Source organism: Electrona antarctica (genome assembly GCF_951216825.1).
Source record: "Electrona antarctica genome assembly, chromosome: 11".
Lineage (NCBI taxonomy): Eukaryota > Metazoa > Chordata > Actinopteri > Myctophiformes > Myctophidae > Electrona > Electrona antarctica.
The window spans coordinates 18,529,755-18,601,843 of NC_136792.1; the positions used below are offsets into that span (position 1 = coordinate 18,529,755).

Here is a 72,089-nt window from a genome sequence, read left to right on the forward strand (position 1 = left end):
AGACATTATTTATTAAGAGGTTTCTGTTTTTCCATTTCCCACGGATTGGCTACATCTTATAACTTCTCAAGAATGTACACATGTCTAGACCATCAGGACTCTGAGTGCAGACATGGTGAATGCAGAACCACTATGTGACGGAATAGCAGTTCATAGGCTATTTCAATAGGCTTCTTTCTCTGGTCAGAACATTTGGTCAAGGTGCCATTGGCCAGTGAGCCCCTGCCCCATTATCCCTTGTTCCTGGGGGAGGGTCCTGTCAGGCTAATTTGGGAAGGTCAGTCAGATAGCATACACAGAGAAAACATGACTCCCCAGGAGAAAACCTATTTTGAGATTTGCCATCACACTTTTTGACAGGAGCATGTCTTCATTGGCATGGTTGGAGTCATTGGGGTCATGATGTATGCTGCTGCTTCTGATATCAGAAGATCAGTGATGATGACTGTGGTCACCACAATTCTTTATTGATATTCCTGTCACATAATGCATTCACACACTGGTAGGTAGCATGTGGGACTACTAATCTATTGGACTAAATCATCACACTTATAGGTGTTTGTCAGTACTTCAGCAATGTAATAATGAAGAAACTTAACTATATCATATTATGTGATAAATAATATAGAATTTTGTATCCTTTTTTCCAGTAACAGAAACAGAGTTCGATCTAAGGTAAGTCAAGAAAATAAAGAATCTTCTTTAACTCTCGATAAATCTTCGTAGTGTTTCTTATTTGGTCAACAAAACTATTTATACTGCAGCCCCAGGTTATCAACCTGTGTGAATTCCTCTTCTACCCTTTTTTCCTTTGTATGTGTACATATATGTTTAGAAAGGGGAGTCCCTTGCAGCCTTGACTATTTGAGGTCACAGACTTGTTCTTCTGAGCTGAAAAAGACGGAAGGAAATGAGCAAACGGGAAGGAAATGGGCAAGAGTGAGTATGCCCAGCTGGTCAGCTACTCTATTGTCATTGATGTGTCAACCAGTTTACAGTCATTTGAATCGACAGCAAGTTACTAGGATTGCAGTTTGTGAACAAACCATCAATGATGTGCTAAAGTGAGCTGCATGTGCATGAGGAGAACTCAGGCCTCACTGTCGGATTGCCTGACATGTTGAGTGATAATGAAATTAAAAAGTTGTGCATTTGTTACAGCTAGCACATATTATGCATGCAGGACCTGACAAAAACGAGCGCTTGAGCCATCCTTGGCAAAAACAATATACCCTGTAGCTTACCTGAGCTGTGTAGTTTGCTGTGACTGGTCTACTTTTGTTGGGACACATATGGTCTACATTTCTGGGGACATATACAGTACAAACCAACCCTGTTCTAGACGGCTGGTCCCTTGGGTACCACACCATAAAAATGTTTTTCTTCAATATTCAAATGCATTTTATGTAAAATGAACATCTGGTGCTGTCTTACACACATATTGTTTTTTGTTTATGTATTGAGGCAGCAGCTATTTCCTAATTAAGGCATTATATTTTTTATCTTAATCTTTTTTGTCTAACTTGAATTTTAGCTGTATGCTTTTTATTTCTAGTAACAGTTTTGGGAAATATTAGTAAGTACCTGCAGGCATTTGAAATTTGAAAGGCATTTGGATCACAATATTTTCTTTGTCATCAAAACTTATAATACATTGCCTAGCTTTAATTTAGTTTGGTCATATCTTTCTGAGAGGTAGTTGCCTGTTAAATTAATACATTCTGTTTTCTCCCTGCTAACCTAAATGTGGCTTGCCTCAAGGCTCTATTTGGGTCCCATTCTATGTACTGTATAGGTATACTGTGTGCAGGGGCGTCTGGATGTCTGCTAGAACAATAGCAACAAAAGGAACTGGCATTTGCCAAAGTTATGGAATGACCTACCATTTATACTGCGTACAGTTACTTTATTATGGCTTATTTTATTTTACATGTCAGCTGAAAACACACATTTAAATTAGAATTTGGGTTTATTCCATTTTGGTGTATAGCCTACACGTATTTTCTATCTTGTTTTAATATTTTACCTATTTTATTGTCTGCCATTGTCTAAGCACTCTTTAATGTTAAGAAAAATGCTATATAAATAAAGTTATTAAAATGTATTATTACTGTAAGTACATTTCCTTGACCTTTTTTCCAGGTCCTCCACACAAACTATGTACTTACAGTTTCCACACAGTGTTGCAAATTGCAATTATAGCACACAGGGAAACACAATTCTAAACTAGTAGGCTATTCTGTTGCAACAATTGCCACATCACAGAACTAGTAATACAATCTGTATTTAAACAAAACTGCACAAAACTCTGACAATACACTTAGTGCACTCATGTCTCCATCATTCAATGACAAGCGGCGCTGAACTGCAATGTTATTCCGCCCTCTTGTGGTGCATGAGTATACACACAAATGAGGTAAAAAGCTTCTGCTACATTTCAGTTGATAAACCGGCAAATAACTTATGGAACCGTGGTCTGGGGGGAGGGGGGGCTTTAAACAAAGTATCAGATCAGAATGTGAATCTTCACTTATTACCATCTCTACTGTGTCACACTACTGGAGGGTAAGTAATTTATCTATAGCTCTACAGAATATTCTCATAGTAATCTTCATTGCTGAATATAAAGAGTAGGTAAGGGTCTCGTCTCCAACTCTTTAGTAAACAGAAAAAGTATTTTCAGGTCCGGATACCAATCAGGCGAGGCGAGACCTCACATAGGATGCAGGAAAAGTGATGACACAAAGAAACGATCAGACACATTTGGAACTGACAACTGTGGACACCATACAGCATTACACTTGTTTACAATGAGTACTCTCACCTGATTGACAGAAAATGGCAACCCACCAGAAAATGTAGAGCTGGAAACAGATTAATATTAGTGCTTTAAAACTTAAGCTTTTTGTTTTAATCAAAACATATCACTTGTGCTACCTTTAATATAATTGTGTAAAACATATTACATTAGATCTGGTAAAGTGTAACTTAAGACAGCTATGCTGAAATACTTTGTAGAAAGAAACAAAAACACAATGCACTCATTCTTTCATTAGTCACTTTTAATTATTAAGAATAAAAAAGTCTGCACACAATTTACTGCTCCCAGTTGTATCTTTACTTGAAAAAGTGAAACTTTTAATTATTCACATGCATCTATGCATGAATTGTTTATGCATTAACTGTACACAACAGATAATCCCATATAAATGTATTTAAAAAGAAAAGCCAATTTGCAGTTTCAAATTACTGTATGTATTCACATTACTGAGTGAAATATCAGCAGAAAAGTACCTACATAAAGCATGTCATACATGGATCACTAATCACTTGTTTAAATCTGCATGTAGAAAGCATAATCTAGGCACTGGGAAACAACGAGTGATCAGTACTGATTTGACTATGATATTCATAGAAAATGCTTCCAGCTGGTACTTTTGTAAAACATTTAATTGACATAATTTACAAATTGTATTTATTTTTCATTCGTCATCTTTTCTTATAGACACAAGGCTTCAACTCCAAACTGGACTTCTTTATATTTGCTGGAGCATCTCCTGTCTTCACCAACTCAAAGGTATAGAAGTGGGTGTTCTCTGTATCCTAAAGAAAATAAAAATAGATTAAGCAACAGCAAAAATACAACCACAGACAATACAATTACCATTCCATGCGTAGTGTTTGGTGTCCTGTATCAGTACTTGCCTTGGACACCGACTTGAAACCAAAATTTCCCAATGCATTCAAGAAACCTCTCACATTGTCAAATCTGCTTGCCACTTCTGCTATTTTCAGGATACCCCTACAACATTTGTGTAGAAAAGTTATTCAGATGTACAGTATATGCACACAAACTAAATGGTATTCTTGCATTAAATTAGCCAAACATATTTTACCCCATCACCAAGATACGATTGGCCTCTGCTAAAAAATCACATAGGTTGGTTCCCATAAGAGAAAGGCAGAACACAGCAATGTCCACAGTCTTGTCTTTAAGAGGGACCTGTACAGGGAGAGTTATGTTTTATTTTAACAGAGACAGTGTGTAGTAGTTATTAAGCAGAATCATACATCGGTCAACATACTCACTTTGGCCATGTCACAGACAGTTACAAGGTCACAAATGGGCATCAAGTCAAAGCTATGCACTTTGTTTTTCACACTGCGTGCAATCTTACAGTCACCACAACCAAAGTCAGCAACCACCTTAGAGGGAGACCTGAGAAAAAAAACATCACATGTAAGCAAAGACAGGACCAGAATATGGAATCAGAAGCATTGTACCACATTATTTATTAAAAAATGCTGCAATATGTCTCACTTTTGCAGAATGAATGAGATGATAACATCCACAGGATTAGATGGCCATCTCTGGACTTGGTTAGTGAAGCCGCGGTGGTAGACCCCAAATGCTGCAGGGTCCTGTTGGAACATGCGCTTTGCCTCACCACTAGACGTTGTATAAAGAACCTCATTAATGTAACGGAAACGAGCTGCTTCCAAACGCTGCTCCATCCGGGCTCTGAGGGATGTAGAGTGGTCAACTGGATTCTCCTTGACATCTTCCTTTGCATGCGTCGCCTCTTTCTCATCCTTCTGTTCTGAAGGATTTTCTTCTTTGTCTGGTCCATCATGGCCCTGGAGCAGTCTCCGTAACTTCTGTCTTTTGAAGACCTGCTCTTTGCTCAACTCCAGTTTAATTCTTTTGCTGGGTGAAGCTTGTTGTTCATCTTCAATCCCCCCTTGACGTTCACCTGCTTCATGTTTCGAGTCTTGCACCGAGGATTTCTTTGCATCAATTCCTCGTTTCAACTTTTCCACTGAAATCATGCCCTGCTTATCTTCTCTGGGTGTTTTTGTGTCTTTTTTGGAAGGCAAGACATTTTCTATACATTTCCTTTTTTGTGGTTTGGGCTTTGTTTTCTTTTGTTGGGCTGATGTTTTCTCATTGCTGTTGCTAGCCGGGTTCACCTTTTGTTGTTCCTCTGGGTCGTGTTGCCCTGGAATAACTGCTTGAATTGATTCTTGTTCAGTGTTATTGGAGCGGTATTTATTTTTACATTTATTTTTGTTCTTCATCTTGTTTTTCCAATGCTTTCTGCTTAGTTTATCTGCATTCTGTCCTTCCATTTTGACAGCTGCTTTCATTTCTTTACTTTTGCCTATAACTTCATCCGTGTTCTTGGCCTCTGAAATAGGATGTTTCATAACATGTTAATGACTGTATGTTTCTCACAAGACTTTAGATATTTCTTAAACATATTGGCTCAAGTTTTATTGCCTCTTTTTCTGAGTGACCAGTTTGCTGGCTTATGAACAGATCATTTGTGTTATCATCATCACTGCACTGCTCTCATAAAGGGACATCTTTCATTGAACTCTTTGAGGATCCTAGATTAAATTAGTTTCATTTTAGGGGTCGATGTGATAATGATATTGAACTTTGTAATTACTCACCAGATTTGCTGTTCTTTTTTGACTTTTTAGAACCAGTTTTCTTCTCCTGAGCACCCAAATCATTATTTCCTCCGTCTTCAGTTGACAGATCAGGTTTTTTCCCTCTTTTGCTTCTTTTCTTCTTTCTCTTAGTCTTAGCACGTGGCACAGTTTCTCCCTCACTGTCACTGCCGTCCTGAGGGGCATCACTTCTCCAGTCTGGTACTGGTACTGATCCTAGTGCCTCGAGGGTCCGTATCAGGCTCTTCCTATGGGTCTTCTTACCAACTCCCCTAGACTGTTCAGATGAGCATCAGATTTAATACCCCCAAATTGATTGATTGATTGAAATATTTTTGCAATTTTTGTAATTCTGCAGTTTGCAGAATTACAGTACATTTCAAGCACAAACTCAATACAAAGGCTGTTAACTGTGAGTGGACGACCCAATTAAGCATTACACTTGTTTACAATAGGGTCCACCATGTTCAATTCATCAAAACATTTAGAGACGTACAAATAGACACTTCTATATAGACAAAGAATAACAAGCATTTAAATTGTAAATGACACATTATTTATATATATTCAATTATACCTTAATATTTGTGATGTTATTATCAGACTTCTGAGTGATACTGAGAACAGCATTACTCAGCGCTTGAGCATCTGGTTCATCATTCCACTCTTTATCTTCAAGAAACATATTTTCCCAGTACCTGAAATGAACGTACAGTAACGCGTTACCAGTTTTGTAACTGTATTATAGTATCTGATAGCAAAACTATTCAAGACAGTCCGCAAGACTGCTGGCTACAACAGAACCTCAACCTACCTGACTTGCCAACCTGGCGAACGCTAACTCCACACACGGCTAACGCTAGTTATTCCAGACTTTATTCAGCTTTCGTTGTACATATATATTTGTTTTTAGCAGTATTGGTACATGTTTCCAGTCGCGAATGCCTAGCTAGATCGCGTTACATTACTTTAATTTCTCGCTCAAGCCACGTTGGTTCACAACTTCACACAGCGACCAAAACAGGAAATGCATTGCAAACATGCTGCCTTCCGCAGCGCATGTGAATGACGCAGTACAGTGATGGTTCATGGGACACCGAGTTTATTATTCGGACGTGAGTCATGTAGTAAAGTTCAGTACTTTACCATAATCACAAGATGCAAGGCTTGCATCTGTGAATGTGAATGTGAATTATGGTCACCACCACCAGGCACAAAGATAAACCATAATAGTATTCTGATATTACTGTAATAATTAATAAAGATGATCGGTATACTGCAATAATTACTGGCATTATTATTATTATTACTTTTTTAATTTGTATTACTGTTACTGTTGCTTACATCGTCCTCTGCAATGCCAAAAAATCATATAAAAATGTAGCCTGGGGGAGTGCATACTTTGCAGTTTATTGCTGTCAGTCTGATAGAGGGCGCTACATACATATGCTGTTATAGTCTGGATCCCACAGCTCGAAGGTAGGATTGGTCGCGCTCTGAAGCCTCTGATTGGCTAGTTGGTTGTTAGGGAACTGTGTTTTTCCTCATGTTTTTATTTTGTATTCTTTTAGTCTGTAATCTATAGATTTTGATCACAGACTGTTTATGTAGTGTATTATAAAATGCATCTCCTAGAAATATTTGATGAATTTTAAATGGCAAATCGTCGAATTATTTTGTCCCTCCTACTATAGCTGTTTACTATAGCCAATGGCGCGAGCATCCCTCCGCGCTATGGGATGTATAGTTCCAAATAGTTCGGTCACAACGTACGGCGAGGGTGTGGACGTTGCACGGAATTGACTGATTCTGCATTCAATCTTATGGATATACACATATATTTATATATATATTGAAGAACTTGTTGTGTCATTAGATGGCCGCGCACATTTGAATATACCCGGTAGGTGTCTTGTCTTTGAATGTGCTGTCTCTTATTTTGTTGTTTAAAAACCTCGAAAGGATGGTTTTATGCTTCCGTTTCTCATCAAGCGCCCTAGAGATCCGAGGCGTCAAGACAATTTGGTTAGCTTTTGTTGTTAGCAAACCTATCAGGGGCCAAAGTAGCCACTTTATGGACCGTTTCACTCTACTATTAGGGCATAGGTAGCCTTTTATAGATGGGTATACATTTATGTATTTCAAAATGTGTTATTTCTTAAAATATACGAGCTATTGGGCAATGTTGGAACTGTTCACTTCGCTTCCATCAGATTTGTAGAATAACTGGATAAATTATATGAGAACTGATGTAATATTATGGGGCTAATACGAAATGTTTAATCTTATATTTTCTTTGTTTCTGTGAAAAGTTCACGTTAATGACAAGTAAAGTTTGGTCTGCAAGTCGTGGTAATTGTCCATTCTGGGCTAAACGTTCAATTCGTAATTGCTCACTTTGAGTCAGAGAAATCGTACAGCACAGGAGTTGTGAGTCACCGTGATAGCATTCTTGACCAAGTGTTGAATCACATCATTGCAAAACTCTGATCAGTCAGCTACACACCCAGAACGATACCTGTAGATGTATACAGTATATAGCATTGCTCGTGTAGCTCTGGTCCATATAGCTACACTGCTACAACCTCACGTCACCAGACTTTACTAAAGCCAAAAACAAAAAACACTTTACTACTGCACAGACACTCCCAAGTTTCTTGTTAACCTCCTGGCTGTGTTGTCATAACATTGCTGTTACCATTAATGTGAAAATATATTTCTAGCATCAGTTGAGATAAACCATTTTGTTATTTGTTATTAAAGTACACTGGCTAATGGACATTGATTGTTAGCTGCCTGTATCTAATACAACTTGAATGTTCCTTCTTCTCTTCTAGGTCTGTGTGTGCCACTGCCAGGTGATCATCCCAGATGAGGGTCGAATGCCTGCCAGGCCACATTTGATTTTCCTCTGGTTGCCCCTCCTTTGTTTTCCCAAGTCATTCCAACCCTGCCCCTTACTTGCCCCCAGAAGTGCAAGTGCAACATAACAGGCAGGGTAATCCAGTTACCATGGATGATATATTTACACAATGCAGAGAAGGCAATGCTGTTGCAGTTCGTCTATGGTTGGACAACACAGAAAATGATCTCAATCAAGGGTGAGTCAAGTGTCAACATGACTTTGTAAACAATTGACCAGCTAATTTATAATGTTAATTTCTTTATTCCTTGGAGAGCAGAAAACTATGTCAAAGGCAAAGCCTTTCTATTACATCTACCCCAGCCTGTAGATGTAAAGAAATAGATACTCCTTGGATACTCCAAGATACTTCTTTACATCTTTTTCATGATATTAGCTCAATAAATAATGATGGTCAGCCTACTCAACAGACTAAAACCAGGAATATACAGAGGGTGACAAATTAAAGGGAAAAAACAAGAAGTGCCTTAGCTATGCATGAATTATACTTGGTTGCGTGCCATGTCGTGCACCAAAAATAGTCAATCTACAAGCTCATTCTATGTCCTTTGAGCTTGTAGATCAGTGTGCCAAACTGGTATACATCTAAGTATAAATTAGGCTTAAGTTGTTGGGCCAGCACGAGCCGCTAGAACAGCTTGTGCCTTGGAATAGATTGTACAAGTCTCTGGAACTCTATTGGAGTGATGGAAGACCATTTCAGCCTAAAATATTCTCTTATTCTGTATTTTGATGACGGTTGTGGAAGTGGCATGTGTTGTCTATTCTAACACGTCGGTCCAAAATATCCCAAACAGAAAAATTGGCTTGAGATCTGGCCGGTGACTGCGAAAGCCATAGCATATGATCCACATAATCTTCATACTCATCAAACCATTCATGACCCCTAGTTGTGCACTGATATCATGGAAGTAATCTCTCAAGACGGATTCAGATTCAGAGCTCCGCAACAGAATCTGTCACCAACTCCAGTTACAATGTGTAGAGTTTGGAATGTAAACAAAGACAGGTGTGACCGGAAGTGGAGTGCTATAAAAGGAGAGCGAACAGCCAACTGAATGTGTGCTTTCGATCACAATGTTCCAACTGTATTACTGATCAAAATGAAAATGTCAACCACTCGGGTGGCGTAGTGGTAAAGTGCCCTGCCCACCACCACAGAGGTTGTGGGTTCAAATCCACTGTGGTGCATCCAGCTTTGTTGAGCGTCTACACAAACTCAATTGGCCTATGTTCGAGGGAGGGAAGCTAGAACCTTTTCTCTTGCCATTTTTCTTGAGGCAAAATCAAGGTCAGGTGGGCCTGCTCAGCAGATTTATATATGCCACAGAGCATGACCGTACAGTAACTTTATTCTGACTGCAGTACATCTGTATCAATGCCTGGAAGCCACTAATATGTGTCCAGTTTTTTCCTTTAATTTGTCACCTGTCTGTATAATATGAAAATGGATCTAATGTTAATGTGACTTGTTTATCACAGTTTACTTGCTGAACAGCATATTGAGAAAACTAATCAACAATGACCACTAGAATCAAATACTGTCCACATGTATTTTCTTGGGCCCCTGTTCCACCAAGTTGGTTTGAAGTTATGCCCGAATCAGCTTTGTGAACTTGAACAACATCCCAGATTTCATGTACTGCTCTAAAAAACTGCCCTAGCAAACAAAAAGGTAGTCCAGTTGGGCTTTCCTAACAGTGTAGTGAAGGAGTTTGAAGACGCAGCATGTGCTGCTGGCTACTATTACTCAGCCATTCTGTGAACTGATGAATGTTTGCCGCTTTTGTTTGTGTGGTTCCATAAACTCATCAATGATGCTCAGCTGAGAGAATTATATAACACTACTACCTATGCTTGGAGGCCAAGTGTCATGTCATGTCATGCATTTGTGGTATTTAAAGTGGTATTCCACTTTTAAAGACTTCTGGAGTAATTTTAATGTCTACGTTGGCTTTTTTTGTTGTTGCTTGATTCAATATTTAGATATTTTATGATATTCATTTGATCAGACATGCCTTGCCTAAATTGTGCATTTTAATCATGTTGGATTCATTGACAACAAACGTTCTTGGTTCTGCTGACCGATATTGTCGTTCTAATGCTTTAGGGGGCTGTTTTTTTAATTACTTTGCATATTTTTAATATTTTTTGGTAATTCAAATAAATAAAGTAAATAAGTAAAGTAAAGAAGGACAATATCAGGCCCCAGAACCAACAACATAAGGGGCATAATAGGGAGACACAGAGAGGTACAATGGGTATTTTGACCAAAAAATAATAATTCTTAAACATATTTCTGGTGCCGGCTACCCTGCCCTATTCTCATGTGATCCTGACCTGAGATGTGAACCCATTTCCTTATGGACACATGACTTTGGAATTTCAGTGGAATCAAAATCATGCTGGTCCCCTGTTTTGCTGTAATTTGCTCATAACCATTCCCATTTTTACGGTCACAGATTGCATTTCGTTGTTTTTTTTTGTTGAGACTTTTAGATGGAGAGGAACTACTGTATGAAGACCTAATCCCATGCGGTCATGCCTAAGGTATCCTTGGTAGCAGAAACTAATCCGCACTGAGGGCTGTAAAACATGACAGGCTATATATATATATGACTTATATAAGGCTATTATTAAGAATATTCCATTTGATAGTGTGAAGTCCTCATCTGGCCTCATCTATCCTTGAATGACTGTACAAAGCCATTCAGCAGAGGTTGCAACTATTAGAATTACTTTTTCAAGGGAACCTTTTTGTCCTGGATTTCGCTATTCCACTGAATACAAGTCTACATTGCACCCTGAAAGTGCATTGCGATGTGGACTTGATCATAGCTATCAGCAGCATCTAGAATCAGAAGTATTCTGATCAGCAAGCATTATTTTCCAACCTCTAATGTGAACAGTATGCAGGGATCAAGCTAATGCCTCCCGTGGAGAATACTTTCTTGTGGGTTAAGTTAATTTAATTGTCATTTGTTTGGCCCTGGAGAGAATTATGCTCAAATGACAATGTTGAGTATTTCTAGAATGTCCCTTTCACTCTAATAATGTGCACAAATGATCATTGTTTTGCTCTGTTTTGCTATGGGTTGTGGGTGCAGCCCCACACATGTAGACCTAATTCTTTTCCATTAACTGATTGCATGTCAAGTTCCTTTTCCTGGTTGATATATCTTTCCCAGTGGGGTAAACACAGCAACTCTAGCATTTCCCCCTGCAGTCACATGTACAGTAGGATTCAAGATATACATTTCTATTCCATGCCTTGCTGTTTATTAGGCCTAGGCGTCTCAATATCCACCATTTTGACTATCAACCGTGCCTACTTATTTCTGTCTGTGTGACACAAATGTGAATCCAGGACAAAGTAGTAGTACAATGCTGTGGAATAGTAGTAGTGGAATGCTAAAACTCCATACAAGGAATAACAGAAACACATAGGCCTCAAGGGAACAGGGGGAGGACATTATTGTAGTGGGCAGGACCTAAAGAATTATGAGGATTTGCATGGCCGTGACGGTGCAGACAATTCGCATCTATGCATGCATACAACCGTGAACTGTTGGGACTTTTTAGCTGAAGGAATGTACAAGTAGAGCATATCACATTCCCCTGTTTGACTCTAGTGTTTCCGGTCTTCGTCTCCCAGTGGTATTAGATAGTACCACTCATTTCCCCATAGCATTTCCTCCTGGTTGAGAAGAGTTAATTGTAATGTTTGGGAAAAAGGGTGGCCATATTTATATAGATTTACAATGCTGCTGCCTTTGCAATTTTCTGTGCAAAAATGAACTATCCTACATATAAATCATCAGGGAAACCTAACTGAACACTAGATCTGTGGGACATTAGTTTAGGGAGCACCATAACGGTTTTGACCATTTATCTACATATTTATCATAATGTAGACTTGCTATTTTTTAGGAGTGGTCGTTCTTGTACATTAGAATTTTGTCCAAAGCTAATAAAATGAGTCCCATGCATTTGAATCTTGTTTATAAATAAATCTTCCAGAGACTATTTTCGGCGTGACTTTGGCGAAAAGTAAAATGTGTTGGATTGCCTATGTCGGTCACATTCAAGTCTCCGAAAGGGGGACCGCATGTAATTCCGACGGAGCATTAGTCCGACATGCGTGTGCGACACTTGTGCACACATGTCGCACACATGTGCGACATGTGCGACACATGGACATGTGTCGGACAGGTTAGGATTTGAGGTGGGTTGTCGTTTGTCGGACCAATGACTAGTCTGAACTACGTACTGCACCCCTGTTATATTACTGTTATGTATGTATGTGTATTACTGAAATAAATGGAAAATATTGGACAATTTGGCTTCGTCCATGACCAAACAAACTATGGTATGCTCAATTGGTCAACAGTAAGGCAGTGAATCATATTGAATAATGCCACATGCCAGACAAACCACCAGTCTTGTCCTGATAAATGGAAATGGTGTTTAAGTAGCGAATCTCTGTGACCATTGCCCAACCTTCTTCCTTGCCTCATAATACCCTACTTGTTTTTTGGTTGTGTTCTAATAGTGGAAACTCCTTTGGGTTCTTTCCTGTAGTGTTTTCGTTGGCTAGGTGTGTGTTATCCATGGCTTTTTGTTGAGCTTCTAGAATTAAGCTAGAAGGAAATGTGGAAGTAGCCCTACTCTTCAGACCCTGATACCCTGCTCTATTAAAGAAAATCACCTGAAGGCAGAGTAGGAATTATTTTCCTTGTTAGTCTGCTGTCTGTACCACTGGGGAAACAAAGCAGTACTTCTTGGACCTTTTGTTTTCATGTATACCTACCTTTAACTTTATTGCATATCTAAAAACTGCTAGAAAAATGCGACGTGTGGCACAAGAGAGGATCTCACACAGGCGCAGGTGTACCATAGATTTGACCCCCCCCCCCCTTTTTTTTTTACATTTTCCACTATGATTTTGCTGGGTGTGAAAACTGAACTGACAGTGGGGTTGCCGCTGGGCTTGGCTTCCCCAGGTACCAGCAGGACAACATCTCTAACATTATGGATCCTATCTTGCACACCACCTTAACCCTTATCACTTAACTTCTTTGCCATGTTTTACTATTTTGAAAAACATTTTAAAATGGCTCAAAAAGCTCACAATGTGTTGATGTAAATCGGCTAGTTAACTATTTTATGTTTTGGGGTAAGGCGGTGCGGAAGATGGGGTCCTATGTCTGTGAGGGACAGGTCAGACTCAGGTCTGTTTGGACACTCCAGCCTCTATCTGACCAGCTGATGGTAATCCAGCAGCCTTGTCTTTGTTTATTGGAAAGTTAAAGGTCTCTTAAGCCTGATTTATACTTCATTGCACGACTGTGTCTCTTGCAGAAAGTACCTGATCTATAAGCTCACAGCCCGTCGCATCACTGTCGATTTCGAGCTTGTAGATCTGCTATTTTATGCCTAGCAACACCATCATACATAGTATACAGGGTAAATTAAGCGTTACTGAGTAGGCTCGTGTGACATTCGTGCAACTCTGTAATGGGACGCTTGACTCATCATATCATCTTGTGTTTATGGTCTTTTTGTTGCTTTGCTATTCTGTATGGATGACATCTCTAATATTAATCTGTTCACCTCAGTGATGGTCAGTGCCCAAACACAGTGCAGATAGGCTCTCTGCATGGCTCATCCGTCTACCAATCTGAGTGCCTGAAATAAATCATGCAGTTGATGGGGACTGGGGAGAGGGTGAAAACCCAGGCACTGAAGTCCGTTCGTAAGCTATGACCAACACTGCCTTTTATCTAATTAGCTACTACTAACCGTTCTGTTAAACTTCCTTTTATATTTTTGAGGGGATGATGTACGATGATAAGAGCACCCCTCACTTCACAGGGGTGTGATTTTTTCCCCCTTTATTTTTGGGTGTGTGTGACTGTGAGGCATAATGGAGTCTGTATTTCGGCATATTTACTACGCAAAGAAAAGACCTTCACTCTTCTCTCCTTGAGCTAATGAGTCGACAGGCATTGACCCCCACGTTCCTGCCTGGAGGAAATTGCACTCCAGGGCTAGTCCGATATTGCTGCAGCAGGTCACCCAGATGCACAGATGAACGTGTGTCCCAGAACTGAGGGTCTCTGTGGGCCTCAGGGGCTGTTCTCACTGGAACACTGCTGGGGATATGCATGTGTGTGTGTGAGCCTGCATCAATGCAAGCTGTGCATTGGTGGTGACGGCAGAGGGTTTAGATTCCTTATCATGTCACAATACCCCCACAGTTCTCTGTTACAGGAAAACATGATCCCACCCCCATAATGCCCCATTATGAATTGCATAGCAAGTGTATAACTTCATTAATATGGAGGCCAGAGGACTGTGCACAAATAGTACGCCTGTGTGAGAGCCATATCAAAATTCGGGAGTGAGTGGAAACTGTGACGAATCGCCAGCAATTTCCAGCTATACTCTTGGAAAAAGATTTGAAGAGGCTCCGATGGTGGCGGGTGGGACAAAAGCCAGGCAGAGAGGAGGGTATTGGGAACGAATCACTGGCCAAAGAAATATAGGATGACATAATGGTCCAGAGCAGCTGGAGAGTATATGTGCAGTCAGAGGTGGAAAAAGTACTCGCATGTTTTACTTAAGTAAAATGTAGACATACTCCTTTACGTAAAGTAAAAGTCTGGTATTCAAATGTTGGTTGAGTAAAATACAAAAGTATTGGCATCAAAATGTACTTAAAGTACCAAAATAAGTGCTCATTATGCAGAATGTCCCATTTCATAAGTTGTAACGCTATGGTATATACAGGGGGATTGTTCCTTTAACTGGGTTGGCGGGCTGAGCGTGCCAACGAGGAGTATTATGGGATAGCTTGTGTTTACTTTCAGTTTGTGTGTTGAGGGAAGTGGTCACTCTAATCAGAGGAAGAGATATATTAATTGTGTTGTTTACTACAGACAGTTGATACAGAATTAGAACCCTGGCTTATCGCGTTTGTTTCTTTGAATTATCTTTGTTTATTAAATCACCAGTTCTACAACACAGACTCCTTTTTAGCATAGGAAGAAATCATAAGGATTACTCCGGAGAGGAGAGACACGGTGGTTATAAAGTTTAGACATGTATAGAAATCTTTTGAAAATTGCAGATCTACAAGATCACAATGTGTCACATCGCAACGCATTGTGAGCTTGTAGATTGTCTATTTTCAAATTGTTGAAATGTGGATATATAGGCCTGAAGTGTTTTGTAATAATAATCAAAATCTCCAAAGTAACCAAAGTTTTCAAATAAATGTAGTGGAGTACAAGTACAATATTTGGATCCGAGTGTAGTAAAAGTATCGGAAATTGGAAATACTAAAAGTAACAATACCTAAAAATTGTACTTAAGTACAGTACTTAAGTAAATGTACTTTGTTAATTACTTTCCACCACTGTATAATGTATGTGTGCATGTGTAACTGTGGCGAAGGACGTTTCTGGACCATCAGGATGGCAGATAATCTATCACTCTTTGTTTGTTTCACTCCCTTTTCCTGATTCCCTTTCTGTTACTCAGATCTTGGGGTCTTTTAACTGTAGCATATCTCTCATGGTCCTTTGTGAATGTATGCTGTAAAAGGTATTGAGGGCCAGTGGGCCACCATCTCAGTGATATGACAGTGACAGCTGCACTTGTAGGACCAAAAAATAATTACAATGACATGCCAGCCCAGCAGCATCACACTTGCTCTATCCTCCACAATACAACTGATTCAGCTACAGCTTCCTTATTTTATTTATTATTGTTTTACAGAGGAGAGAATGATAGAATTACTTAATCTGACACAAGCCACTACTTCCTTTTTTTTACACAGCTGTACTTTGTGGCCCTACTGTGAATTGCTCAAAATTGACTTAATTATGAAGGGTAATTTCTCCTCCTTTAAAGCCTATTAACTATTTGTCGGCTTATCTTAAGGCTGTCAGTGTGTGTATTCATACATTATGGACAGTCGTTAATGCAAACCAGATGGACTTAAAGGCTTATCGCACCTTTATGACTATGCGTTTGGGAGCATTGTCATTCTGTACGAGTAGTACTAGTCTAGTACTACTCGTAATTGTACATGGCTTACTACAATTCCTTATTGAAAAAGAAAGGCACCTTGGAGGAAGATAACTATTGTGTTGAGACTGTGATATTTCCTTTCAGGCCATTCATGAATAAAATAAAATATTTGCTGCACCATTAGATGCAAAGTACTGTATGTAACTTTGTTTTGGTTTTAGGCTTCTGTTTAGCCTGTGCTGTGTTCTCTTGTTGTTCTAGGGACGACCATGGCTTCAGTCCCCTCCACTGGGCTTGTAGGGAGGGACGCTCCAGTGTGGTGGACATGCTCATCATGAGGGGGGCTCGCATTAACGTCATGAACCGAGGAGATGACACGCCTCTGCATCTGGCTTCCAGCCACGGCCATCGTGACATTGTGGGCAAGGTGAGACCCGTGCAAACACGCAAAGCATGTGCAGACTGCCTCACAGGTACAGTAACAACCTCAGCGGAGGAGGTGTGCTGATCTACGATCACCAATCAGAATGCATGACTATAAGGTTCATAGGAGCTTAGCTCTATTTAATGATTGGCAAGTGGAATATTATCCATCTTATTAGTGTTTGTACTTTGTACCTCTAAACGGTAATGACTGAAAAAGGATACACCTATGTTCTGGCAATCGAAAGTCTTTCTGCAACCTATCTGATGGATTGAATAAAATCTCTGGTCTAAAGTCTGTATTTCTTTAATTTAATATTATAACCAGTCCAGTCCAGTACGCTAAAATACATTAAAGTTCATCTAAAGGTAAGCAGTGCAAACCTTATACTAGGTTTTTCAGGAAACTGAATTAGAAGCAATTATTTTAGAATCGGCCTCAGGTCTAACTGGGTTAAGTATCTCTTATGAAACCTCTGAACTTATGAAACCTGAATTGATGTCGACTGAACAACAAGTCTTGTCTGTTCTTGTAGCTCATAACTAAATAAGTTATTTCACAAAGGGGGCAGTGCTGGCAGAGGTTGTCAATGCTGGAGTATAAATTAAATATTTTGATGACTGTTGCGCAAAGAGGCTATAAAACTTGGTTATTACTTGTGATGGAAAATAGAGCCTGGAACAATTACAGTATTCTATGAAACATTGTATTTTTGTCTCCACCAGGCCGAAGGCATGGGGAGAGAGTATGTTTTGCACTCTGTCCATGTGTGTGTGTGAGTGTCCGTGTGTGAGTTTGTGTGTGTGCGACCGTCCGTCCGTCCGTCCGTCCGTCCGTCTGTTACCAGCTAATCTCTGGCACCGTTAACCCGGTCGATGCCACATTTTGCACACGCACTCCCTGGATGCCAACCGATCCCGCAAATTGTTACACAGTATCTCTATAGTCATGTGTTCAAGACTGATCTATCCGATATTTCATATTCCATCCTAATTGGCTAACATTGGCTTTCAAAGTTTGCAGGATTGGCCCGTTTTGAAAAAGCCTCAAATCATGAACGCAGTGTGCAATTTACGTGAAATCTTTCACAGACTTTCCTACTAGGCTGCAGAATATATCCCACCCTTTTCACATTGCCCTGTCATAGCGCCACCAACAGGTGGATTTTTGCAAAACACATTTTTGGAACAAAATGCCTCAAATCATCCAAATGCCATCCAAGGCGTAAGAAGAAATGGCACCCTTTTCACATTGGCCTATTATAGCGCCACCAGGAGGCCACAACCTGACCTGCCCTGGTGGAGATCTAGTTCCATTTTTCTTTCTTTCTATTTGTAACATTTACACAATCTCGTTAATCGGAAAGTGTTTTAAAAGTAAGAATTAAATAAAAACAGGGTTAGTGCATTTGAGTTAGGCCTACTCACAGTAGGCTCAGATGCCTATTGTTTGAAGTGCAGTTTATCATTGAATACTTAATTGTAAACTAATCAATATCTTATCAATATTATAAACATTCAAAGTTACAATGACACTGAGGTCTAAATCATTAGATACCTGTGTAATATTTATAGCCCTGGGACATATAGGGTGTTACTGTTTACTCTGCAATATGGAATACAATGTTATTAAATGGGTTAATGATACATTTAAGACATTTTGCTACTGGTGTAGCAGAAATGTTTTTTCAGAAAACTTCTATTAGCTTTCCTGTCTCACTGAATAGTAAGGTAAGGTGTGAGCCTGCTTTTTTGTTTTGTTTGTTTAACCACACAAACCCTATTGTCAAAAATTCAGGCTACTATTGTCACTGTTCTGGGCATGTTATAATAGCTGAATATTCTGCGAAGATAGCCGATCTACAAGCTCACAACGAGTTGCGACGTGTTGTAAGCTTGTTGGTCTGTTGTTTTGAGATTTGGTGTGTAGAGGGAAACATGAGGGGATCAAGTCGTATAGACCCCTGAGGGACTCCGGTAAACTAAGTATATAGGGCTTAAGTGGATACATTGCTGCTGCTGGTCATTATGCAGTTTAATATTAGACATGGCACAGTGTGGATATGTTATCACGGGCAACAAGAACATCATCATCTGGGCTTATCATTGGTGGCAATAATTCCATGGCTGTATACAGACCAAACACAATCTCACCAGTCTTGTTTTGTGTACAATTGTTTCTCTGTGTTTTAGCTTATCCAGTGCAAAGCAGACACAAATACTGCCAATGAGCACGGCAATACACCACTGCATTATGCCTGCTTCTGGGGCCAAGATCTGGTGGCTGAGGTTAGTGCACCCTCTGGTGGTCATTACTGGGACATATTTCTGTTGATTACTACCATGATGGCCATTTGAACAGTCTTGAAATGTCTCTCCTTTAGGACCTGGTGACTAATGGAGCCCAGGTAAGCATCTGTAACAAATATGGAGAAACTCCCATGGACAAGGCAAAACCTCACCTCCGAGAACTTCTCAAAGGTACTCGTATTGTCTAGTTTTACGTCTTTAAACTGTCTACAGTGTTTAGGTTTTAGAGCTTAATCCCTTGATTTGTATTTTGACTTGCATCCAATTTCCTTTCAGAGAAAGCAGAAAAATTGGGACAGAACTTGACCAAGATTCCGTTTAAGGACACATTCTGGAAAGGCACCACTAGAACTCGACCCCGTAAGTACAGATGCACAAACACATACAGTAGTATGTGTATATTAACTGGCGAGTTTCCATTGCTTGTTTTTAGATGTGTGGTAGAGTGCAGCACACATGCATGGAAAATGTGCTCAATAGCTAGAGGTCCCCCCTGGCAGTTCCTAAAGTGACTTCTGAAATTTCCACTGTATTTGAACTTGTTTAGTAATATGTTAAATAAGTAGTAGGTTCAATTTCATGTAAAGAATTGGGCCTTTGCCAGGGTTTTATTTATTACTCATATGGTCTGGATCCTGTGTTTGCAGGCAATGGCACTTTGAACAAACATGCGGGAATTGACTATAAGCAGCTCTCCCTTGTGGCAAAGATAAATGAGAACCATTCTGGAGAGGTATTTAGATTTTCTTCATTTCTTTTGTTTCATTGTGATTTTCTGATATTACTGACTGGATGAATTTGCGTTTGTAATAATGCAAAGATGTTTTGTGTTGTTAGTTAGTAATTAACCTTGTCCACTACTTATTTTGCCATAGCTGTGGAAAGGGCGCTGGCAAGGGAATGAAATCATTGTTAAAGTGCTAAAAGTCCGTGACTGGACCACAAGGAAAAGCCGAGACTTCAATGAGGAGTATCCCAAGCTCAGGTTATTATTGACTATTTAACTCTGTTTGGTGTCTTTGTCCTCTATTGTCTCTGTCATTCATTTCTCTGTGTGCATTTCATTGATCTAAGCCTATTTTATCATTTTTATTTTGGATTTGCTCTTCACGTGAGCCTCCTGTTTTTGTGGAATCAGATGTGGGTTTTCCTCTTTCTGTCTCATCGACCTCTCTCCCCTGTCCCGGTCCCTCTTTGGCTCATCCCAGGATATTTTCCCACCCGAATGTGCTGCCCATGTTGGGAGCATGTCAGTCTCCACCCACCCCTCACCCCATCATCATCACACACTGGATGCCTTATGGTTCGCTCTACAACGTGCTGCATGAGGGCACCAGTGAGTACTGTAATTCTCTGCTCACAAAGTCAAATCATCATCAAGGCTGGAACATTACAGTGCAGCACTTAATGTTTGTCATTACATGGTCTTATCACTGTTTGTTAAGTAGTAATAATTCAAATACTTATTGATCATGTGAGCAAATAAATGACATTTGTTGTTGGTCGTTCTGCTATCAGATTTTGTGGTGGACCAGACACAGGCAGTGAAGTTTGCCCTGGATATTGCCTGTGGAAATGCCTTCTTGCACACACTTGAACCTATGATTCCTCGCCACTATCTCAACAGCAAGAGTGTTATGGTAAGACAGTTTTTAAGGCAATACTGAGGATGTGTAATGATGGTATGATTAAGTTGCTGTAGATCTTCTCTGAATAAAGTGCGATCGGACCTGGGTGGATGAATATGGCAACTAACCGTCCACACACATTTCTGTGTTGACATTGCTATCGTACCCTACTGGCTCACTTGCCAGTGAGGAGCCCCTCCAGGGGTATTCCGCTGTGGTGGACAGGTACTACTTTGCCCCTGCACCACCTGAGCAGCTTAGCAACATTGTTTGTATGTCAAAGAGACTCTTCTGTTCATGTGTCTGCAGATAGACGAGGACATGACTGCTAGGATCAGCATGGCAGACGTCAAGTTCTCCTTCCAGTGTCCTGGCAGGATGTACTCTCCTGCATGGGTAGCCCCTGAAGGTAGGCCTGGCTCGTGAAATCAGTACCTGAAGTGAACGCTCAAAGATAAAGGAAGGATCTAGGGAACTTTATACTGCGTCAGCATATTTCAAGTGTATGCATTGCAATCTACAAGGCAAGAAAAGTTTATTTGTTTATTTGTATTGACAATTCAATTCAAACTTTACATGCCGTTAACCATTGAGACAGTAAGACATCAAGACAGTGAAAAACAAATGAATTATACAATACTACAGTATCCAATAAAAAAGTTTAAAAAAAAAATAGAATAAAAAATAAAATAAGAATAAAATTATAGTTCAGAATTTATTTTTATTTATAAGAAATAATATCTGACACTTGAGGTTTTTGGGGATTTGTTGCAGATATCTGGTGCATAAATTCAATGCTTTATTTATTTCAAATTATTTATAAACCAACTGTAGTATTTTGAAACAAATGATTAAATAATGTGATCATTATTTAATGATCTGTCCAATTCTGACAGACAGGGAGCAAGTCTATGAACTGGGGCAGCAGCGGTCTGAATCAACTGCAGTTGGAGACTTGTAAAGACAATGCTATCGTTGTCTTTACAGATCGTCTATCGTTTAATCCTTAATGAATTCTGAAGGTGATAGCAGGTTGAGTTTAATTGTCTTAATGTGGCTGTTGAAATTCAGGTCTGATCCCATGACTACAACATTTCTCTGGCTTGCGTTGTGGTATTTAACATCAAATAATTGAAACCCAATACTGACTTATAATCATTCTTCCTCAGAAGGTTGATCTATTGATAGGCTTAGCAAGTCTTTTCCTGACCAGCTGATCAAACATATAGGGGCTATTAGCATTCTTAAGGCCCCAGGTTAAAGTGTCAATCATGTGAGGACATGATTGTTTGCAAGGAGGTGCCAGTGAATGCCTCTGTTCACCCTCTGTATTGTAACGGCTTAAATATGATACCAGAATACGAATACTTTGTCAGTTGGGGCTGGCCACTACGGTGGTCAGCCAGGCTCCTGTGGGAGCTAGCCTGTGCTATGCTGTATTTTGTACTCTATCTTTGCTGGGAGAAAAAAAAAATCATTCTTCCTTTCCTCCAAAAACAATTTCTTCAGTTTTCTTTGTTTAATTGAAGAACATTCTGGGACATCCCATCGTTGATTTATACATCCTAAAAAGAGCTACACTGAAACGCAAGGATAATGACAAATGAACCTGAGAACTGAAGAATGTAATCAAGGCCTTTATACCCAAAGAACCAAGCGGAAATGTATTACCAAAACATTACTATTTGTATGACTATGATGAGGTATTATGTGATTTATTGTTGAAATTTTTTGCATCCTGAATTTGGGACACTACACAAAGTTAGTTCTTTAACTAATTCGTATAGCTGAATAACTTCAAATGAAACCGGGTAATCTTTATTTTACTTACTTACTGAAGTGATTAGACAGTATCTTGCTGTCTAAATACATGCTATACCTGTGTCAACTGCACCACAAAAAAATAAAACATTGCTTGTATGTACTGTACATGTTGCTAGTGTTATGTTAACTAGCCCTTACCCGTTGTGAGATATTGCCCCCCCCCCCTTGTGGCCGTGGGGGGTACTGTGCCCTGGGTGCGTTTTTAATTCACTAATAAATTCATTATTAATCTATAATTTGTTAAATTGAAAAAAGGGCTTCGTTAAGACCTCCATATTATTATGGTCAATGCCTGTGTGAAAAGTGGGAGTGATTGGTGCAAGTAGTGAGGAGCTATGGCGGTGTTTCTGACACACATTCAGACACACATTCAGACATTCAGACATTGACTGAATTATAGTATGATGATGATGATGATGATGATTTGGTGCTCTTCGTCTAGCCCTCCAGAAGAAGCCTGAGGAGATCAACCGCCGTTCAGCTGACATGTGGAGCTTTGCTGTGCTGCTCTGGGAGTTGGTCACAAGAGAAGTGCCTTTCGCTGACCTGTCGAACATGGAGATAGGCATGAAAGTACGTTGTAGAGTAGGTCTATTGCTGCTGGGGGTACTGAACTGTGTTGCATATACTCACACTTGAGACTTGATATGATATAGATTTTACTACAAACCGTCAATACACTTAATCCAGAAACAATGTGAAGCCTGATTTTGCAAATGTGTATTTTCCAAATGTATAATTTAAATTGAGTCGTTTTCTCTACAGCGCCTAATATCTGTTTGTTTTTCCTTTAGATCGCCTTAGAGGGCCTGAGACCAACCATCCCTCCTGGGATTTCGCCCCACATCTGCAAGCTTATGAAGATATGCATGAACGAAGACCCAGCCAAGAGGCCTAAATTTGACATGATTGTACCTATTCTGGAGAAAATGCAGGACAAATGAAAACACCTCTGCCCTCTTTGAATGAACCCCTTGGAATCCAAGATATCTCGCTCGTGATATCATTCAGATGTGGTGGTGTGGTGCTTACCAGTATTGCCTTAAACTCATATTCTTACACTACCGTTGCACTCATTGCCACTGTAGCTTCTGTCTCTGAAATGAATCCAGCAGCAGCCACTTATTTTATTCAAGTATGTTTATTTTTGTTATCAATAATGTGTTTTTGTTTTTTTTCCCTCATCTTTGTCACTGTCACATGATGTCTTCACAGCAGTGAAGTATTGGGTGCTCAAACTTAAAAGGTGTGTTAAAGATGGAGTGCTGTGATTTTTTTATTTTTTCCAGTTTTTCATGTGTTTGAGGTGACAGTACTTCTTTAAACCCCTTGGTGTGGTTGTTATGTGCAATGATCATTAAAATTGCAGTACGTAAATGTTATGTTCTCCTAATGAGAGTAAATTGCAACTAACACCTGGGATTCGAACACAGTTTTCCTGTGTGGGTGACCAAACCACCTTCTACCACTCATTAAAGAAATTAAGAGACTCTGCACTTTGACAGGGGAGATGTGGGTCTTATTATGAGCTTCTGGCAGGGATACTACGCCAGTATGCGTCCTACCCAACACCAGGGTCTAAATTCTTCAATGGAAGAGTAGGGAGAGCACCTCCAACGACTGCAGACGTGCTAGTTGTATCTTAATGTACTCTACCATACTGACTGGTTAAAATACTGTTTTCATTCAAATGTGTTGCAGCTTTAATGTGGGTTGTGACTGAATAACCTGTGGAGGGCATGATAACTGCCTGTCACTGCTTCCTGGCCATATTCATTATGTGTACTTCTGGAGAGGGCCCACTATCCAAAGGTCACACTGTAATTGACCTCCCTAAAATGGAAGCTTTTAATAAAAAACAAACACATGCCGTATTAACCCAAAGCTTGTCTTCTGAAAAAGTGTTGATATTTTTGCCAAATTATATGCAAAGGGGAAGTATAACTGACTACTGTCTGACGTCAAGCATTTATACTAGGGCTGGTTCTCAATTAAAAAAAATAATCTAATTAATTTGAAGCATTGTAATTAATCGAAATTAATCGCATTTCACTCGCATATAAATCTTCGACCTGAGAAGCTTTTTGGTCAATTAAAACAGATTTTGCTATACGAGTGAATCAATGAGGTTTTTTTAATATAAATGACCCATCCACTGGGCCAAGCAAAGCGGTCTGATCGCCTTCTCCCATTGTGTGCACCAGTATGATCGGTACGCCTGAAATTCATCCAGTGAGAAAGGTTCTGTGGTGCAAAAACTATGCACAATTAAAATGTGTTAAATGTTTTAATCGCAATCTCAATCAGTTAGTTCCAGCCCTAATTTAAACATTGCTAAACAATGTAACATTAAGCAAATGGTCACGAATGAGTCGATCCCACAAGTATGTTTACAATATTGCACGATTAGCTTGGATTGTTGATTAGGAGATGGAGGTTATTTTCTCAGATAGTTGCCAATCTGGACAAATTTCAATCCTTTGTATGTATATTTTATTTTATCTATGTATCTTATGTGATGTGGAAAATGCGATGTTTGTCCAAACATAACAGCAGAATAGAATTTCTACAGCAGAATATTGTTGTTGATTATTGTAGCATTGGCAAAGCTGCTTTCAAATTTGTATATCAATCAATCATGATCAATAATTCCTGTCTTTAAATTGTAATTAAAGTAACTCAAATCTACAGTATATTTGCACCAAGACCATAGTTAAATAGACAGTGACAGTGATTTTTGATGTTCTTATTCATCCATTATTTTCAGTTTTCAACCATTATTCTAAGATCTGAACAATTGTCCATAATCATGATAAAATGGCTTTTTCTTAAGGCTTTGAAATAATTACATAAACATATAACATTGTGTTTTGTACGGACTACTACGGAGCATGGCATGTTTTCAGATGACTCCGGTCCTCATTTATTTTTTCATAAATGTAATAAGCATAGGCTCCTATTTGTTAATGTTTCTGTTCTGGAGATTTGACACAATTTGGTTGAATTTTGGCCATGGCAGATGCTACACTGCCAACATTTCACACTCAGATCACCTACACACACACACAACACACAATAGTAGCATTAATATTGTTCAAACTGTCACTTTGTTTCCTTCCTTTTTTCCCCCTCTCTTTTTCTACTTGCATTGTTTCTGTGACTCCAACAGCCTGCTTGTTTGTGTTGAAACACAAGGGGTAAAAGCCAAAATCAAGCATGTCTTAAACAAATGTATTTATAAAAGTATATTAAAAAGAACAAGATGAGCACCTTGTGTGATAGTCTAACGTGATTGTATATCCAGAATTCAATAGAGGATTATTGGCTACATTGGCACAACATAGAGACTCCAACCAAACCATCCCGCCTCCCGGTCATGGTGGTATATGGCTTATCATGGATGCGATCAACTCAATTTAAATTGCATATTGAGGGGCCTCTAGACTAGAGCACGCCTGCAATGCAAAAGAGTTTGGCTTCCTTGGACCTCGGGTACTGTAGCTCTGAGTAGGCCATCCGGCCTGGCGAAGATATGCGCTGCACTGAGCACAGATTTCTAGTTTTATTATGTGGTTGGTGTACATGCAAGAATCAGATAGACAACAAGCCAACTGTGCCTTTGTGTCCCATTACATTTCCAAGGTCACTGGTAAGCAAGGATGAATGTGTTGCTGTGCTCTCCCACTGTGGCACAGTTGCCACTGGGCTGGCTGTGCTCTCCTACTGTGCCACTGGGCTAGCTGTGCTCTCCTACTGTGCCACTGGGCTGGCTGTGCTCTCCTACTGTGCCACTGGGCTGGCTGTGCTCTCCTACTGTGCCACTGGGCTGGCTGTGCTCTCCTACTGTGCCACTGGGCTGGATGTGCTCTCCTACTGTGCCACTGGGCTGGCTGTGCTCTCCTACTGTGCCACTGGGCTGGCTGTGCTCTCCTACTGTGCCACTGGGCTGGATGTGCTCTCCTACTGTGCCACTGGGCTGGATGTGCTCTCCTACTGTGCCACTGGGCTGGCTGTGCTCTCCTACTGTGCCACTGGGCTAGCTGTGCTCTCCTACTGTGCCACTGGGCTAGCTGTGCTCCTACTGTGCCACTGGGCTGGCTGTGCTCTCCTACTGTGCCACTGGGCTAGCTGTGCCACAGGGCTGGCTGTGCTCTCCTACTGTGCCACTGGGCTGGCTGTGCTCTCCTACTGTGCCACTGGGCTGGATGTGCCACTGGGCTAGCTGTGCTCTCCTACTGTGCCACTGGGCTGGCTGTGCTCTCCTACTGTGCCACTGGGCTAGCTGTGCTCTCCTACTGTGCCACTGGGCTGGCTGTGCTCTCCTACTGTGCCACTGGGCTAGCTGTGCTCTCCTACTGTGCCACTGGGCTAGCTGTGCTCTCCTACTGTGCCACTGGGCTAGCTGTGCTCTCCTACTGTGCCACTGGGCTGGCTGTGCTCTCCTACTGTGCCACTGGGCTAGCTGTGCTCTCCTACTGTGCCACTGGGCTAGCTGTGCTCTCCTACTGTGCCACTGGGCTGGCTGTGCTCTCCTACTGTGCCACTGGGCTAGCTGTGCCACTGGGCTGGCTGTGCTCTCCTACTGTGCCACTGGGCTAGCTGTGCTCTCCTACTGTGCCACTGGGCTAGCTGTGCTCTCCTACTGTGCCACTGGGCTGGCTGTGCTCTCCTACTGTGCCACTGGGCTAGCTGTGCCACTGGGCTGGCTGTGCTCTCCTACTGTGCCACTGGGCTAGCTGTGCTCTCCTACTGTGCCACTGGGCTGGCTGTGCTCTCCTATTGTGCCACTGGGCTAGCTGTGCTCTCCTACTGTGCCACTGGGCTGGCTGTGCTCTCCTACTGTGCCACTGGGCTAGCTGTGCTCTCCTACTGTGCCACTGGGCTGGCTGTGCTCTCCTACTGTGCCACTGGGCTGGCTGTGCTGTCTTTTCAAGAGAGCGATCAAGGTCTTGGGCTTCGTACACACATAAAGAACAACTGTGCTGTGCTCTGCCTGTGTTTCATGGCCGCCCCAATGCTTTTCCAATGGAAGTCACATGGTTTGACCAAACACTTGTGTTTGATTGCCCCCCCTCCCCCCATCACACACAACTGTTTGGTCAAACCACGTGACTTCCATTGGAAAAGCATTGAGTCGGCCATGAAACACGGACAGCACAGACCATGTTCGTCTGATATGTCTGTACGAAGCCTTAAAGAAACATTCAAACCATGGTTCATACCAGAGTATCACTTTTTAAGCTTTGATCAGGATTTTAAAAGTCTCTGCTTTATAGGTGTCTACATGGACTGGCTCCTCCTCCAGTGTGTGATTTTATCCACAGGAAGAGAGACACTGGAGGTGACAATATAGGTCAGACCGTTGACTGTGAGGTCCATCGACCACTTTTGGAAATTCTAGCCCACGATGGAATAGCCTCCCAGTCACTCTACTACTACTACTGTACTTAAGACACAACAATGGTTAAAATGTCTTAGATGACCATTGATATTTCAAATTAGGCTTTAGATATTCCATCGTATTGTTAGAATATTAACAATAAGCCTATATAGACTTTGGTAGGTATGTGTTTTTCTTGTTGGATTTAAACTAGTTTTGATATTCTTAAAATTAGTTTTTAGGCAGTTCTCTCTGTTTTATCATGTTGCTATGGTTTAATGTGGGACTACAGAAGGAAATTTGCTTATAGTTAAATCCGGCACAATTACATGCTATCATGTTTATTGATTGAAATGTTCATTCATGTGTAGGCTACTGTCCTGAAAATAAATAAATAACTGTTGAGTCAAAACTCAGAAATGGAGCAAGAATCTTGGTCAGAGCATGACACCTCAGACCTCAGGTAACTACATCTCCCAGAGTGCACCAGCAAGATGGCTGCTCGTTTGCCTGAGCTGGAACACCTGAAAAGGCTGGAGGGAGCATTCTCACAAACAAAGAACCAGACCAGAGACAAGAAGCAAGACAAGTCCAAGGCCAATGGTCGGTGATGTCATTATATTTGCAATACAGCTTGTGTTAAAACCTGATCTAAAAGCTAATGTGTTTAGTAGGTATATGGTTTAACTGCTAGTTAGCTCTCTCGGAACCCTCTGTAAAGTTTGTTTACACTACACTTTACATAGGGTCCCTTCCCCCAAGATGGGAAGGGACCCTATGTAAAGTGTAGTGTAAACAAACTTTACAGAGGGTCCCGAGAGGGGCTAACTGCTTGTTTGGATTGGGGAAGGAACACAATGCAGTATTGTTTTCATCTTGTATTTGGAAGTTTTCATTTGTGTTGGAAAAGTTTAGAAGTATAACTTTACAAATGTATAAGACAAAGTTAAAGACTTCTAAATATGGACAATAATTTTCCATATCAAAGAGCTGATCTACAAGCTCTTAATGTTGACTTTAATTGTTTGATTGTGTGATGTGAGGTGATTAGCGGAGTCACCAGTACCACTCCTTTTAAAAGGAACCTACATTCAGTCACTCTCCACACTGATGAAGGCTGGATAGCCGAAACGTCAAATGAAATAAATGTTTTGAACTGAAGTCTTGGTGTGTGCGACCCACTGCCGTTATTTTGACTAATTGTTTAAAATACATTTAAATTGTTTAAAAGACATTGATTATTTAGCCTACATTCCTTGTTTTAAAAACAAGGATGGTTGAACTAATTGATTGGAACATTGTTTAAAGTATATTTGTTGATTGGCCATGTTGTTAATCTTTGTCTTTCTGTTTTTTTAAGGTTTACAACCTGACAGAAACCAACCAATCAACAAATGAAGCCAACTGTGCATAAAAAGTTGGAAAATAAAAAAGGCTAAACGCCTTCAGTCCAGATTAAAGCTGTTGACAAGAAGGAAATGAAGATGGCAGAATATGGGCTGGATAAGACGTCAAGGAACTAAATGAGAGGACCACAGCGAAAAGCCGCTTCACCAAACAAGCCAACCATATTTTAAGGGGAGCAGACGGCATGCTGCAATCAGAGTTAATGGACGAGTTCAATACTGTCGGACTGTTTCAGAGCAGTGCTCGATTCAAATGAAGATGTCAGGATTGGGCTGATCGGCTGAAGGAGCAGGGCTTGATGAGCAGCAAGAGGCCGACATCGAAACCACTTTAAGAGAGACCAAGACAAAGCTGGCGGAGATTAAAAAATCACACCCGTGTGAACTGAGTGGTGTAAGGTCTTATATAGACTGTTCAGCTGTGGTCTGACGTAATGAAATCACACCCGTGTGAACTGGGTGACCATAGCAACCATGCTCATTTTTTGGTACGAACAGACAAACTAACAAAGCCAGTTGTAGGAGTGGTTTACACCACTCAAAAAACACTGTTCAGACAATACTGTGGTCCAAGTATGGTAGAGAGAAACTAGTAACTGCAATTATTGAAGCGAGGGCAAATGAGGCAGCTGACAATGTGCTGGTGAAAAGTGACACTTTAGTAGATCTCAGACCAGTTGAGAGATGAGGCCATCTCTGCAATATCCACATGGGAGAGATAATCCCTGTGGAATCCAGGGATGAGATGAATGCAAGGCTCGAGGGCCTAAGAGAATCCCTCATCAGGCTGAGAATAAGGAAATTTGCCAATGCTCGGAGGATTGCTGAGGAAGGCACAGGACTAACGGCACCACCCCAACCGACACCACCGGTAGTGAGAATCAAACCAACCTATCTGCAATGGAAGCAAGAGAGAATACCACAGATGGAGGAAAGACTGGGAAAGCCTGCAAAGGCAGGGACAGCCATCTGGATCACCTGAAGTGAAGAAGATTCAGCTCTTGGAGAGTGTGGATGAGAAAATCTCAAAAGACCTCAGACTTACACCACTGCCAATGACATGTTCAGAGTCCTAGAGAACAGATATGGCAACAAGTCAAGCATCACTGGAAATCCTTGAGGAGCTCGACAAGATACCACATGTGAAGGGGCACCAGCCAAGAAAGGTCATTGACCTCATACAGACTGTGGAGAAGGCTCTAGCAGATCTCACGGAGTTGGAACCCTGGAGCTATAAAAAACCCTCTAGTAATCAAATCAATTGAAAGCAAGTTGACCGACTTTATTAAAAGACTGGTTGATGTTCATGGTAGATCCCACCAACAATGAAGAAATTAAAAAATCTGCACACCATTTGATGCTCCCAAAATATCTTTACTGGTAGTAAAGATATTTTGGGAGCATCAAATGGTGTGTGGATTTTTTCATTTCTTCATTGTGACTTTATTTTGATCCAGCCTATAGGTTTAGAGTAGCTCTGGTCCATAGCCTTCTACTGCTTCTACGATTCTGCCCTGCAGTATAAGGCTATGGGACTCATCTCTATGGAAATCAGACCAGCCTCTCCTCTTTTGTGGAAATCTCACGAACGTTTGACCTACTCACCAATACAAAGACGGGTTGTGTCAATAGAAAGCCTACTTTCCTTAGTGGACGCACACTGAGCCCCCCACCATGCGTATAAACGGTACTTTTTGGCCAAAAGGGGATTTTGTTTCCACCGTAAAAAAAATACTTTTAGTTACTCTGCTGCGCCCTCTACCGATATTGCCCAGAGAACTGCCTCATAGAGAATATTTTTCCTCCGGTGAAAAAAAATCCCTTTCTGGCCAAAAAGTACCGTTTATACGCGTGGTGGGGGGCTCAGAGTGCGTCCACTAAGGAAAGTAGGCTTTCTATTGACACAACCCGTCTTTGTATTGGTGAGTAGGTCAAACGTTCGTGAGATTTCCACAAAAGAGGAGAGGCTGGTCTGATTTCCATTTGAGATTTAAAACTGAAAGTCCCATAGCCTTCTACTGCAGGGCAGAATCGTAGAAGCAGTAGAAGGCTATGGACCAGAGCTAGGTTTAGATGTGCGTGTCCTTTTTGACTGTTTATTCAGCCTCCTCTACTACTAGATCCCAGCAACAATGTCTCATCAGAAAATCATTTTGACATGCTTTTGAAGTTCTTGAAAGATGAGGAAGACATACTGGAGAGACTTGATCAACTGTGTTGAAACGGCTCCGTTGTAAATGTCTAGGATTCCATGATGAAACTGGATACTGCAGAGAGACTTTCCTATGCAGACTGTAAAAGGGGAGGCAGTGCTGCAGACCCATTATTTCCGCTTCCCTAAAGAAGTCAAGCCACGAGGTGAAGAGGGAAAAGGTGGATTAAATGGGAAAAGCATACCAACGAGGAACAGGCGTTCTTGTCTGAATACCTCTTGGGCTGAACATGGGCTCTCAGAACTTCCTGTCATCATGATGCTGATGCAAGTCACAGCAAATGCAGGTCAGAAGATTGGGACATTGACCTTGCATCAGACACAAACTACATTACCCATAAGGCTGCTAAAAGATGAGAACGTAACTTTAGTCGTGTATGCATGGGGTTGGTGGAATGACCATGAAAGTGAAGACACAGATATCTCCTCAGAGTCAAGACTCCAAAAGGAATGTCCAACCACCCTGTGTACGCGCTACACCCTGTCAGGTGTAAAGGAGCAACTTGGGCATGAAGGAAGCATGAGTTAAGGTCCGTTGCTCTCCCCATGTCCCCTATATATGGGGACTAGGTTGGTGGAGGGTGTGTAGAGCCCAGGATCACATTAGATAATTTACACAGGGGTGAAAAATGGCTTACAAAATCGTGGGATGAAATTTAAAGTAAAAAAAGACTCAAGGAACAGGGAGAGCCCATGAACTGGCTTGACTGAAATCGCCAAGGTACATCAAGTAATTGAACCTGGAAAAACTGCAAAACCTCTTCCCAGAGGTCACACTTTAGGAATTGGAAAGGCCAGAAGAGGTTGAGCTTCTCATTAGCCATCAAGAGGGAAGACTCGTTCCCCAGAGGGTAAAGGACCTGGGGTGCGTTCGGAAATACCGAGCGCACTCGCCTATTAGTTTGCATTGCACAGTGCGCTCAGTGCGCCTTTCCGAACGCGCCCCTAGTCTTGTGGGAAGGTCCACTGGGATCGGCTGACTGGGCAAGACAGTGGGTAGTCACAGCACAATCGTCCCCAAAGAGATGCTGGATGATGTGATACAGGGTTGGTCGGAACTCTCTGGGATATCCGACACCGGATTAACAAACACGTGTGTCACATTCTTGAGGGAGGAAGGGGGGTCTTTGTACACGGTGGCCTTGCCAGCTCTCAGAAGCCTGTAGAACATGTCTCTGCGGGAGGTGTCTTGGATCCTGAGGACCACCCTCCAGTCCGTGACGGCTCCGTGCAGTGACTAATTACGCTGTTTGTCTCGTACTCTGGAGTCAAGACCACTTCCCTGCCACACAGGCCGCAATAAACTTCTCGGAGTACATGACCTCTGAGACTATGAGATGTGTGCATTTTTCCACATAGCCCTTGCCTCTGAACTTTTTTTTTTGTAAACACCAATCATGGTGCTTTATTTAAAAAAAATCCTCCTCCCAGTTAATCATTCCAGTTGGCTATACAGTCATGCGAGGGCGAGCCCAACCCACTTTAACGCCATATTTTAAACATTGTCGTGCAGTGGAGGAAGTAAGCCCACGGCCAAGCTCGCGAAAGAGAGGTTTGACATTCCGGCTCCTCCAGAGATGTGTGCATACAGAAGAGCACTAGTTGTTTTAACAGACCAGATGTGGGACATTTAAGGCCTGACAGATGGGTGTAAAGCAAGTAATCCTCTCAAAAGAAAATCACACCCGTGTGAACTGAGTGGTGCAATTGCATTGGGCTAAATGTAGGGAATGTGTGGAGATGGACAAGTCCTCTCGAGGACGGCTAGATAAGTCTAGCCATGCTAGACGGGAACGCCCAAAAATGTCACATCCGGTTTTAGCCTGGGGTAAGAATTTTCTATGGCTGCCAATGCAACTTGGTCCAATCCTTAATCACATACGGACAAACATCTATGCCGATGCTATCTAACTTGCGGAGGTAGCGTGCCTTGTCCACGGGCAACAGATCTTTCAACGCATGGCATTGGAAATACGTTTGATAATCGCTACTCTGCTCAATATTGTTTTTAAAATGCTGCAAATTGCATTGCAGTAAACAAGGGCAAATCACAACTTCCCCCGGGGGTGGGCGGAGTCACAGTTTGAGGCGCTGATTACGCGCCGTGGTGTCAGTGTATGTTAATCTTGCCCCCGTAAAATCTGAATTTCCCCCCCCCCCACCCCTTTTTCCCCTCACTATGTTTATTTTCCCTTTTTTATGATGAATTCCTGTTCTGTTCTTTGACTATATAGAAGTGTCTATTTGTATGTCTCTAAATGTTTTGATGAATTGAACAAGGTGGACCCTCTTGTAAACAAGTGTAATGCTTAATTGGGTCGTCCACTCACAGTTAACAGTCTTTGTATTGAGTTTGTGCTTGAAATGTACTGTAATTCTGCAAACTGTTAATACATATTTCAATCTTTGTCTTTCTCTGTTCGAAGCTTTACAACCTGACAAGAAACCAATCAACAAATGAAGCAAACTGTGCATGAAAAGTTGGAAAACAGTTGTTTCCTTAATGTCCCTTGGAGTGGAACAAAGTAGAACTTTACAATAACAAAGTAATGTGACAGTCCCACTGGCATGGCATTGGACTGGTTGTTCTGTCACACTGACTGCTGTGGCATCAGGCTGGTTAAGGATTTAGTCTTGGATCAAGACTGTCATAGACAGTAGATTTATTTTTTTCGATACTGTTTGTGTCCAGTACACACTACACATGGTGTACACGAATCACATGTTTTCGACATTTGTGTCTTGTGGCTGATGTGATTTGGGCTGGATGTATTTGTGTTGTGCTGTCCTGTCCTAGCCAAAACTGTCTTGTGTATTTTTCAAGTCTGACTTATCTATCATAGATATTCAAATGTAAAAATCAATATACATTATACATATATGATAGACAGTCTTCTTGATCCAAGGCTACTAGGCTTAGTGCTGTCCCACGACTCCCAGTCTCCCACCCACTGGTGGTGACTGGCTGTCCTGTCCCACCCCGTCCCACCACGGTGGCAAGTGGGCTGGCTGGCTGTGACGGATCTGTGACGCAGGTCGATCCTCCATCACCATCACTACTAGACGAGCCCATAGCAGCAACACTATCTGAAAAAGAAACGACCTCCTTTAATTGATGGAAATATGTAGCTGACATATCCGAAAATATATTAAAAACACGGGGTCTGCCACTTGGTAAGTTGAAACCAATGCACTTGTTGTGTCAGTATAGAATATCTCGAATGCTGTGATTTTCTAGGTCGGAGTTAGCTGGCTAAGAAGCTAACGTTAGCCAGAATGACGATGATGATGATGGCGGACGGTGCCCGTTATTTAGCTGAAGCCGCCCTGTTTACCTAACTGGAATTTTGTTGGTTCTGTTTTTCTGGATCTTGTTTTTTAGTGCTCAGTTAAACTAATTGAGTATGATTTGATACAGTTGGTCGACGAAATAGCTCAGATATAACTACTGACCTCAAAATCAAAACAAGGGGCCACGGCTTCACTACTGCAAGACGAGAGACGCTTGTATTCGTGGTTGTTGACATTTAATAATGGTCAAAGTCAATGTTCATATGCGATCAGGGCGATACTAATATTAAACTGACGTAATTGTTGACTCGAGCTGCCAATTAGTTGACTTGACTAATATAACTGCAATTACTGCATCGCTGTGTTACACACTCCCAACAAGTTATTTCTCTGTGATATCTGCTACTGACTCACTGAGCTAATGCTAATGAATCTTCCTCTCCTTCAGACCTGTAACCTGTTTGATGGTAACGTTACCATGGGTGGGCATGATGATGACGATACGGCCTATCTAATCAATAAACAAAGGCAAGACGAAGAGCTGAAGAACAAGCTGAACGATAGCAGTCATTGGGGTGATCAGGACACCACTGGCAACAATACCAAATGGCTCAAAGAAGGCCAGAATCAGCTGCGGAAAGTAGCCGAGAACCAGCAAGAACAGGACCACAATTGCAATATCACGAACGGGAACAAGGAGGGTTTCCCTCATCAGAACACTACTCAGGAAGATCAGCAGGGAAACGAGGAGAAGACCAAAACTGTAATAACAACCCCAGGCCTCAATGATGAGGAGTCCAAGAACATCCTCAACACTCTGGAGGCCACAGAAAATAAAGAGAGGGAAGAAGATGACAAGGAGAAGGAGGAAACAACAGGAGAAGACGAAGAGGCATCAAATGATACTGCAGGAGAGAAAGAGTTGGAAGAAGAAGACCCGAGTGACCAGGAGTCTCAGAGAGATGGAGGTGTTGTGGGGAGGAATGCCTGTCTCCTGTTCACCAATGAGAATGGAGCACCAAGTGATGAGGAGACTAACTGGCCAGCACTGTCTCAGGACAGCACAAATGAGTCTGACAGCTCTCCAAATGGCAACAGAGGTAAGGAGGAGAATAGAATGATAGGATATATGTAAATGCTGAGTTGAGTCAGCAAGTACATTTTGTGGTACAGCATGAGTGTTGCTCTGCACACATCATCAGCCAAGCTAAGGTGCTCTGTTTTATTTTATGCCACAGAGGCAAGAATAAAGATGACATGTTATGTTATCCATGATATTGACTCCGGTAACATTTAATTTATCATTTAATGATCTTTTAAACAATTATCTCTTGACAAAAATGTCATTTTCCATGTCATTTTCTCGTTCACACAAAGTATAATGGGCTGTCGAGTGTCGATACACCATTCATGACAACTATAACTACATATGTACATGGACATGATGTGTGAGCATCCGCTTGATCAACCGAATATAACATGGTGCCTTCTCTATTGAACCCTATGGCTGTGGCCACCTCGTTCTATTCGGTTTTGAATGGTGTCCATTTTTTTATAGTTGTGTTGTGATATGACAAAGGTAGAATTTTCTAGTTCAAGGGTCTCATGACTCGGAATCATCTCCAAATGGATGATGCTTAGTTGTGACATCACATTCTTGGTGTTTTTAGAGTCATTCTGGGATTCCAATGCCTTTGAGACAGACACAGACTTACCTGCTGGCTGGATGCGGGTGAGAGACACATCAGGCACCTACTACTGGCACATACCCACTGGCACCACCCAGTGGGAACCTCCTTCACCACTGGATAAAGTTGGCGACTCCATCATGTCCTCTAGTATGTCCTTGGAGACCTCACCATGTGAAGATCAACCTGAGGTGAGGTCTTACAACTTTTCTTCTATAATGTTATACATTATAATGTATAATGTAATAGCAAAACTGTCTAAAGGCAGTAATAACACCTTTTTTTTGGTAAAATGTCTAGGAATCATGGCTTCAACTTTCTAACCCAGACGATGGAACTAGTGAAGGGGAGCTGTGGAAGGTGAGTCTAAACGAGTGAGCTGATATTTATAGATGAGCAATGTAAATTAAAAACCCATTAAAACAGGGTGTCCTGTTTCTGCTCAAAAAGATGACATTTTGATTGCTAAATCAGCTTTTCTAATGTTATAATATGTTTACAATAGGATTATTGCTCATATAATCTGATACACCCAAGTTTCCTATTGTAGTGATGCCTTTTGGCATTACTGGTATCAACTTAAGGTGACAGTTTGGTCAGAATGCATATTTAATATGAATCCAAAGAATTTCGTAGGAATCTTTCTGCCAAAAGAGAGAGAAATAAAAAATGGTTGAAAATTGTTGCTAATGCCTGCCTTTACTATACAAGTAAAAGGGACGGCCGAGGGGAAATTGCAGCATTTGAAGATGCCTTTTTTTTTTTTTTTTTTAATGTCAATGCTAGATGCTCTTCAAGTAGGCTATCTACAAAGGTTATAGCTCTGGGTACTGGGTAGTTAGTTTGAAGCCCTTAAACATTCTTGATAATTTTCTGTATGTTGCTGGCTACAAGGGACAGATGCAGGTTTAGGCCCTAACTAGATGTCTTTTCTTTTTCAAGCAGAAATGCACTGTGAGGCACTGAACAAACCCTGGAACATTATGAGGCACTAAGCCTGTAATGTAGCCAGTAATACACAAATAATCAGGGAGATTCTTCCAGCCAATGTGCATCATTTCTGTTGGCAAAGTTACTATAACACCACACACTGATTAGGCCTATGATCATGTTTTCAAAAGCCGTGGCTATATGTCTTAGTTTAATTATTTGCCGTGATCCTTTACTAAAACATAGTGGCAAGGGTTGAAGTCCTTGTCTAACGTTTTGGTGTTATATTTGCAGGAGGGTGACGGGGCCTCTGACCAAAGCCTGAAGGAGTTTGAAGGGGCAACTCTGCGCTATGCATCCATTAACTTGAAGTAGGCATTGGTTAATATCAAATGAAATAATATATTGCTTCTCAGACCAAGTTTTATGTTTTAATGCCATCATCCTCTGTCATTCTAGCTACAACTGTTCTCAGTCTGAGGAAGAGGAAAAGCTTGCTCCACTCTGCACAGACCTAGAGGCTAAGGTATAAAGACTAGTTCTAATAGATGCCCAGACTTGAATGCACTACTCCCACAGGAAGAGGGTGGTCTGTTGGCTGTTCCGCCTGTCAACACATCTGCTCCTACACCCTTTTCCTAATTGGCTTGTTTTCACCCTTTCCCCTCTCCATTGTCTGTCTACACCATTCCAGTGTTTCGCTGTGCGCTCTCTGGGCTGGGTGGAGATGTCTGAGGAGGACCTGGCACCGGGAAAGAGCAGTATTGCCGTGAACAACTGCATCAGGCAGCTGTCTTATCACAAACACAACCTTCATGACACAGCTGGTATCTGGGGAGAGGTAGGGATTGTGTTTTTCCTTCAGTAGGCAATGGAAAACCTTTTATTTATTTATTTTACTGCTGAAAGAGCAAGCCAGTCCAAAAACGAGTTTGGCAGGTGGCTAGTGTTTAGGTTCAAGGGTTTTATTGTCGCATGCTTCTTCCAATTCAGCTGTCACCACATTGCAGATTTGCAGTCAGTGGAATTCTTGTTGTTTATTCACACCTTGCACGCCACACAGGAAGTGAATTGACACACCCTGTCCACGTGAAGCCTAATTTACTTCCCAGGTTTTTTGAGGTCATGCAGCAACAGTATTACTAAGTAAATCACATTATTTAGTTTCAACCGCTTTGAGATGTTTTGTTTAGATAATGGCATGTTAAATAAAAATCACACCCGTGTGAAGTGAGGGGCGCTCTTATCATACAACATCGAGGACAAAACAAACATGGACAAAACAAACAATAAACTCTGTTCATTGTTAATGGCATTGTTTGTGTTAGTGACAAAACAAACATTAAACTGTCTATTGTCAATGGCGTTTTTTATGTTTGTCTAAGGAAACATTAAACCTGTATATAGGAGGGGCTAGCGCCCCTCAAAAATAAAGAAAAGAAACTGATACATTGTGTATTTTTAGATGCACCACTGTTTGATTCAGGACTTTGCTAATAATTGTAAAGATATCTGATCCGGGGCGCCCGCGGTCCAGGCGCATACAGTACTGCAGGCTCTAATGCAGCCTGGCAGCGTGTCGCAGGTTCGAATCCCGACCTTTGCTGCGTGTCACTCACCGTCTCTCTCTCCCTGTTTCCTCCACTGGTACTATCAATAAAGGCAAAAAAAAGACCCAAAAACATTTCTTAAAAAAATCACACCCATGTGAAGTGAGGGGCGCTCTTATCATTGTCTTATCATCATGACGTCTATTTATTTATGTCTATTTGCTCAGACATTATGACATAAAATTCTCCATTGTCAATGGGAATTTAATCTTTGTGTAGGACAAAAATAGACACTAAGCCGATTTGCTCAGACACTATACGTAAAATTGTCCATTCATTGTCAATGGGAATTGTGTAAGACAAAAGATATCAATGATCCAAAACCAAATCAATCAACAGCTTCTTTGGAAGGGCTTGCTACAGTATATATTTATTTGATTACCATGTTATAGTATACCCATTATTAATGGTGTATGTGTGTTTTCACAGGGTAAAGATATGCGCATGAGGCTGGAGAATGACACCATGAACTTGATTGACCCACTGGGCCAAACTCTGCTGCATGCTCAGCCCATTGCCAGCATCCGGGTGTGGGGGGTAGGAAGAGACAATGGCAGGTCAGTGTGTCCACAGGATGTGGTCAAATGGAGACCGAGGCTAGTCACTGTCCGACCACAATGCTTTCTTTTCTAATTTAGATTTAGAATGTTTTTCTGTTTTATTTTTTTGCACTACAATAGTTACACTTTAACTATGTGATAGAAATAATCAATGGTCATGGTTTAGCCCATTTATACCAGAGGACGATTTAAAAAACGAATCCTAAGTTTTCAGAAAGACAACTTTTCTTGTGAATTTATACTGTATCTTGCACTGAAATATTAGGCACAGTTTGTATTAGCCAGATTTAGTCAGATTTATTAATCCTATTAAATTGCCTCAAGATAGATTTATGCCTATCATAAACTGCTGGATAAAGTATTTTTTTCCTGGCGCAGTGGTTATTTTCGCTTTAAAATGTAGGCTATGTATTAGCCAGCTGTAGTAGTCATTATGAGGCACTCTAGTCTCTGAAATCCTTGGTTGCAGTCATGCCCCAGCCATGATACACTACTGCTCTCTGCTGGAGTATGTGTAGTATTGCAGATGCTCCTCAAAATACTGTCTGTACACATTTTCCATAACTCTGCCCACCTTTCTGATACCTAACTTTTTTTCTTTCATGCTGCATTTTGCTGTCATTTACAGGGAAAGGTATACTTCAGTTGTTATTAGTAGTGGATTATTGTGCTTGCTGTGCCTGTACTAGCATGTGTACTATTATTTGCCTGTTGTTTCTGTACTAGTTTGATTCAAGTGATGGTGATGGTCATGTCGCTACATTGTGTGTGTGTGTGTGTGTGTGTGTGTGTGTGTGTGTGTGTGTGTGTGTGTGTGTGTGTGTGTGTGTGTGTGTGTGTGTGTGTGTGTGTGTGTGTGTGTGTGTGTGTGTGTGTGTGTGTGTGTGTGTGTGTGTGTGTGTGTGTGTGTGTGTGTGTGTGTGTGTGTGTGTGTGTGTGTGTGTGTGTGTGTGTGTGTGTGTGTGTGCGTGCGTGCGTGCGTGCGTGCGTGCGTGCGTGCGTGCGTGCGTGCGTGCGTGCGTGCGTGCGTGCGTGCGTGCGTGCGTGCGTGCGTGCGTGCGTGCGTGCGCGCGCGCGCGCGCGCGCGCGCGTGCGTGCGTGCGTGCTCTTTTTATATATTTGTTTGTGTGCTCTTTTTATATATTTGTTTGTGTGTTCGTTTCAACTGCAGAGATTTTGCATATGTGGCTCGAGACAACCTGACCCAAGTCCTCAAGTGTCACGTTTTCCGTTGTGACTCACCTGCCAAGAACATTGCTACCAGCCTGCATGAGATGTGCTCAAAGGTCAGCCACCTATGCTGAGTATTTTGTCATTTACTTCTGTGTCATTTGTAATTAATTACGATATGTGTTTTCCACTAAGCATGAACCCTTCCTGAACTCTACCTCTTCCACTCCGCCTCTCCTCAGATAATGACCGAGAGGAAGGCATCCAAGCCAGGTCTGAGTAGGCTGAACTCCGACCCTTGTAAACCATTGGGCATCCCGATTGAAGGTACGGCAAGGCTTTCATCCCTGCATGGTTGAATATCTATATACTATATCTCTGCTGTCGGGAATAAACCACCTAACTCCAAAATGTTCATTTTTCAGAAAATAAAAAAATATACATTGTTCAGGAAATGAAGAAAACCTTATATTTTGAAAAAGCAATACTGACTCCGTGCCTCATCAAAGTTGGTGTTGTGACTTTATATATTGTCAATTACTTGCATGAGAGGGGGAGAGGTGGTGGAGTTTGAGGGTCCAATGGAGTTAAGAGGTTAAGAGGTTTTGTCCGAAGCACTTTTTTAGTACTTTTCATTGGTTCAATATTATTTTAACCAACACACACGTAAAGGGTGTTCAATAGCACTGATTTATGCAAAAAAAACGAAAACCTCAAAAATGGAGTTAGGTGGTTTCCTCTCGACAGCAACGATATACTATAATTGACTAAATCTCTGTGGTGTCGTTCACTCTGTGGCTGGCGTGACTCGGATAGCGTCCGACCGTACGATCTCATAAGACCCTGTGTACAGTACAGTGACGAGTGGCAATTCTGACCGTCCCAACGGTTTCCGAGGATCTAAAATAAATATATCTATCTGTCAACCCGCGGGGTCTGAGGAGAGCTTTAGGGAGATCGCCGGAAACATTCAACCAAAAATAAATACACATTTTGGTGTAAATAACAGATCTAGGTTGCGATATGTTGTGAGCTTGTGGGCTGGCTGTTTTCGCTATTGGCGCACAACAAAATAAGTGGTTTTAAGTGGTTAAAATGTGTAAATACTATATAAAATATCTGTTCTTAACAAAAGTATCCTATTATATGATCTACCACAGAGTTTCCTGCCCCCAAAAATGAGCTTTTCCAGCATTTCCATGTGTACTACCTTGGTAATGAGTGTGTGGCTAAGCCAGTAGGTAAGTAATGAATGGATCTGAAAGGCTTTCATTGATGTACAAGTGAAAGTGAGCAATTTGACTGTAAACATATATTGCATTTGATTCATTCTATAATTTATTTAAATTGTATTTATCCCCTGTGCATTGCTCAGGCATGGACACAATCAACATTGCTCTGGCGAAAGCAATAGATGGCCAAGATAAACAGGACTGGACTCCTGTCTCTGTCAATGTCGCCCCTGCTACTCTTACCATACTTTCAAGACAGGTAACTGTACACTACATAATGTGTCTCCCAAGGCCATAATGTGCAAAATATATTCATTTCAAACCCTATTACATCTTTTTCCCCTTATCCCCCCCCCACCCTCCCCCCCCCCCATAAATGGACGCCCCCTTTTTTTCTCCAGACTGAGGAGGTGCTGTCAGAATGCAGGGTGCGTTTCCTGTCTTTCATGGGCGTGGGGAAGGACGTCCGCACCTTTGCCTTCATCATGGCTGAGGGTCCCAGTGATTTCATCTGTCACATGTTTTGGTGTGACCCGAACGCTGCCAGTCTGAGTGAGGCTGTACAGGCTGCCTGCATGGTGAGTGAAGGTGTCAGTAACTGCATGGGTACAGGCTGTAGTTCCGACATACTATTGGTCCGACTGTCATTAGAACGACAACCTACCTCAAACCCTAACCATAACCGCAAGCACGGGAGCAGCACATGTTCAACCGATACGCAGAGAAGTTGAGGGCCGTTGACGCAAGCGAGTCCGGTCCCATGAAATTGTCACGCGCGCGCACGCTAGTTTGTGCACGTGCCCGCCGGCGACTACACCTGGATTGTGATGAGCTTTTTTCCCCCTCATGTGCAGATGCGTTGCTGATCCAGTAAACAAATGGGTTCTAATAACCCAAAAGGGACCTCTGCATGTTTCCCTTAAATCGATAAAAAATAGATCGTAGACGCCAGTGAGCACCCGTATTTTCTTTACATGCCACCTAATTTAGTCCCCATGCCTTTGGCTTGGGGACAAAGGCACCCTACATTTGCAAATACATTTGTCCTCTGCATTCAAATCACCCGAACAATTGGGCACTGTTAATAAAGTGCCATGGGAACAGTTGGGGGGTTAAGTTTCTAGCTCAGGGACTGTAGGAATGACCGTGTTAGTGGCTGGAGAAACAGTACAGAGGCATTGGTAAAGGTTAACCAACTGGTATGTTTATTCACCATTACCGTTCACCATTCACCGTTATATTACTCGTTACCGACCAAGTAGTGTATTGTATAACCCACATTGCACTTGCCCCTAATGTTGGCTAAACACCAAGCATTTCCCCAGGTGGAACTCATTGGCTGAGTGGCCATCTCAGCTGAACAGGAAACGGTATTCAACAATAAACCCAATGCTTCTGTGCAAATGATTCATTGATAATGACATTTTTCCATTTGATTTGTTATGCTGTTATACAAAACTGCAGTGATGACATGGCACTGCAAGTAAATATTTTGTGGTAAAATACTAGTACACAAATTAGGCATAACAAGCATTGTTGGCTCATTTCTATGATAAAATCATGAATGGCATTTTTTGTTTCGGTTTGGCCGTAGATTTTTATTTGTTCCATGGAGATACGCAGATTATTATACTACAAGGATAACCTAAAACCAGAAGAGATTCAACTTCATTGATGGCTGCAGTAGGGCTGCATGGACATTACTGTCTGGCAGAGTCTGCCACTAACATTTCACTGCTCATACATGTACAGTATAAGTATGTGCCAAATAAATACTAATCTAGAATTAGTAATTGAGTAATTGGTTTAATTTTATAAAGAAATCGTTAGTTGGTGACTATATTCTATTAAAACACTCCTAAACACCCCACCTAGAGGTACAACAGTATTTGCCAACAATACATTCTGGCCATCCGGAATATACAGTATATTTTCAATTGATAAAATTGAAAAAAGCCTGTATTTGGCCTTGAATCTTGTTACTGTAATCGGCCTCCTTCAAATAGGTGAGTACTGGAGCACATGGAACTTCTTCTAGACTCCTTTAGGTTCACTTAATACAATTATCTATGTCTATGTTAGATACTTTTATTAAGTGAACCTAAAGGAGTCTATAAGATACCATTGACCCATTCTTAGAGCACCAGGCCCTCATTACAAGAGTACAGGCCTTAACCACATGAACCCTAGTGTCCGATTCTGTGGAGAACATTTAGCAAAAATTGCAGATCTACAACTTCACAATGTGTGAGCAACGTGTTGCGACATAATAGATTTACAGTGGCTAATAATCTGTTTTCTGTTGGTGTTTGTGTCTGTGTGATTTCTGGTATCAGCTGCGTTACCAGAAGTGTCTGGATGCGCGACCCCCCAGTCTGGGCTCTTGTCTGCCCACTCCCCCTGCTGACTCCGTGGCTCGCCGTGTCAAGAAGGGAGTGCAGAGTCTGCTGGGCAGCTTTAAGAGCTACAGGTCAGGATCTCAGTCCCCCTGAGCAGGAAGAATGTTAATCCACACCTCAATGAGCACTAACCTCCATCACAACAGCCCCTCTCACGTGTATGTATTGCCTCTATCTCTCTCTCTAAAATTCTCCCTTCCGGCTCATTGTTTTGCCTTATCCTGTCACTTCACTTGTCTAGTCTCTGGTCTAGTGCATGGAGTTGTTACCGAGGGAAAAAAAGTGAGAATGCAATGATTTTTTTCTGTTTCTTTTTCTCATACCTCTAATTCTCTTTAGCCGCTCTCTCAAATACAAGTAATCGAACCCTGCTGTTTTTATCTGACTATGAACTATGTTTGTTTTAACAAACTATGCTAGGAATGTCAGAAGTAGATGTAATATCACTAACTACCATGAATCTAGCAACTTGGCAAACTTGTCTTGATTTAATAATAATACTCGATCTAATTTTCTCTTCAGTGAAATGATCTTACCCAAACACTTTCTTAACCGTATTAGGCCATTCAATCATGTAACTAACTTCTGAGTATCATTGCCCTTCTCTCTGTCTTGATTCTTGCCCAACTTCGGTTGTCACAATAGTCTTGTTGAAGTGTCCTGTCAGATAGTTGTATGTCCCCAACACCAACACCCAAACAATTTTAGTCTTCCAAAGAAGCGTGCAATCATTTGTCACATAGTGAGCATTGAGCAACCACTGATTTGAGTGTAGTGGCGTTTCCCATACATTCTGCATGAACATTTACAAGTTCAGTGCTTGTGTGCAATAATCCAACTTTTCCTGTGTGGTGAAAAGTAGCTATTGGGCTGCCACACGTTAGCTCAGACTAGTCTGGTGGGATTTGGTGCAAGGCTTACTGAACACCATATCCATACTAAAAATGGATATCTGTTGATGGGTGTAATATTAACAGTAATCACAAACTCTGGACTTTTCATCAGAGTGAGTTGCACATAGGCATTTTCCATCACCACTGAATTGTACTGTAGAAACTCGCCACAAGCTGCATGTTTTACTAGCTTAGAGTTATAACAATGGGCTAATTGCTGCTTGCAGCAGTTTTGTGCTAAGACCTGTTAATGTATCATAGTAGATGCTGTATGTGCTTCTGTGTGGTAAGGAGGAGACTCCACTTTGATGTTTGTTGTTGTTTATAAGGCATGTCACTCTAGTTAGTATCAGTGTTTATCTATTATAAGATAGCAGTAGTAGATTATACTTCCCCGTCACTTGCTTGAGGGTAAAAAAGCGAGAGCAAGTTGTTGTCTCCCTTAATTTACAGTTATGGGAGAGGGGTAACCTTGAGAGAATTTCTCAAATGTCCAGTTTACATTTTCCTCCGTTTTTCTTTTCTTTTTTTGCCACATTTTGCTGTGGCCACACCAAGTAATATATTTTTTATTGTTTGCATACACTAAAATGTACTCTATTAAAGCAAGCTGCGCATTTGCTCATTAGATCATTTTTTATATATATAAAGAACACATATGAATTTGTGAGAAACTGTATTTTATGTTTGCAATGTGTGTATTTGTAATAAGTATTTAGCACAATAGTAATTTCATCTCTCTTACCATATGAATGATGCGCTTTGTACGCTTTTAAGAAACCCCAGAGGACCTTTCTTTGGCCAGTCTGTCTTAGCCATTGCTGCTAGCTACCTACACAAGAACATCAAATACGCAAACAGACAGAAACTAAATGTGGTTTGCTACAAATTGAAAGTACTGGTTTCACAAATGTATCAATAGACATTTAAAAACACTGGCAGAAAGGAATGTATTTAAATGAAACAAATGTAATTGTTCCTTGCCATTGCTAAAATAAACAGTTTTTTAAAACATCCAAACCAATCAAATCTGGTGTAAGTACTTGCAGATGGCTGGAGAGCCAAAAACATTTATTCATTTTGGCATGGTTTAAAATTGTACCTGCGGTAATCTAAATTTGTTGACTGTGATCCTTGTATCTGTATGACTAGTATACACAAGTACTTACACCACTGATTTGAGGCCTTATGATGCATTCATGGACTATGGCTGCATTATAAGTTGTTTTGAATTGTCTCCCTCTGCTTATTATAACAGCAATGAGCTGTTCAAGTTTCCCTTTTTAATTTTAAATTCAATTGTCCTGTTTGTATACTTTTTGCCAGGCCATCCTTGAAAATGCTATCCCTTGGTGGAAATATGATTTAAACAAATTACACAAAACTGAAATGAAAACAAAGTGGGGAAATGTGTATTTAAAATATATATGTTGAAAATACTGCCATCAATACACACGTCACTTGCTTAACCTCCCTCAGGAGAGACTATTCTTACTGCTGTAGCTTCAAGCTGCAGTGTAGTCTTTTGTGGTGGTCTTACACATACTCATTTTAAAGCCTTGTAGCTATGAAAGGTATTTGAGGACTGGTTTTTCACAGATGAGCTTCATGTATTGATTCCTCTCAATTTTATAACCATCTGGAGATGGTTAAATATTGTAATCTTACAAACGGCTTCTCTACATAGTATGTGTGCTAGTATGTAAACACTAACTGATAATAGTAGACTAAATTGAATTGTCACAAGTAATAAGTTGTCACTTTAACTCACTTACCTGTGTCACTCAGAAATGTGATGTTTTTATCTGATATGTTTAACTGTGTCATCACTAGAACAGAATGAGTTACAGAACACTAGCAAATAAATTTATTTCTGTTTTATGTAAATTAGGTGTATAAAATGTATGTATATAAAAGTCTGCACAATAAATGTGAACATATCATGATTCTTTTTCCTGTAGTTTTGTCATTTATGAATATGATGAGTCTGTGACACAAATTCCCTGTTTTGGCCATTTGAATCAAATACCTAACCTCTTGGAAGATTGGATTCCAAAGGGCATTTGTAGATTAGATCACTCCCAAATGTTTCCTTTGGTATGCTTCAGGAACCATGGAATCTTTTTCCATTTTTCAATCAATAGCTTTATCTGTCATTTGCAGCCTTTTCCATTAAAATGTAAAAGAAGCGACGCTACCTGCCTGCACCTTCTGCATATTTATTCAAGCTGCTGACATTGGTTGTACCATTATATATTGACAGAGAGGAGTGCATGAATAATAATGAATAAATACAACCCCAAGTCCACCGATTGAATTCATGCCTGTGTTGCTGCCCCTACCTGGTGAGTTCAAATGGAATGGTATCTATGCTTACTGTTACCCTGAGCGATGGCTTTGGAGATGAAAGGTGCACATCCACTGGAATCCTCAGCCGTCCCTGACTGGTAGTAATGGGCTCTACATCGCAACACAAATATAAAGACTGCCCTTCCAGCAGGATTGCACCGCTGTCTCATAGATCAAGGCTCTGGCCATAATGGCTTCCTTTTGAAGATGTCGACCAGAAATGCAACTGTTAGACTGATAAGAGATCAGTCTTGTCAAAGTCTGACAACTAAGTCTGTTCTGTATGTAGCATCTTGGTAAAATGGAGTGAGTGTGGCATGCGTTCAGGTAAACACATGAATCATGCTGGGTAAACAACATTAACCTGTTCAAATTCCCTGGTAATTCAGCAGAGTTCTCCTTGGAACAACGTGTTGCGGACCCTGGTAATTGCTCACATTAGTGTCTTAAAAAGCATAAATTATACACCAGAATACTGCCCATTCTGCAGGAATTTCCCAAACCAACTGAATCCTGTATTTTCTTGAATTAAGTAGTTCACTGTTTTTGTGAATGATAATGTAATAGAATGATAGTTTTATTGTGACAGTACACAGCAGATATGTCTCACATGGGTTTTGGATTATGTGCTCCGACATATTTATTGGCCACCCACACCCTAAATCCCCCTTTGTTGTCCCTGTTTTCTCATGTTTGTCATTGTGCTAAACACAGATAGTCTTCTGTGTTTGTGTGTGTGCACGAGAGTCAGACAGGATTTATCCATTCCCATGTATGCATGGTAGTCTTCCACATTTGCTTGGTGTCAATCATAATTTAGATAGGTTGGCCCATGGAGAAAATAATCACAATTCTAATTATTCCTATAGCCTAATTATGCATACAGCATTTGCGTAATGGAGGTTTATTTTGAGTAATGAATGTGTAGTCTTGTGGAACATTGCTTTTCCTCTCGGTGCAGAGGAGACACTTCTATCTCCTCTGCTGGGCCCTTCAATCTAATCACCTATCTACAGTAGAAGAGGGTGGATGAAAGAAGCCAGCACAAGCTTAATCTTAAACCTAGTATCAAGGTCTGAGAAAGGTGATAGAAATCCCTGTAGTGCATAGCTTTCTTATGCCGAATCACATTGCAAAACAGCTCTTTGTACATGGGTCTTCATATCATTTCCTGCCATTCTTTCAGCAGTATGCACCTATTAAATATATGCAACTTTTTGGTTTTGCTCACTCCTGGGTACCTGGGAGGTCTGTGGTGTGCCTCTGCAGAGCTTTAAGCTTTGGTCAGGTCACAGCAAATCAAACATGGCCACAGGAGATGTATGAACATAGAGATTTCCTTTATGTTTGATGCAGCTTTGTTTGTATAATAGAGGTCAGAGGATGATACAAGTATCAGTCAAAATGTGAAATTGTCTGAAATCACAGACTATTCTCAAGTTATCTCAACGATATCAGATTACCTTTAATTTGTTGAGGCCAAAACCACCCATATGATCATTTTCTGTTGTACTGTCATTGAGTGCAAAAGTGGCGTTGCCAGAAATGTAAACTATTGTGCTCATGTAGCTCAGCGCTATTCATTGTGACCAACAATACTTTATTATCCTACAATCTAATTTATATTAAAACAAAACCTGAATATGAGGTAATTTATTTTTATTTTGGCATAGTATAGTAGTCCTTCTGTGGTGCAGAAATTGTTGGTATACAATACAACCTCAAAGGTTCACTGAAGATATAGTGAAGATAGTGTACTCGCTGTACTGTGTAGTATGAACACAAGACATGTGCCTCTAGCAACCTCTAGAGGTTATGAGTTCAATTACACGAAGCCTTTGCAAAATGACACAGCAGAACACAAAACCGATGACCAAATATGGTTGAAAAAAAGGTGAATGCTGCTCTGTTGATGACGACAGAAGAGGACAGGTGCATGACAAGAAAATTGAATATCGTGGTAAAATTTTTCCCCATAATGCAATAAAACATTTGAAACTATTAAGATTATTTATCGATTCATTACACACAAAGTGAAATATCTCAAGCGTTTTTTAGTTTTAATCTTGATGATTATTGCATACAGCTACTGAAAATAAAAAATCCAAAATATATTAATAAAAACACTGTACTGCAAAATAAGTGTAACACATAAATAGTAATGGCTTGAAGCGTGCAGTAAGCCATTAACCTGTGATTTATGCTCTAGGATAAATATTATTTATATAAATTATTTAATATGATTTTATACTATATTAGGTGAATATTTATTTGGTGACTGTTGGCTTCTAATCTACAACTAGTTTTGTTTTAAAAAGGGTCCAAATCTCGAACTATGCGCATGACATAATCATACCCAGAAGTTATGCAGGAACGCCTACTGAGTGGCCTTGACATACATCAGCCCATACATCCAAACAGAAATGTCTGATTGATCTGATTGCATTAAACAACATTAAACTCACTTTGCCGCTCGACTTGCCATGCACTCACTTTATGCATGCACATTCCCTGTATTACTATGAAGAATAGAGACTGTCATTCTAATAAATATTTTTTTTGATGCACCAATGTCAGTGGAATCTTTAATCATGAAACTTGAGATGACACTTACCCAATTCATATATGGTCAGCATATTGTGTAGTGTCAACCTCTAATATTTTTCCCTAGTTAATGATGACACATTCCTTCAGTACAGGGGACACATAATGCCTCTAGAGCAGGGGTGCCCACACTTTTTTGACTTGAGAGCCACTTTCAAAATTACCAGCTCAATGAGATATACACACACAAAAAATAAATGTTGATCCCATTGCTGAAATTTGTTTAAAAATGTACCTGATAGGCTTTGGAATAGTTACATACAGTAAGACATGAGACAAGCACACTTGGAATGGGAAATAGAGGTACATTTTGAATTGGTAGGGTTTTTTTTTGTATTATAACTTTGTAATGCCACTGACATTTGTGTAAAACACAAAGTATTGCATTGTGGGTTTGAGCTGACAGGCCCTTATAAATGTCAGTCAATCAAGTCACCTTAATTCAAGTGGCACATGCGAAACAGTTTTTTTTTTTAATATTTAAATTACATATATTTGTAGGACCATGCCATATGTGATCTACCTGCACAGCCTTTGTGATAGACCACAATCTACCTTTTGGGCACCCCGGCTCTAGAGCATCGCTTTCTGTCCTGTGAGTTCATTATGAGTTTAATTTCCAATTTTCACTAAGGTCCTCTGAGCCTTGCTTTTTTTTAGCTGTTTGATGCAATGTGCTTTTCAACGTTTTTCCTCTGCACAAATTAACTTGTTGATTGCTTTACAGGTGTTGTCATTAACAGTGCGATAAACACAGTCAAAGACATGGCCTCTGAGAGGGAAACAACTTTACAGTCTCCAGTGGGCCTGACTCCAAAGAGTCGACCAATGTCACATTTCAACCCTCTGAAGGCATGCTGCAGCAAATTGCATCGTTACTTTGCAAATTTGTTCAAGTAATCAACTCGATCTCACTTGGGGGGTAAAAATCTGACAACGGGAATGATTAGAATCCTGGGCGACTCGTGCTTGTCGCTTGGGAGGTAGATGAGAGGAATAACAATGAAGCTTGAAATTGTGTGTTATTGTTACCTACCTCCCATTGTTTATCTTCTCCCTATCCAGCCGTCACCTGTGCCCCTGACTGTCCCTTCCATTCTATACTAGACGTGGTAATATGGTGTGGCTGTCAGATACAAAGCTGGAGTGTAATTGTCTTGATTAAAATAGCTCCAGTGCAGTCTTACATTATAGTGCAGTCATCGCTGAAGTGGAAACCCCTTAATTCAGTTTGATGTGAAATATGCAAGATCTGAGTGGAATTGAGGAATTAGACCTGATTGGCGCTCAAGGTGGTTGAGGTGGCCAGGGACTGTATAGTTTATGAAAAGCACATATTTAAATATAATCTTGCACATCAATTCAGCAAAAGAGCCAACTTAGTATCACAGGCTCTTTATGTTTGGATAAAATACATTGAAATGACCTCTGACATTGCTATCAAATACAGAGCGTGGTGGCAGATAGCTCTTGAGTTTCTTTAAATTTATCATTTTCTCTTCACCGTTGAGAGGGTCAGATGAAATAACCTGATGGGAGGTGACGAGAGGAGGAGCATGCTGTTGATTCTCATTTCACCGTTCTCATCTCCCAGCAGGGTTGTCTGAGACATAGATAAATACTGCCAGCAGTGCAATTTATAAGCTTTGCAGCAGACACAATTTCACCTTTTACCTGATGGACTCACAAGTCCCATACACTGGAGTCCCCTGCACGCAGACTTTGGGGATTCCAGCGACCTTTACCATTCTGGCCTCTTTTGCTGTCTCATTAACACCACTGATGGAGCCTTTCCATTGGTCCTGTTCTCGTGTCTTTCGCGTCAAGGCTCCTCGACTCTGGAATGACCTGTCTGAGAAGCTAATAAGGTTTGCTAATCTGGTCTTTTAAGTCACTTCTTAAAACGTATACTTCTAAGAAAAAAAATTATATTTCTTCTGCACTGTAATTATTAATACCCTCATGCTCGATGTTACTAGCACTTTGTTTTTGTATTTCAGGGTCATTATTAGTTCAGTTATTTTTCAGCACGTGTTATGTAGGCCTTATCAATGCATTTAGAACAAGGCACAATCTCAAAGTCCAAGACATAGGTTGTCGAGTCCATTTGACATAATTTGTATGTAGGTTTACAGGTGTACAATGTGGTTGAAAATCTTTGTCGTACAATCATTGCAGTTTTCAAGAAAGGGGAAAATAACACAGAAAAAGATTTGTTTTGTTACACAAAACTAAATAGCAACTACAAAACCCCGATTAGCACCCTCTAAGCATGGTGCATCCCAAATGGTCCCGGCCAATCAGAAGAGGGCAGGTTTTTGGGCCCGGCCAATCAGAAGAGGGCAGGTTTAGGGCCCGGCCAATCAGCAGAGGGCAGGTTTAGGGCCCGGCCAATCAGCAGAGGGCAGGTTTTTGGGCCAGGCCAATCAGAAGAGGGCAGGTTTAGGGCCCGGCCAATCAGAAGAGGGCTGGTTTTTGGGCTCGGCCAATCAGAACAGGGCAGGTTTAGGGCCTGGCCAATCAGAAGACTCCAGGTTTTTGGGCCTGGCCAATCAGAACATGGCAGGTTTAGGGCTCGACCAATCAGAAGAGGGCAGGTTCAGGGCCCGGCCAATCAGAAGAGGGCAGGTTTTTGGGCCCAGCCAATCAGCAGAGGGCAGGTGTTTGGGCCCGGCCAATCAGCAGAGGGGATGTTTTTGGGCCCGGCCAATCAGCAGAGGGCAGGTTTTTGGGCCCGGCCAATCAGAAGAGGGCAGTTTTAGGGCCCAGCCAATCAGAAAATATTTGTTAATCACACTAACAATGGATTCACGACAGTATTATTAAAAAGAGACATAGTTTGGCATTAAACCTCTGGCAACAGAAGCAATGAATTGGATCTCTGCATTGCGGGCTATTGTGTTTTCCATAGTATTAAATACCACTGTCTTTCCCTCATACTCATTTAAAGTCAAATGACTCCTTCAAGGCTTGCCAGTAATATGGGTTAATTGTTCTGGATGGTTGGATCACTTCCAAGCAGTTCATCCAATTTCCATTTAAATTGAGCTATTGGAGTGTGACATGGGTGAAGCTTTGCTCGTACTGTCACAGACAGGCATCAGAGGCACACTCCTGGGCTGAGATGCGGAGGAACTTGTTTACATATCGACTTGGGGGTCTCTCAAGTGGCACAAAATGAAATGCAAGCGCACACACCTTGCTTGCATTCGAGAGAGGCTTTATCAGACAGACCCTTATGCAGCCAGAGGGGTCAGTTTGTATGCAATGCATTGTATAGTAGTCAATCTCCTGGCACCTGTTAGTGCTGTGACCCTGCAAATCTAAACAAAAAAAATATTAAATCATGTGGTGTTAAATTTTTCACTATTTTCCCTTTCTTTGTAGTACTTTACTTTTAACCTTTTCGAGCAAGATTTGGTACATGCAGGGACACAGAAGCCCATGTTTCTTTGTGCTGAAAAACGTAATTGTCCTGAATGAATGCTCTCCCTTTGACAAAAATCTGAATTGCTCCAAGCTTCTCAGTAAAAATATTCAATAATAATTTATAAACTTGGAGCAGGTCACTATAGTTACTCATTCATATTTTCTTAAAATGTCATATGTTTAATGCCCTAACCTAACTGTCTTCCACAACATCATCTTTTAAAAAGGTTAACGTCCCCCTGTTTAATGCAAACATTGGTTAAAGACTACGTCTGCTTTTGAGTCCCAATCCTCACATGCAAAGTTACTTATTTTCCATACTTTTATCTCCCATTCTTATTTTCTATCTAAATCCGATAAAAAGCTATATGAAAACATGCCTCCTAGCCTTAAAATGTTCTACTCCTGTCACCGCATGCTCTGTGGATTAGCGTGGATGGCTTGCATCAGTCATGTCCCCACAGCTGAGCAAACCCAACCGCTCATAAAAACCAGTCTCTACACATTCTACTGTATATCATCGATTTGGTCCCTTCTAGAAATGAGCCCCATGTCGCACTTATTGTTTCTAGATTGAAAAGGAGTTGGAAAACGTCTGCTGTAAATCACAAACTCCCATTAACCAGAGTAATCCATTCTGCTGCAAGACAAGAGGCTGTTTTTATTTTTTTGAATGGTGGGGGAAAACCATTGTCTTGGTTTCCCTTGTCGTTCTCCTTAACCTTAGCTGGTCAGGCTTTCCATCACTGTCTTTGCCATCAGAAGCAGGAAGGTCTGGTTCATGCAGGACTGTCAGCGTTCGGGTGTGAACACAATATGTTAGGCACTGCATTAAAACACTGAACCCAGCACGGAGCGCATGCTGACCCTACACTCCCTGCATTTACAAACAGGTCAAGATGAGAAAATAGAGGTCACATGACATGCAACGCATGTTATTCCAATACACTGAAAGACACTAGGATGAATGGAAGGTCAAAACCACCGCAGAGACTCAAATTTTGACCTGTCCCCTCCATGTATTTGATTTTCATTTTCACTGAATTTAGACTGAGCAGGGCAGTGACATTTTTTTGGAATGGAGAGAGCCCCCCTCCCTGCCCCATCTATCATTGTATTCACAGAGGTGGCTATGCATTTATCTCAGTATGCTACATATTCTGTGATTGTGACTTCAATGAGTGTGTAATAGTATAAGGATTAGAACCAGAGACCGAGAGATAACACATTTTTGGATGATGATGCTGTAAGGTTCTGACATGTTGCAGCGTTCAGAGTATGTTTTTGGGTTTTGTTTTTATTATAATTTTTATCCCACGGTTTTGCAACCCATTTTTTCAACCAGTGTCAATTATCTAATCTAATGTAATCCCGGGAGCTACACTTCCTCTGCCAACCTGGGGGGGCAGCAGACAGACCTCATGCTTCCTTATATACATGAGGAGTCCAAGCTGCTTCTTTTCACCTGACAGGGGGGAGTGTCCCTGGCCGGACGTAGCGCGTGGAAGGAACACGTAATTCCACTCAGTTCCTTTCCCCTCCATCAGGCGCCCCGGCTGGCCAGGGGAAGGCAGTTTAGAGACCAGGATTACTGCCTGTTTTTTGTGAGGGTACCTACCCTAGGGGACACGGGGAGAACATGCAAACTCCACACAGAAAGGCCCTTTTGCCAACAGAGTATGGGTTTTATGGGCAAATCTCCCAGAGGCAGCCAATCATGAAAAAGTGTCCACTACGGTCACTACTAAAGGTACGTGTAAATGTTGTCCAGACACTTCAAGCAGCTGGCAAAAAGTTGAATAATGCCTGATGTATCTGCCAGACCGATATTGGTCGGGCTATAATAAGGATAAGGGGCGACTCTGGCTCAGGAGGTAGAGCAGGTCGTCCAATGATCCATGGGTCGGCGGTTCGAAACCCGGCTCCTCCTGTCTACATGTCGAAGTGTCCTTGGGCAAGACACTGAACCCCAAATTGCTCCCGATGTGCTGGTTGGTACCTTGCATGACTTCCGCCACAATCGGTGTATGAATGGGTGAATGTAATGCACAATCTATGTAAAGCGCCTTGGATAAAGGCGCTATATAAATGCACCATTTACCATTTAAGGACAGTATCAGAATTGGGCCACATTCACTGCAACACTGTCTGCCAGTTGAGTTGCTAATTTGAATAAAACTCAGGTCTCACACATTAGCAGCTCCCCTTGAGCTGCCCTTGACTTGAACACACTGTGAGCCTGAGGCACAGGGCTGGGCTCTCCCTTAGGCTCCCCTCCCCCGAGGACACTGCCTGTCTGTCTGCAAAAAAATACATGTCCAGATACTTCTATTGTTCTAGGCCTACTGCTCTGATCTTCACACAGGTTGCTAAAACAAAGCCCAGTTATTAATATTTATAGTCCCTCTGATGGCACAGGATCAGTGGGGAGAGGAGTAAGAGAAGAAAGGGTGCCCCTGAATAATCATAATCCATCTACTTCCATCCCCTCCTCTTTCCATCTCTCTGAAGTGGAAGTGATGTTTGAGAGAATTTTGTGTGTGAAAGAGAGAGAGTGAGATAGACAGACAGACAGACAGGCAGACAGAAAGAGAGAGAGAGAGGCAAACGTGTGTGTGTGTGTGTGTGTGTGTGTGTGTGTGTGTGTGCACGCGCGTGCGCGCGGCTCTCTGATTTTAATACATTATTTCTCTATGTCCTGTATAATGTAAAAAAGAAAGAAAACAATACAAATCTCACACTTGTCTACTCTAATACATTTACACTTATCATTCTGTATAGAAAACGATACAGCTTACCTTAATTGTTGAAGTTCCTTCCCATGACTTTAGCATAACTCTTCCTTTCGGACTGAAGTTGTGTGGGAGAGTCTTGAGAGCAGATTTGCAATGGACCCCTGGTATCTTCATTGACATGCCCAGCATGGTGAATCTCCAAGATAAAAGTCTGACAGCTTGAGACAGTTGGCTCTGTGTCTTCTGTAGGTGGGCGAGGTGCCCGGTGCGCAGTAAGCGAATTAGGTTGGGCAGTGTGCCCAACTCTCGCCCTTCTTGACACAGTAGCCCTGCCGTGCAGTCTTTAGCTGCACAAGGAGAAAGCTATTAATCAGAGGTGTTTGCTTCTTCCAACTATAACACTTCTACTGAGAGGGGAACCGCAGACGAACTCGAGTCATTGGTGATGAATGCTCTTACTTCTGTGTTTGTAAGAGTACAGTTTATCCATAAAGAATGGAGCAGCATGAACACAGGCTGAGGGGAAATTGCCTTTGCCTTTGACCTGCCACCAAGAGAGGAGAGGTGAACATAAATATAAAGGGATGTGTCTAGCCTCTGAGGTGATGTATATGGTGCAAATTAGAGGTGCAGGCCTTTCAATCTCTTACGCTTAGCTTCTTCCATTCAAACTCTCATTTGTTTTCAGTCTCACGCTCTGACCAATTCCTGCTGTTCCCTCGGTTTCCTAATCTAACTTTTATTTTTCTCCTCTTTTTCGATTCTCTCCTCCTCCAATCCCCCTCACTGCTCTGCGGCACGGTGCTTGGGCACGTGGGTTTGACAGACCGAGCTCTGGGAGGTCAAGAGGGCAAGGACAGCATTTGCTGTTTCTGTTGGACAGAAAGCTGAGACAGCATGGCCTTGTGTGAGAAAGCAGTGAGCAGCAGGAACAGCCAGACCAGGCAGCGAGCCCCAGACAATGATGACCTTGAGCTGTGAAAAGACCCCCCCCCCCCCCAACATGCACACATGCACCCATGCAAGCATGCACACACGCATGCACACGCACACAAATCTATCTACTGTAAACATAGGCTCACCGCCTCCCGTGCCGTGCTCTGGTTTTGTGTGCACCAACTGGCATATGGTGTTTTGCTCAAAATGGATTAGACTGAGCCCCTCATGAATTATTGTGAATGCCCAGGATATTGCACTGCAACATTGAGAGATGTGATAAACAAATTTGTGTTTTATTTGTTTAATCATATCTCGCTTTAATTGATATTCATGCATTCTGTGATTCATATTCCACAATGGCTTCAGTGCAATGCAAAACATTTTGATTTTGATTATTAATCACCATTACAGTCATCCCATGGGTGACCACTCTCTCGCTCTCTCTCCCTGTTAGCTATCGGCTATTGTTCTGTCCTGTAGCCCTTTCCATCTAGATATAAAACCTAATTATGAATCTAATATAATATGAATCCAACAGTAAAAGCCTCTTGTACATGTAATTGCATCTTTGAATTGTATGCAACTTAATCCTTTTGGCTTGTCCAATGGGACACTTACGGACTGTCAAAATGTTATTGACTGTGTGTCACCATTTTGGGTGACAAAATTATATTTTGACACCTGCCACAAACTGCAGAAAACAACAGCAGTTCATAGTGTTTATGTGAAATGCTGTAGGGTGCATGTAATGTTTTCATGACACACTCTAGAAATTATATGTGGCAACATTCCAAACTACACACGGTAGGTTTTCACATCCGCGTGCACTGGCCTTTCTGCTGAGTTTCATGCCTCCTTGCCTGGATGTTGAGCATCAAATGACCAAACATTGTATGAGGAACGTGCCCAGGGGTTCCGACGAGCCGCCCGTGTCAGAAACGGTCGAGAAATTACAGAGTTACCGTGTGGGGGTCCCCGGGGGTCCCTGGAACATCCAGACCCCCAGGAATGCGGCCAGGGGGCTGTCCCGGTTCTGGTGAGCCGCCTGCGTCCGAAACGAAGCCAAGCTATTTTTTTTCCCGTGCTTGGACGAACAGACAGACCCGGACAGACAGACCCAGGGACCCAGGGACACACATAGCTGTGTAATGGAGTGGTTGCACCACTCAAAAAGACAATTAGTCACAGTGTAGGAAAGGAAGAAAGCCTATTCAGAGTCCACTCCTTAATAAATCTTATTCAATTAAGCAAGTCGGGAATGATGTAAGTCGTAAATGATGCAACTTGGGAATGCATACCCCACCCAATTATGTATGCAATACCCATTGTTTTGTCAGAATAGTCGCTGTGTACAGTAGCCAGTACCCATCACAATAATATTAATGTTAATAGGGTCATGGGTGATTTATACAGTAAATGGGCACTGTAGGGATTAACAATGCAAGTCAGGAACGATTTAAGTTGGGAATGCATGATGCCCCAGCCATATATTTGTAATACCTGTTCTGCCTTAGTCCTGGATTAATAAAAATGACTGTCTCATGATAAAATTAAGATGAAATAAAATACAATACAATTATTGTAAAATGTATCTATAAGCACTTGCTCATTTGAAAAACATTTACCTTATCATTTACAGCAATGATTATTCACTGAAAACAGGTGTAGGTGGATCACTTCTGTTAGACTGTGAAATGATCCATCTGAGTATACACTGGAGTCTCATATGGCACCAGTGAAGAAAAAGGATAGTAATTTAGTATTTTAAAGTGAAATGCCAGAGGTTAAGGGAGTTTCAGAACTAGAGCACTTACATATTTGGGTGGCAAACAGTTGTTAATGTTATCAATGCACAGATTTTCTTCTCCTTTTCGCTGCCTAAAGTGACACACACTACCAGTACCACTGTGCAAATTTAAATATAATATCTTGCCTGGCAGCTGGCTTGATAAGCTCTGGCAAGTGGCAACTATTGAGAACTCCCATTGTTCTCAGCCATGAGAGTGGTGTCTTTCAAGCAAACACAGTTGTGTTTGCTCACTGCTGAAGAGGGCACGCTGAGATGTTACACTATCATCAGTCTTGAGAATGAACAAGGTGTCATGATGGATTAATTGTGTCTCATACAGAGTGTGTCTTCCAGGCGTCAGCCGAGTGAGTGTTTTCATACTGGGAGATTGTACTGGACAAAGCACTGTCTCTCTCTCTCTCTCTCTCTCTCTCTCCCTAGCTTTAACTACACGGCCACGCAATGAGAAATGATGTACAGCTGAGCTCTCTGCTGGGTGACTGCTTCCCTGGGAGATGTCGCTCATTTTCTGAATTGCATATGAATATGTGCAGGAAAATATTGGAGAGTGATGATGATTTATGGTCAACTGGGAAGCTGCAGCTGTGATTTTCAGAAGCATTATGTGGAGAGTGCACAGTAAAATCCTGAGTGTGAATTTAACACACTCATATGATGTGATATTCATTTTTACACTCTCAGAGTGTATTGCCCCCTGCATTCTTACCTTGCCTCTAGGCAGAGAGACCACAAACAATTCAATGAAGCATTCTGTGATTTCATTATGATTGTAACAATGTTATCTGTTGTTTCACAAAGAATATAGTATTGCTCCAAGCTTCTGTTCTACTGGTTGAAATTGTAGTTTTTTTCTGCAGGACACTCCTGTATGTCCAATCTCTCCTACAGGCTGAAGGAAAGAATTCACACAACCAAAGCAAATCAAGTGCTGACATAATAATGTACAAACATTGCAAACATTATCGGCCAGCAAAGGCCATACATCCTAAATTAATTTTAGAATGTGCATCAATTTCAATTTTCAACTTGTCATGTTTGAGTGGAACTGGTTTCTGAACCTTCACCTACTTTCAGTATTTCAAACCTATTGTATTGTGTTTTAGGTCTTGCTTGTCTGAGCCTGTGGTGTAGCGACATATCCTTTGGGACTGCAGACATGAGGTTAAAGCAATTCAGTGCGGAAGAAATTGGAACCTGCTTTGGCACCAGTGAGAAATGGGCAGAGACAGGCAAGGATACCAGATGGCAATGAATCTGTAATCAGAATTCTCTGGTGCGAAATGAGGGACTGGTGGAATGTAATATCGCAGTGGTTTCAAGCTTTACCCTTTCAAACAGTCTTAGCTTTGTTCATCTGTCCAAAGGTTGGGCAATCAACCTTGTTTCTGAAAAGCACAATCTTTGTCAGTGTCTGCAGAGAGAGAGAGAGAGAGAGAGAGAGAGATCATATATGCTGCCATTAGACCACAGCAACAGTATGTGTTGATGACTTATAATTCCATGTGGAACAGCAATTGCCAGACTAATGACATTTAAACGGGTTAGAGATGGACAAAGAACCTAATACTGAATTCAAATGGGACACTCCTAATGGTTCCCAAATGAGAGTTTGGTCTGTGTGGGACTCACCTGTGATTTAGCTCCCTTACCTCTGCTTGTGACAGGGTGGCAGAGTGGCACTGTGTGCCCCTCCCCTGTGACCCCAAATGCTCCCTCTCCCCCAGGAGGGTGCATAATTGCCTAATTAAACAGAGAGAAAGTGGCCCCGGCACAGCTCATTAAAGACATCGCTCCATCAGCTTCTGCCTTTCCTGCCCCTCTAAAAGACACCACTCATCCTGGCAGAAAAGGTCAAACAAAGAGTAAGGAATTGGAAGTAGTTGCTTTTCCCACTGGGAGATGCAGAGTTCCAGCTCCTTGCCAGAGCTGGAACCAGTTTTCATGTAGATCCTATTAAATATAGGAGGGCTGTTCCAGAGTCCAGTCTTTTTTTTTAAATATCTCTTTTGAGGGCCTGTTCTGTATGATAGCTTATGTCTTATCAGAAACACACAGGGTCAATGGAGTTGTATTGGTCATGCTGGACATGTGATAGCTGAGATTGGCCTACAACTTGTGGTTAGGTTTACTATCTCTGATATAGCTCATGTAATTAAGACAGTCATACATATGCAGGCTTCCTCCCTGACTAGCATGATGTATGGTGTTTTGCTTTCACAGCCAGCAGGTAGCCGACTAGCCGTGTGTGTGTGCCTGTGTGCCTGTGTGTGTGCGTGTGTGCGTGCGTGCGCGCGTGCGTGCGTGCGTGCATGTGTAAAGCCTGGTGATCAGAGGTTAGTGTGTGTGTGTGTGTGTAGTTTATTTCTGTAAACTATATGGATTTTATGTAATTGTACATCCGAATCTGCAACACATTTCTTGAGAAAATAATCTCACTAAAATTACCCTATATTATATTTCTGGTGTGGTCTGGATTCTTGCGTCATATAAATTACTATTCTTTCAAAAGTATTTTCTGCCTTGGTGACTAAAGAATTTTAAAGGGTTTTTGGGGGTTTTCATAACAATTCTACATTTTTCTGGTGGTCTGGAAATATTATATTTTAAGGTTTTGGTCCAGACTTACATTATTTAGTTATTGATATTAAAATAAAAGCATTCCCATCATAATGGTTAAATCAGAACCATCAACTACAACCTGCCAAAAAAAGTATTATAAAACTGTCATCCCATCTAGTACTCATATACTAGTGGCTATAGATTTTTTGTGACTGTTATGTGTAAAAGTAGCCATTTGAAATGATTTTGATGGTCTTAAGGGAATGATCATACTGAGATGAATGCCAATGCCCACATCTCCTTTTCTTGTGGTCTCCCTGAGATAGACTTACAGCTTAAGTGGGCTCTACGGTGTTTTTAGTTGAACCAGATCTTGCTTCAGGAGATAAACAAACTCTGACTCCTTTCTAGGCAATAAACAGTTATGACTAAACCCTAATTCAATATTGTCATTTCTCTACATTTCTTCAAAAATGGGATACTTGAGCCACATGCAAATTGACCAAATGAAAAATGCTGGCATAACAAAATAGTTGAATCAAAGAAAGGGATGAATAAGCACATTTTGGTGCGTTCTGGACAGCATTTACAGCCCCTGATGTACAATGAATGATTGAACTGAACTGAAATGAAATGAAAGCATTGCTATATTCAGATCACTTTGTTTATTTGCTTCTCTATTGTGCTGATGGATGAATGTGGGCTTGCTGCTTTGTCCCATTCATTATTCATCACACAGAAATTTGTTTCGGAAGTTGGCTCTTTGGCAACCCTCATGATTATGGTAATGTTGGATAGTTGTATTGTCTAATCAAGCAAGGACAGTGTATCATTTAGATGATCCAACAATGTTATTGTTAAGCACACTGCTCATGGTACCAGGCCAGCTTTGGGCAAAGACCAAAGCTGTGGCTGTGCGGCTGTGCCATTTCGGCATACAACACATTTTTGTTAATGACCAAAACACACAAAGAATTTTGGCTTCATGTAATTTGTTTACCCCTTAGAGCAAGACACCCAGTATCAACATTCACCACAGTGAATTGTAAGCCTGCTGCTTTATTCTAGATCATCTTTTAATAGAGAGCCAAATAAATAACCATAAATCAGTCATTATATGACTTTACTCTCAGTAACTGCAGCCCTCCTAATCTACCACTGGGCCTGACAGCTGCTGATGGACACTGACCTGACCAATAGAGGGAGCCTAATAGCTATATCTCCTCAACTTGAGACACGACCATACTATTATTTGTTTAGATACAAAGTGGCTTCACAAAATAATATTGCATGCTAATGTATCTATGTTCAAATACCTCAGTGTCTGATTCTGTTCATATGATATAACTAGTAAAGGTTTGTTCCATCAGCTATAACCACCAGTAGGAGGAAAAAGTCTGGGGCGCCCGACAGAAGGTATGCAAACAACTCACTACTTAAATGCTGTCGAGATTTCAGAGACTTCCAGGGGTTTCCAGGCTGGACCTGTCAGCTGTTTGTGTCAGCCCTGTAAAATAGACATGGGGTCTCAAAGGGCCACAGAGCTTTTCTATTACTACAGTGTTCATGACTACAGTGTTCTCAGAATGTGTTACCTCACGCCCGTCATGCTACACTGATGCTCTAGGTGTCTGCTCTTTGCCATTTATTATCACATACACAGTTATATGTGCAATATAGTCTGTGGGTGGCTCATTACACATCCCCTAAAGATGAATGAGCTTGTAGCTTCATCATGACAGAAGGTTTGGTGACATTCAGGATTCAAAACCAGGCAAAATATAATGCATACAGTATTTTACTGATACTGCAAAATCTTTACACTAAACTAAACTATGTTCCCTCAAAATATTAGTTTAGGTAGTAACATGATCCACATGGCCAGTGATGGTCGATAGACTTAATATATTCCATTAAAGCTTTCTATTTTTATTGCAGTCAAACATTACACTGGCATGTTGTTCAAATACCCACACAGCACAGTCATTTCAATTTGAAGGGCTCAGGAATATTATGTCAATAAATATTTGATGAAAGACAGAGTTTTATCGATTCATTACACGGTGAGAGTGATACTTGTACAGTATGTGTTCATTAGGCTTCTTCGGAGTTACTGAGTTTAATATGCTTTGTTTACAGTGGAAGGTCACTTACAGGGGGATCTATAAATATGGAAGAGGTCCCCTCTGCAGCTCTTCTCTAAGCTGCACATGCAAGCAAATGCACAATGCATGTATGATGTACCGAATGCATACTTTACTCACGCATGCAAGCACACACACACACACACACACACACACACACACACACACACACACACACACACCACGCACGCACGCATGCAAGCACACACACAGACACACACACACACACACACCACGCACGCACGCACGCACGCACGCACGCACACACGCACGCACACACGCACGCACGCACGCACGCACGCACGCACGCACGCACGCACACACGCACGCACGCACGCACACACACACCACGCACGCACGCACGCACGCACGCACACACGCACGCACGCCATGCATGCCATGCACGCACGCACCCTCTCACACACACACAAGCACACACACACACGCCATGCACGCACCCTCTCACACACACACGCATGCACGCCATGCTCGCACGCACGCACGCACGCACGCACGCACGCACGCACGCACGCACGCACGCACACACACACACACACACACACACACACACACACACACACACACACACACACACACACACACACACACACACACACACACACACACACACACACACACACACACACACACACACACACACACACACATACACTCACACACCCCGCCTGCTCACACCCAGCCTTTAATTAAAACAATTACATTTGGTTTGGTGACATGCATATATTTCCATGATTTCCTGCTCTCTGGTTGTTCAGTTAACAACCTTTTGGGCCTCTCTGGTCACTCCCAGCCCATCTCTCTCCTAAAGACATGAGTCAGTTCATAATCTCAAATAGCACCTCCTCACTTTAAACAAAGTGGAGCTTTGGAAGAAGGACAGGAAAGGGTAACATAACATTGTTGAAGTTATAGCCTAGTGTGCACCTAATTTATAGCCATCATCATACTGTACATAGGCCTACAACAATATCACTTGCAGGATACCTCCCACCGCACGTAAAGACTCGCACACGCACGCACGCATGCACGCACGCACGCACGCACGCACGCACGCACGCACACACTGAGAGAGAGTAAAACAATACAAAAAAAACATCCTATAGTATAGTATAATTTGATTGGGGATTTGGGCTTGGTTGGTCTGTGAAGGAGAAAGGGGGTTGTCTTTTTTCAAAAGAGGGGTTTGGGCTCTGCCCCTTCTATGCATGCTGGCTGTATCAGTGGGAGATAAGGTTGGGGTGCTGAGAGATAAGGTTGCATCCTGCTAATGAAAGATGAACTAAATTATTCTACATGTACTGTGCAGCCCCAGAGCCCCCTTAACTTTCTAATTGTATGTGGCTTATATTTGGAGCCATTTAATTCCCTCTGTATCATTATCGACTTCGGAAAGTTCCTTTCTCTTATACGACCGGGGAGACATATTGCACCATTTCACCACAGTAGACACTGTTGAATTTCACAATATCTCCCACATTTGCATCGGACCGGTGTGACAGCTTCTAATGAAAGTTTCTATTATCTAAGGGCACATAAATGTGATACTCCTTTAATTAGTGCAGATATTATGACGCAGTGCCACAGCAGGGCTTTGTTTAGTTTTTTTTGGTGTCTGTGCTGCTGGATATGTTGCTGGGAGGCAAAATACAATTCACTGATGGTTTAGTATGAATGGATGTAGAGGGGGAGCTCTGTCCTCCCCGCTGACTCCCCCAGCCGTTTCTGGCATTAAGTCAGCCCAGCTCTGTACCAGACGACAGCGTGACAGCTGTTTCCTATGACCACGGGAAAAACACATTGATTCACTTCCTCTGTTGGCCTCATTTGGGAAGAGATGGAGTGTGGCCAAAACGGCTCTCCACCGGCCGTGAGACATGGACAGCAGAGAGGGGTCGCAGGAGGCAGTGTGGGAGGCATGGAGATGCCTTAATTGTCACCATGCATATCTATTCTTCAAAATACAGTGGAATAACATTATGAATATGTTGTTTCCCACCCAGTATCAAATAAGATTGTTTTTAGAAAATCAACAAGCTCCAGGTGTACATTTTTGATTATGTGCTATTGGAGATACCAGATGATCATGTCTGTAATCAACTGCCGAAAAGTTTGTTATAAAGAAAATGTAATTTGTAGAACTGGCAGTATTTCAGGAGTGAGGCTGACATTCGTATGCTGCTGCTTTTAATTATATGAAGATAGCAAAGTTTTATTGACTGAAAGGGAACCAGAAAGCAAACCCATACTACTACAAATATACAAATTCAGCAGGGGAAATAATATCATAGAAATGTTATGTTTGGTGACTATTTATAGTAATGCTGTGGCTTGCGTCCACAATTGTATCATTAGTTTTGACATAGGAGTAATTCATCAAATGTGGTGTTGGTGTCTTGTCAGATAGGTTGTATCATTGATATAAGAGCTCTGGTATGTAGCCTTCAATCAATAGTGCTCTCATGGCGCTTCAAACATTGATCCTCTACTTCAAGATTTAATTAGTTCTTGAATAATTATGTTCAGTGTAACATGAATATTGTGGTATTCTCATCGAACACTTGGGTGATCTATAGTGCATTATCCCAGGGATCAATTATGAATGTTGTAATTTGGTATTGATGTAATTGATTAATTTGCCCAATTATACTGGAGACAGTCATCAGCCGTTTTATTTTTCAGTTCAGTGAGCAACGCATCACTGGAGCATTCTTAGGAATTGACTGGGCCAGGGGTCCAGGGGGAAAATCCGCAACATCGGAGTTGGAACCGGAGACCAATTGGGTCTTGACCCGCTGAGCGCTGTTCAGAGGTGGACAGCCGCTGCCCCCGCCGGCGGGGGCAATGGGGCTCAAGAGTTAATGTCAACGAAGTCCACTCTCACAACACCAGAGGGAGTTCAACAAACCACGTGCAACCCAGAACGCCCTAATACTATTCAGTGTGCCGTGAGAACAGTACAGTGATTATGAACAGTCTAGAGCCATAGAGTATAGACAGATTTGCGACTAGACTAGATTTGGAATTTCGGCGGAAATGTCGGAACATCCATAATACAATATTTCTTCGACCAATCACAACACTTTCATTCACGGAGATGTAAACAGATTTGTAAAGCGTCAACGTCATTTCCTTGAGCGATACTTCCAGCAAAATCCTGCAACTTCCGCCCCCCAAAAATTATAGCGTCTACAGCGTAGGTCTTGCACTGCATGTGCGTGATTGCATTGGCAAGCTTTCCCGAGATTCCTTGCGAAGCATAGCGGAAGCAAAACGGAAGAACGGTATAGGCCAATCAGAGGCACGTGCCTTCAAGATTCCGCTTGACTTCCTCCTCCCATTAGAGACAGGTTGCTCCAACGAACTGCAGCGACCAATGAGGCATCTATATTTTTGTAATATCTATGCTGTGCAGGACCATGATCAGATCTTGCAGGCGAGCAGATCTTGTACCTACACCGGCAGACTCGGAAATGTAGCACAATTAAGCATGGCGTTACACCACATGTCAAACTGAAAACATTTACATTTAAAGTTACGGTGAATTGAATTAATTACTTATATGACCATAAAAAGTTTACTCATAACATTTTCAATTGATTTCTTTAAGTTTTATTATACAGGGAATAAACACTTTATTGCTCTCTTTCAGCTTCATGATGGCGTTACACATTCTGACCCAGTACCTGGGTGGATGGTTGGTGACTGAGTGAGGGGCAAAATTGGTGGTAAGTACCGTAAATAATAACTTTTCTATAATGACAGGGACTGAGAGTGAGAATAATTGTTTGTTTTGGTTATTGTAGGCCTGTTTATATTTTGATAAATACATTCTGTTTAATTCAGTGCATAGATGCTGCACAAAAACGTAGTCAAAAGTGTCCTGATCAATTATTGCTTATAGTACAGTGGAGACTCGATCTGGCAATTATACAGTAGGCTATGCTTATGATAGACAGAGAATGGCTAGGTGTTGGGAGCTATGGCTGCCAGTGCCACTCTAGGTCTTATTTGTGAGGTGGGCACAAAAACGAAATAACAAGTTTAGTATCTAGTTGAAAGTATTGCATCAACGATGATGATGGCTACTGCTTTCATCATAGTTACACATTAGCAAACAGCCAAACACTCACGCTGAGACAACTCACCCCGAAAGTGAAGACAACTCACCCCGGTGAGATGTCCGGTGAGTTGTCCGGACTTTCGGGGTGAGATGTCCAGACAACTCACTTGGAGGTGGAAAAAAGGTAAGTTGTCTTGTTACCTTGCTATTGGCTATAGAGCGTCGCAGTCCCGCCCCGACGAGGGCCCAGGAAATAATTCCCCGTTCATTTTCCCCATAGACTTTTCAAAAAGTATTTATTTAGCCTAAAGATGTTTTCGCCGCGGACAAAGCCAGCTCTTGTTGTGATAAATCACGGCAATAAACCAATGTTTTGGGCAGATCAAATAATTAGTAAGAAGAAAAAAAGGCAGGGTCATGATTTGTCACAACAAGAGTTGGCTTTGTCTGCGGCATAAACCTTTTTAAATAAATACTTTTTGAAAACGTCTATGGGGAAAATTAATGGGGAATTATTTCCTGGGCACGACGCTCTATTGCAACACATCATACCACACATGACTATTTGATTTTTCACACAGAAAAAGTAATTGCAGTGAGATTGTACTCCTTTTCCAGCTGCTAGATCAATTTTGTGTTATGCTGCCTTTAGTGACTGTACAACTGTTGCAATTAATACTAATAATAATGCTACTACTACTACTAATAACAATAGCTCAAATTTATATAGCGCTTTTCTAAATACCCAAAGCACTTTACATAAAAGACTAAAGGAACAAACTATTCAAGAAAACTAAACATTGAGGCTCAAGCTCTGCTTCACGCCTTCATGAGTTGTGTTTTATACCACAGATTGGTGCTTGTTGAGCTGGGTGTTTTATACCATAAATGGGTGCTTGTTGAGTTGGCTGTTTTATACCATAGATAGATATAGGTGCTTGGCAGTGAGTGATTTCATAGGATGGTTTCCAGACAAAGCACTCAGTAGAGTCTTTGATGTTCTCCTCTTGTGGATCAAAGATGCTACACTGTGGACCGTGGCAGGTGCACGTACCCTTTCATCTCACTTAAAAATCTGAAACACCTTGTCTGGAACGCAGACTGTAAAATCCTCAATGTTAAAATCTATATGGATTTCTTTCTTTCTTTTTTTTTTTTTTTTTTTTTTTTACGAATAAAGGATAAGAACATTATTTACCCACAGAGCTTTGAAAAGGGTATGGTATAAAATAGTTGCTTCACCTGCAAAAAGAATATGATTGTGAAATTATAATTTTAATATTTTTTGTCAGAATTGTAAACTGATGCCTTACGTGATTGTATTCCTGTAAGACAGCCTTCGGGTTAACTATGGAAGGTCGCAGATAACTATGGAATTGTGCATTTCCCGTCAGTGTCAGGCACGTGACATCATCAGGGATGGAGCACGTGACATCATCAGGGATGGAGATCCCTGATGTCATCAATATTGGCCAGCAACTCTACATCTGAGCTCAAACCTCAAACTCTTAGATCTCCATATATGAAGCTGACCTGTTCCATATGTTCATCCTTCCCCATCCATCCTTCCTCTTCGATGTGTCCCTTTTGACTGATACAGTTGGAGGCCATCGATATTGTCCTTTTCTTTTTGCTGAGGTTTGCGTGATCTGCGCAAAAGGACAGTTAACCCATTTTGGGCGGGAACCCCTTTTGGTGTTTTAAACTATGTTATAATTTAGCTATTGAAAAATAGCAGATCTACAAGCTCATAGCGCGCCACCGAGTGGCGTGCTATGAGCTTGTAGGTCTGCTATTTTTGAAAAATCGTGAAAATATTTATTTCAGAAAACTGGAGGATTTAGAAGGATTTTTTAAAATTTTGAGGTCAGGCCTAAATGGGTCAAATGATAAGGGACAATATCGGTGGCACCCAACTGTACCTGTCTATTTAAACTCTAGACAGGCCTGCCCCAAAGTTATTAGTGCAGCCGCACCCGGCAGCCGGTGAAATCTAGAGTTCTCAACAGGCTCAAAAGTTAAGATCTTACCCCCGATTAAATAGCTCGAACCAGTGCTGGTTATTTAGTTAGGACCTGCTACAGTGGTGTTCGATACGAACTTAACCGGGATGTAGAAACCTCTACTTCAATGCTCTACGAGTTGCTTAGCCACTAGCCAGATATTCTGTGTCATCTAGACGACTCGTGCCAAAGGTAATAGAAGCTATTCAGGGTATCTGGGTTGTAAAGCCAGACACCTTGGTTCGTATGTGTTGAGGTGTTCTTGATCTTGGATCTTGTGTCTTGCTTGGGTCTTGTAGATTCTGAGGATTTGAGATTGTTGGAGATACCGCGTGCGTGGCTTGGTATCTCAGGTTTAGAGGCTGGGATCTGCCTTTTATGATGCGTGCAAGTCTAGTGTCAAGATGGTATCACCACTGTGTATATCCATCTTTGGGGTTTCTACATTAATCTGATGTCAGCGCTGGATATCAACGTTGTCTCCATATATGGGACTATAGGTTATCCCCATATATGGAGCTCTAAGTAAAAGCCTTCGCAACACCCCCCATGCCAAAGCACCAGTGCTCGCCCAGCAGTCTGCTGTCACCCAGGTGGATATGTTGATCTGACCCCCCATTCCAAAGCACCAGTGCTCGCCCAGCAGTCTGCTGTCACCCAGGTGGATATGTTGATCTGACCCCCCATTCCAAAGCACCAGCGCTCGCCCAGCAGTCTGCTGTCACCCAGGCGGATATGTTGATCTGACCCCCCTTTCCAAAGCACCAGCGCTCGCCCAGCAGTCTGCTGTCACCCAGATGGATGTGTGCACGTGACCAGGTCGCATCTCGCCCTCAGGCGTCTTACTGGTGTAGACTAGAGTCACTAGACTATATGACTCGGTATCCGGAATGCTCACCTTAAAACACACTCGCCCTAGTTTTTTCCGCCGACCTCACGCCGACCACTCGGTGGTGCAGTTCTTGTATTCTTGTATTTGTTTTACTGAGAATAAGGTTAGAAATAAGTTTAGGGTTAGGCATAGTTTTACTGTGGATAAGTTTAGGAATAGGGTTAGGTTTTGGCACCGTTTTACTGAGGGTAAGGTTAGGAATAAGGTTTACTTGGCTTACGTTTAGGAATACCAGGCTGAGCAGTTCTGCCAGCTGTACGCCCGTGACTGTGTTTTTTTAGGCGAGCTTTCCAGTATTTTGTGATTGATCAACCGTATGCGGCCGCTAGATGCGGGATCAACGTGGGACTGATGACATAGTGAAGCTGTGCCACAGCACAAATGTAAACACAACCTAACAAGACAAAATTATTATGGAGATATCAGATTGTTGTCCCGCTGCTTCCGGTTCATCGTTTCTGCTTGAGAGAGCCCAGATGCAGGCAGGAGGAGGGAACTTGTGAACTCAATACTGCCGCAATCTGAGTCAGGTTACATCTCCTCTGGAAATGAAAGGATTTATCTTAATCCTTTGACCTCGGAGGGGAGAAGAAAATATGCTTCCTTGAAATTCATAAATAATGTCACTGGCAATTTCTTTCGTTGTATGCTCTTCTCTCAAGCCTCAAGTTCAAATGTTGGTCTTGTATGGTTTTCTTGTTTCAGTTACAGGCAGACTCCCACCTGACTCTTCATGATAAAGATAGATACATTTATTTAGTAAAAAGGACATTTAAACTATGCATTTCTATACACCAGTGATAACAATACAAATAGCAACCAGTTAGCATTTTTGTTAAACCACACTGTTCTATGTAAGACCCATGCTCTCCCTTTCTGTATTTGCTTTTGAAATATCAAGGATTCCCAGCAGACAAGTGCTTCCACAGATAATTTCAGAATTATTGATTACAAATGAGATAATAAAAGCCAACATGATTCCATGTGCTCCGGGGTAAAGATAAGTTGTCCCCATTAACATTTCAAGTTGCAATGTATTCCTTTGTAGCCTATGTTTCTTCCTACACTGCTCTCTTATCCATTTCCACGCATGTGGTATGGATCAACCATGGATTGATCCCTCATGCTTTAGATCAGTTCATTGATACTTGGATCTCGGGGAGGCAGATGA

At 41.5% G+C, this 72,089-nt stretch overlaps 3 protein-coding genes across 5 annotated transcripts; 2 read left to right on the top strand and 1 right to left on the bottom strand.

Moving 5' to 3' along the window:
• Positions 1-3,432: 3,432 nt before the first annotated feature.
• On the bottom strand, positions 3,433-6,522 carry rrp8 (ribosomal RNA processing 8). Its single transcript, XM_079514259.1, has 8 exons — positions 6,272-6,522; positions 6,035-6,155; positions 5,458-5,734; positions 4,322-5,189; positions 4,090-4,219; positions 3,897-4,003; positions 3,706-3,802; positions 3,433-3,603 (listed from the first exon to the last, which is right to left on the bottom strand). Exons 2-8 carry the CDS (start codon positions 6,140-6,142, stop codon positions 3,490-3,492), a joined length of 1,701 nt encoding a protein of 566 aa, XP_079370385.1. The 5' UTR covers positions 6,143-6,155; positions 6,272-6,522; the 3' UTR covers positions 3,433-3,489.
• Positions 6,523-7,201: 679 nt separating this feature from the next.
• On the top strand, positions 7,202-25,871 carry LOC306933137 (scaffold protein ILK). 2 transcript variants are annotated; one of them, XM_079515184.1, is made up of 13 exons: positions 7,202-7,360; positions 8,295-8,558; positions 16,679-16,844; positions 19,034-19,129; positions 19,225-19,321; positions 19,427-19,510; positions 19,798-19,883; positions 20,026-20,135; positions 20,359-20,486; positions 20,669-20,790; positions 21,088-21,187; positions 23,045-23,175; positions 23,397-25,871. In XM_079515184.1, the coding sequence occupies exons 2-13, from the start codon at positions 8,470-8,472 to the stop codon at positions 23,544-23,546; spliced, it is 1,359 nt and encodes a 452-aa protein (XP_079371310.1). In that variant the 5' UTR covers positions 7,202-7,360; positions 8,295-8,469; the 3' UTR covers positions 23,547-25,871. The 2 variants fall into 2 exon arrangements, with proteins under 2 accessions (XP_079371310.1, XP_079371311.1); XM_079515185.1 differs by lacking the exon at positions 7,202-7,360 and adding an exon at positions 7,443-7,482.
• Positions 25,872-34,640: 8,769 nt separating this feature from the next.
• On the top strand, positions 34,641-47,319 carry apbb1 (amyloid beta (A4) precursor protein-binding, family B, member 1 (Fe65)). Of its 2 annotated transcripts, none has more exons than XM_079515160.1 (14): positions 34,641-34,774; positions 35,340-35,991; positions 36,562-36,770; positions 36,880-36,939; positions 37,804-37,880; positions 37,969-38,035; positions 38,204-38,350; positions 39,549-39,682; positions 40,851-40,965; positions 41,092-41,176; positions 42,010-42,090; positions 42,225-42,340; positions 42,483-42,659; positions 44,418-47,319. In XM_079515160.1, the coding sequence occupies exons 2-14, from the start codon at positions 35,370-35,372 to the stop codon at positions 44,571-44,573; spliced, it is 2,046 nt and encodes a 681-aa protein (XP_079371286.1). In that variant the 5' UTR covers positions 34,641-34,774; positions 35,340-35,369; the 3' UTR covers positions 44,574-47,319. The 2 variants fall into 2 exon arrangements, with proteins under 2 accessions (XP_079371286.1, XP_079371287.1); XM_079515161.1 differs by having other exon boundaries at positions 39,549-39,676.
• Positions 47,320-72,089: the final 24,770 nt, after the last annotated feature.

What these genes read in the sequence shown, in the direction of transcription:
- rrp8 (XM_079514259.1), bottom strand. Translation starts at nt 6,142, where the DNA reads ATGTTTCTTGAAGATAAAGAGTGGAATGATGAACCAGATGCTCAAGCG. An exon ending in AATCGTATCTTGGTGATGGG is followed by an intron (nt 3,803 to 3,896) that starts GTAAAATATGTT and finishes CAAATGTTGTAG; the next exon opens with GGGTATCCTGAAAATAGCAG. An exon ending in GTTTCAAGTCGGTGTCCAAG is followed by an intron (nt 3,604 to 3,705) that starts GCAAGTACTGAT and finishes TATTTTCTTTAG; the next exon opens with GATACAGAGAACACCCACTT.
- LOC306933137 (XM_079515184.1), top strand. Translation starts at nt 8,470, where the DNA reads ATGGATGATATATTTACACAATGCAGAGAAGGCAATGCTGTTGCAGTT. An exon ending in CACCACTAGAACTCGACCCC is followed by an intron (nt 19,511 to 19,797) that starts GTAAGTACAGAT and finishes CTGTGTTTGCAG; the next exon opens with GCAATGGCACTTTGAACAAA. An exon ending in CGTGCTGCATGAGGGCACCA is followed by an intron (nt 20,487 to 20,668) that starts GTGAGTACTGTA and finishes TTCTGCTATCAG; the next exon opens with ATTTTGTGGTGGACCAGACA.
- apbb1 (XM_079515160.1), top strand. Translation starts at nt 35,370, where the DNA reads ATGGGTGGGCATGATGATGACGATACGGCCTATCTAATCAATAAACAA. An exon ending in GCACAGACCTAGAGGCTAAG is followed by an intron (nt 38,036 to 38,203) that starts GTATAAAGACTA and finishes ACACCATTCCAG; the next exon opens with TGTTTCGCTGTGCGCTCTCT. An exon ending in GTGTGTGGCTAAGCCAGTAG is followed by an intron (nt 42,091 to 42,224) that starts GTAAGTAATGAA and finishes TGCATTGCTCAG; the next exon opens with GCATGGACACAATCAACATT.